This window comes from Vigna unguiculata, chromosome 3 (genome assembly GCF_004118075.2).
Source record: "Vigna unguiculata cultivar IT97K-499-35 chromosome 3, ASM411807v1, whole genome shotgun sequence".
Taxonomy (NCBI): domain Eukaryota; kingdom Viridiplantae; phylum Streptophyta; class Magnoliopsida; order Fabales; family Fabaceae; genus Vigna; species Vigna unguiculata.
Genome location: NC_040281.1, coordinates 54,850,866 through 54,904,062, shown reverse-complemented (window position 1 = coordinate 54,904,062; position 53,197 = coordinate 54,850,866). Strand labels below are relative to the sequence as shown.

General features: G+C 33.1%; 3 protein-coding genes, 1 non-coding gene and 1 pseudogene across 5 annotated transcripts; 1 reads left to right on the top strand and 4 right to left on the bottom strand.

Moving 5' to 3' along the window:
* Window positions 1-319: 319 nt before the first annotated feature.
* LOC114179732 (transcription factor DICHOTOMA-like) lies at window positions 320-2,395 on the bottom strand. The gene is made up of 2 exons (XM_028066155.1): window positions 878-2,395; window positions 320-561 (listed from the first exon to the last, which is right to left on the bottom strand). Exons 1-2 carry the CDS (start codon window positions 1,934-1,936, stop codon window positions 499-501), a joined length of 1,122 nt encoding a protein of 373 aa, XP_027921956.1. The 5' UTR covers window positions 1,937-2,395; the 3' UTR covers window positions 320-498.
* A 9,163-nt stretch (window positions 2,396-11,558) lies between these two features.
* Window positions 11,559-32,782, bottom strand: LOC114178726 (transcription initiation factor TFIID subunit 2). Of its 2 annotated transcripts, none has more exons than XM_028064785.1 (25): window positions 32,489-32,773; window positions 32,009-32,348; window positions 30,530-30,675; window positions 30,345-30,411; window positions 28,677-28,876; window positions 28,432-28,585; window positions 28,188-28,272; window positions 27,980-28,071; window positions 27,288-27,413; window positions 27,113-27,166; window positions 26,213-26,281; window positions 24,719-24,816; window positions 24,281-24,625; window positions 24,112-24,199; window positions 23,123-23,248; window positions 22,987-23,043; window positions 22,267-22,346; window positions 22,138-22,180; window positions 17,561-17,647; window positions 15,481-15,570; window positions 15,015-15,073; window positions 14,840-14,930; window positions 14,595-14,760; window positions 13,850-14,033; window positions 11,559-13,064 (listed from the first exon to the last, which is right to left on the bottom strand). In XM_028064785.1, the coding sequence occupies exons 1-25, from the start codon at window positions 32,605-32,607 to the stop codon at window positions 11,876-11,878; spliced, it is 4,155 nt and encodes a 1,384-aa protein (XP_027920586.1). In that variant the 5' UTR covers window positions 32,608-32,773; the 3' UTR covers window positions 11,559-11,875. The 2 variants fall into 2 exon arrangements, 1 of the variants encoding a protein (XP_027920586.1); XR_003603368.1 differs by having other exon boundaries at window positions 12,779-13,064; window positions 13,850-14,028; window positions 32,489-32,782.
* On the bottom strand, window positions 17,654-22,109 carry LOC114178727 (annotated as a pseudogene).
* On the bottom strand, window positions 29,321-29,393 carry TRNAF-GAA. The gene has a single exon. It is a non-coding gene; the product is annotated as a tRNA-Phe (tRNA).
* A 4,683-nt stretch (window positions 32,783-37,465) lies between the features above and the next one.
* LOC114178310 (transcription initiation factor IIE subunit alpha-like) lies at window positions 37,466-50,245 on the top strand. Its single transcript, XM_028064141.1, has 10 exons — window positions 37,466-37,698; window positions 37,863-37,985; window positions 38,422-38,542; window positions 41,920-42,048; window positions 42,240-42,349; window positions 42,450-42,633; window positions 43,878-44,075; window positions 44,802-45,041; window positions 45,166-45,361; window positions 49,797-50,245. The coding sequence occupies exons 1-10, from the start codon at window positions 37,679-37,681 to the stop codon at window positions 49,898-49,900; spliced, it is 1,425 nt and encodes a 474-aa protein (XP_027919942.1). The 5' UTR covers window positions 37,466-37,678; the 3' UTR covers window positions 49,901-50,245.
* The last annotated feature ends 2,952 nt before the right edge of the window (window positions 50,246-53,197 follow it).

Genomic DNA, 53,197 nt, shown 5'->3' with positions numbered 1-53,197 from the left:
GTTATCCACAAACAACTAGAAACATACACACATCTGAGAAGTAACCCTAACACTTTTCCCAGGGATCATTGGACTTTGACAAAAAAAAAAAAAAACCACCACAGCAAATATGTCAGGGTAGCATCAACAAAACTATTATATGTAAAAATGACATGACAGCAATAGCAGCATAAATCCTTTTCTTAATGCATATCCAACCAGAGTTAGGGAAAGGATTCAATTAAGTGTTTTCTTAATTAAAAACACCACCAAGACAATTATGGGACATTAGCAAGAGCTTTTCTCAAACATTGAGGTTAAAAGAAAGATGTAAAATTTTATATATAGAGATAACATACAAATTAGCATTCACGAAATATTTTTCCCATATGGTAGTTGATGGGAAGATACCTTACCACATTACATGCCAAAAGGAAAGTAAAGAAATACATAGCATGATTGTATTTTATTCTGCTGACACAAAAACATGATGGGTGCAATCCAAGTTCAGCGCAAATACTAGATGTGATCGTTGTAGGTTTCCCAAGGTTTTCCCAAGGACTGAAATTCTGCAAATTGATGCTGCAAACAATTTCATCAATGGAACATCAGCAACATTACCGACACTCTTCGTATGAATAGAAAATGCATGGTTTTCATCGAAACAACAACATGCCAATGGTTAAACCAAGCATGCACAGACATATATATGAAATATAGTTTATAACCCAATGGTTTTGCCAACACAAGCTGTTAAATATACAATTGTTGTATCAGTAACCCTCTTTCAATTCGTTTAATTTCTTAACTGGTATTTTCCACAAGGGCTTTGTTAAATCATGGTATTCTTTTGTGTGGATGTGAAGTTAAAAAGTGTGATCGATGAGTTTGAACTTACTTCGTGAAGGATTGCTGAGTTGTTTAGAGAATTGAATATCATGGTTGGGCTCCACTTGTTCATGATCACCAAAGAACTATCTTCATGGCGAGCTATGTCCTCCACGGTTCCCAAATGTTCCTTTGCGTGAGAACTTGGTTCTTCGGTCTCAGGAAGGTGCACATCCAAGGAGGGGTGGTTCACGCTTTGGCTCTGAGTAGCCGCAGAGTCTTCAACCGTTTCAAAGGGGTTCCAAGAACTCAAACGGTTAAGGTTTGAAGCATCTGCAGCAAGCACTCTCCGAGTCCTCATCTTCTCTCTTGTTCTTTCTCTCGCCCTTTCTCTCGCCTTTTCCCTCGATTCCTTATCGATGGTATTGAATGCACTCTTTCTACAAACCTTACTTGTTCTTCTCTTCATGTTGGGTGTCTCCCTCTCTTGCTCCTCGTTAACCCCACTCACAACAACCTCGTCCAAGCTAGACACCCCTTCGCATTCGGAAGTCGATGATGCACTCTTGGCGCCACCAACACTGTTCTTTTCCCTAGCAAGTTGTTTGATTTCGACTTTAGCTTGGTTTAGTAGCCACTCGACGGTTTTGCTGGCCTTGTCAAAGCCTAGCATGTCTTGCAACCCGAAGAACCTCTTTGCAACTTCGAGGGACAACCTCATTCTCCGGTCCCTGAGGCCTCGCGCGGTGTTGATTTTGCTGTGGCGATCTCTCTTGCTGGATCTCTTCCTTGTGGAGTGGTCCATAGGGGCGGCGCCACCTAGTCCAGCGGAGGGAATTGCCGGGATTTCGGCGGCAGCATGAAGGTTTTTGTGTCCGGGGTCGGGTAATAGAGAGGGGTGAAGTAAGAGCAGGTCATGGTGGTGTTCGAGGAAGATATTTTCGTCAAAGGATTGGAGAAAGGACAAAGGAGGAGGAAGAGGAAGAGGAAGAGGAGGAGGAGGAAAATTGGATTGGTCTTTTGAAGAATTTGTTGGGTTGCTTTCAAAGGAAAAAGGCCTAAAGCAAAATGGTTGGCTAGGGTAGGAGAGTAGGTCATTGCCGTTGAGGGAGGTATTTGAGGAATACATATCTGGAATTAATATTAAGCCTGAGACTGCACCAAAATAACCCTACCCTTCAAGATGGAACTGGTTAATGGTTGGGACTTTCAAATTCTTGAGAACGACATGTTTGGTGGCTCTAATGAAAAAGAAAGAGCAGGTATTAATTCCATCATTTTCCAACCTCTCATTATTTTCTGTTTTGGCTGTTTCCCTGCAAGTAAAGGAAGACATAACATGGTTTGAGAAAGACAAGCATGTGAGTATTACTAATCAATACACTTACTAGGAGGTAGTAGTACTGTTATTTATTTTCACCTAGGGGTGAGTCTGGTGAGTGAGAGGGACAAGTGTTTGTGTTTGTGTTCGTGTGTGTGTGTTAGTTTGTGTGAGAGTGGTGGCACAGTGGAATTGGGTTGCTGAAGGAAATACAGTGTGAGAATGACAGCACATAGACAATAATAATATAAGCATGAGAGGGTTGAATTATGAGAGAGGGAGGGAGAGGGAGAGGGAGAGTGGTGTGTGAGTACTGAAGATAATGTGTGAGACAAAGGACCCAACATCAGCAATTTATTGTAGACAAGGGGCATCCTTTTTCTTAATCGTTTCTTTTCAGCAAAAAGTTTTTGTGATCTCTTTAGAACGATAACATAGCAAGAAGAAGTGAGTGGATAGGAAAAAAGTTTTAGTTTGTGCCACTTCACGTGGTGCGCACAGCACAGCACACACGCGACTTGACAGCAAACTAAAACCAACACCTTTAATTCCCTACTCTATATACCAGTTTCCCTTCTCGCACTGTTTCAGCTACAATTTTCTTCCACAAATCACAGAAAAACATTAGAGCATGAAAGAGACATGTTTTGTTATGAAATATATATATATATATATATCCGATAATTAATTAAGGAAACTGGTATTGGATAAATATGTTGAAGAAGTAATTGGATTGTTGAAATTAAGGGTACTATACTATTTGCGTTCAACGTTGTCCCACAGAGCATGGTGCGTAGGAGTGGGATGTCACATGCCGTGACTTTTTATGGGAAGATTCACATAACTCAAATAATTTCATTTCTTCTTATTATTCCCTTTGTCTTTTTTAACTATAATTTTGATTCACTGTTGGAAACCTCCACGTGTCCGTGTGTGTCTAACCCTAAAAGTAGATAATGGGGGAAACAAAGTACAATTATTTCCATGGAACGGCTTGCAATGGTAGCCAATGCTCCCTTTGACTGGGGTTGCTCAGGAGGTCACTTTCTCCAAAAAGAGATGCGCTATCATTCTCAATCTCACTATCATCACTCATCACTCATCACTCTCTCTCTCTTCTTTGTGCTGTGTTTTTGTGGTGGATGTCAATGTTTGTGTGAGTATCTATCCATCTTTCTTTCTATCTATCGATATCAGAGTGTGTTAGAGAATGTTGTTGATGTTGGCTGCTTCTCTTCCCATGCGTGCTTATCTTTCTGTGTTGTGCTTACTTTGATATTTATAGTGAAGTAGCTTGTTTCTCTCTCTCTATCTATGTCTGCCTCTGAGTGAAGAAAGAAAGAAAGAAAGAAAGAAAAAGGAAAATGGTACTTGCCACTGGCATGTATGTGTAGAGTATGAGACCCTCCAAGCCCTAATCACCAATTGCAACTTGCCATACATCTAAAAACACCCCATGATCTCTTCCAACTTGTTGTCAAAATGCTAATAGTCCATCAAACACTTGAAAGCACTCTATAGTACTACACCAAAAATTTGCTGTTTTTTCTCCCTTTCTCTTTCTGTCTTTCCATTTATACATGCCGTTCTCCCCACCACTTATATCTCAAACCCTCTCCCACACTATCTCACTATCTCTATCTATCTATCTATAGCTATAGCAGTCTCGATCAACACCACTTTAGATGGCATAATTGCAAGGACCACACGATAGATATATGGCAAAGCAAAGGCTTGTGGTTGGTCTGGGGTTGTTTTCAAGCAGGAGATAACTATGACAACCAAGCACTGGTGAATTTGTGTACTAGTACAAACATGTAGCAGTGCTTCATTATCCTCTATAAAGTCTTGCTTATATTTTCTCATAATGCGTTTATTTCGTTTCCATGTGGATGCCTTCCCTTTTTTTCTGTCTGTACTATATAAGGAAAAAGGAACAAGATAACATTTCTGCTTCAAATTCTATAACCTTTACTTTCAACTCATTTTGTTTCAAAACTTTCCCTCTTTCTTTCCTCTCCTTTTTTTCCCTTTGTATATAAATTTGTGGGCTTATGTATATGATTGATCAACTGTTTATAAATAACATGCCAAACCAACCCAACCCAACCCAACCCACTTGTTCAATACTGTTAAAAAGACAGACAGATGGTTTGGTTAATAATGTTTTTCTCTAGAAAACAATTTATCTGACTCTGTAAACACTTTGTTACCACAAATAAAATGTTTCCTTTCACCCAGAAATTGGTTTTTTACTGTAAAATTGTGGTGGATGATGGGTCTACAATTAGTGCAGTTCTCCTCGTGCTGAAAATATCTGAAGTTCATGAATTAATTCCAACCAAGCATGTGTGATAATTAATGTAGAAGTGGGCCAGAAGTAAAAGGACCTTGGCTAGTGATTAGGGCATTAAATCAAGCAACACAACCTGTTCTGCAAACTTTACATGAATACAGATACTTTTGATGTTGGAGTATTCCATTGGCCCTTCTCCAGAACATGAGAATTTGACTAGGTTGTTTGTGTTCTCTGAAGTTACTAGATACCAAGATAGAGTTGTTTGGTTCTTGTTTTGGAGTTTTTTGGTTGAAGCTGTGTTCATTATTGAAGTATAGCTTTTGACAGAAAGCAGCTTGGTCCATTATGAGAGGAACTTGTCTGGTACCTAGAGTTTTAACTGGAATGAAATGATAAATTATAACAGCAGCTTCTTCATTGTATTAATTACATTATCTTTTTTCTGCTATGATTTGATTAGATGGCCCTAAAGTTTCTTGCACACCCTAGCCAACTTTCCCAAATCAATGTTAATTGGTAGGGCCCCGTGATTTGATGATTAAAATCTACACGCAGTCGTTAGGGTTACTTCCAATGGTAGAATTAAACAGAAGCGACAAAAAAAGGTTTTGATTTTGATTTCTACTGTGGTACTTTGTCCAACGATTGTATTGATTGGATATCTGTAATTAATTACCAGTACATTATGTTCTTGAACATTACAACAATGCTTATTAAAGTAAAATACGGTGGTGAATGACTCTTGTCTTTTTAAAGTTAGGTCTGCAAAGGTTTTGCCATTGTCTTTTTTCATTAGTGAAGCATTAATACTTTGTACCTTTTTTATCTGTATCTATCTATCTATATGTAAACCTAGATATAAAAGTTATATACTTATTTTCACAGCTATTTTATAGATTACAAAGATCCGACAAGATTACTGAAAAGAAGCTCTTACATTTATATTACAGTATCTGGTTTATGTTGTCTAAAATTCATGCTGTTACTATATATGTAACCCTCATACTGAAATTGCTCTACTATTTTTTGTGTGATTACTACGTTTTAACTAATCATAACTTGAAAGTCAGATATAGTTAAAGAAATTACACTAAAAAGAAGAATATAATTACCATCTTTTTGTTTCTGATTCAAGAAAAAACTGCATATTCGTGTTTTGAATCAGGCTATAGAGATGTTTTCAAAAGGGTACATGAGACTATAGCACACAATTTTTCAAAAGCTAAATAATACTCATGAGCTAGTGATCCAAATTTTTCATACGTAGAGTGAGAAAAAGTAGTGATCCAAATTAAAGTAAGTAAAGATGTCTATAACCTTCCAATGGTGTAGAAAATTATGTTTGCAATTTGATGGAAAGAGGTATTTTAAAGTGAAGCCAAGAATTAAAGTGAGATGACAGAAGGATAACATCAAGAAAAATGAGGTTTTAAAGTTATCAACAATTTTTTGAATGAAAAAAATTGATGAGTTTTTTGTTAATGTAATTTGTAAAAGTAGATTTGATTTAGGTGGCAGCCAAAATTGACTTTTGAAAATGTTTGATGGTGGTGACTATGATTGTGTGAGTTTAAGTTTGGTTCTATCTTTGTTCCCCAAACTTAGTAGCAGCTGCAGCTTTTGGACCATCACACTACTACTCTACTCTACAATCACTTAGATCTCTTTGCCTACTCTAATATAGTGTTTGAAAACTAGTTAGAATTGAAGAATCACGTTTCAAATATGAATATATATAAAAAATCTTTTAAATCTAACATCTTTCTTTCAAGTGCAATAAAAAAATGGTTAAATAGTTATTATAAAGAACCTCAAAAAAAAAATATTCAAAGAAAATTACAACATTAAAATAAGACGCAATCATAAATATAAAGTTAATTGAATCGAGACAAGATATACAACCAAACATGTTCTTAATTAGTAACTCTATGTTCTCCGGCTCTTGAAAATGACACTCTTAGCTCATACAGCTTGCGCGCTCCTTCCCATCATTGTTTGGAAAATGTTGAAGTATATCAGGCTGAGCATGCTTTTATAGTAAATAAAAAAGTTTACATAAAAGTAGTACCTCTTAAAAAGATGACAAAAAAGAAAATAAATCAAGGTTTAATTAAATTTTAAGTTTGTCATAAATTTGTATATTTTTTATTTTTTATTTTTGTGTTTGGGTATTTAAAATTTTATATTTTTTAATTGAATATTCAATTTTTAGTGTAGTTATTATCTTGTATCTTATTCAATTATATATATATATATATATATATATATATATATATATATTAATAAATATGAAATTTTATGAATTAATATAAAATAATGTTATAGTTAATATAAAATGATAAATTAGATTTGTTGTTTTAATCTTATTTTATATTAACTCTTTATAATTGAAAGAAAGCAAGATGACCACATAGACAATAGTCGTGTCATCCAATTAAAGAAAACTTAAATATTAGAAATTCAATTAAAAATTTAAAATTTTTGAATATCAATAAAATAATTTAATAAAAACTCAATTAAAAAATACTAAAACTTATAATGGATTTAAAACTTAATTAAACCTAAAATTAATCCCAGTAAACTCATAAGTAATTAATTTTTTATTTTCTTAAATACTTTTCACATTGTTCTTTTTATTTGCAAAATAATATTTCATTTCCTTATTCTATTAATAAATCAATGATGAAATTCTTATTTTATTTATATTTAAATTTATTAAAATTATATATAAATATGATAATGAATTAATAAATTTAACAGTACATTTTTATAAATATTAATTTCTTTTTGTATTCAAATAGTATTTTTAAAAGATGTAATCATGAAATCGTTGATTGGTTTAGAAAAAAAAATCAATTTGTATATTTAAAACTTTAAATTTTAGTTTTTTGTAATTTTATTATATTTAAATTTTAGTTATATAGTATTTTGAAATAGAATAAGAAAAATGAATATCTATTCCAAAATTAAAAGATGTTTTTAAAAATCACTTAACAACAAAAGACACTTATACAGTCTTTCTACATTTTATTATTAAATAAGAAGTAAAGTAAAAATACATGCATTTTTTTTTTTGAATTAAACTAACAAATCTATTTTTATATAAAGTGCAAAAGTGACCAACCAAAGTTCAAAGTTTTATTAAAGTAAATGCTTACCTTTAATATCATAGACTTCTGATAGAACACATGGATTGGAAGATAATTTAGAAGTGATATCTTCTAATTACACATATAATTTTTTTTTCAATTACATATAGAATATATGGATTGGAATCTATGATGGTTATTTAATGAAGAATGATTAGTTAATTAATTAGAACTGATAGTAATATTAATAACATGAACATGAATATTTTTTTACTGTCTCTCCATGATTAAGAGTAGTGACACTCTAAACTCTCTTTTTTGTGGAAAGATGGTAAAAGAAAATGGTACACTGTAATCATAGGTACTTATAAAAGAGTTCTGTCATTTCATGTCTATACGAAAGGGTATTGTGTCTTTCACTTCTTCTTTCATGTTTCGTCTCATACGCAGACAAATTACAGCACAAGTTCAAATTTATTTCACAAAATCAAGCACTAACTATTGGAACCACATTGTTAGTTAGAACAACAAAATGCTGAGTTATATATTCATGGAATTCGTTATTGGTTCTATGTAAAATATTGGCTTTGTTCTTAAGCTAAATTTATTATCTTTATTTTATTGAATATACTATGAATATATGAATTGATACCCTTTTATATTATTATTATTATTTCTTTGTTCATTTAATTTTTTCATCTATATGAATACGGACAAAAAATTCAAAAAGAAAATTATCTTCCATCCAAGCCCGAAAAGGGTTCAATTTAAATAATGTAAAATAATAAAATGGTGATATTTGTTTTTAGTTTCTAAAATTTGACAAGAGATTATAAATTATTTTTATTATCAAATTTTAAAAGTGAATAAATATATCTTTTTAATATAATTATGTTAAATATTTTTAACATGTCAAACATATTTTATACTAGTATTTAAGTTATTTGACACATTCACATCTTAATGTTAATGAAAAACATGTCTAACATGTCAAAAAAATTTAACATATAATTGAGTTAAAAAATAGTATATACACTTCTTTTTAGAGTTTAAAAATTAAAATATATCAAAATTTTAAAGAGAAATGAATCTCAATTTTGCGTCAAAATTGAGAAACTAAAAACATACTTAAACATTAAAAAAAATTCTGTATAGTTCTTAATTTTATTTTTAATTAATAAGTAAATCATTTAGAATTTAAAAAAATGATAAATTAATAATGAATTTGACAAATTATATATATATATATATATATATATATATATATATATATATATATATATATATATATATATATATATATATATATATATATATATATATATATAAAGAAATAGACATTAGAATGATAGAGGAGTGTGCACAACACTTATTTTGGAACATTTTCGTTTGACTGATGAAACTAGGTAGATTGGCTAAATGGTCAAACTGGGAGTATTGTCACTTTCAATGTTTCCCGTTTGGATTAACATTCTTATGAGTTTTCTCTAACTAGCTTCCGTAGCAACTGTTTAAAATTTAAACAATATTCAACATTAATGCATTGAAAATTACAAAATAATGTACACTTTTATTGTATTGCGATGAAAAAAAAAAACTCTTTTAATTTCTCATTGAATGTCTTATTTTATATTTTAAATATTTTGTTTTGTTTTAATCTGAAAGTGTTAATTACAAAATTCATTTAAATACATATGATATACTTTATACATAAATTGATTTTGACACACTGTCTCTTTGAATATAATTTTTCTCTATTATAATTCAATAAAACATTTTAACTGCAATTTTCAAATATATTATTAAAATTAAGAAAATTTAATTACATTACAATTCATGGTTAAATGATATTATAAAATACACACACTCACAAACAAAACTACTAATTAAAATAAATCAATGTTACTGATTCAGTCTTATCTGGTTAAGAAAGATTGAAGTAATAAGTTTCAACCTTTTTATTGATTTCATGAATGGGGGTATTCAAAGCAATAATAATCAATGAGTTTTTGGCATCCACCATATGTATTTGATTTAGAAGTACTGTAAATAAAAGGTGATGAGGTTAACATATATAATGCGTATGATATGATGATAAAGATTATGGTATATGCATTAACTTTCTAACAACTTTTTGAGTAGTGATTATGGTTGTGAATGATGAGTGGAAATTATGAGAGTTTTTCTTTATGAACAGAAGAAGAAGAAGAAGAAAGGTATGAGGGGGGGCCATGCCATGCTACTGCTACAAATGTTTAGTTATTGTTTCACAAAAACAGAAACCATTGGAAATATATGTTTAACTCTCTTCTGCATATAATGAATTTGGTGAAGAGTTGTAAAAGGTTAATCACACACAGAATGTGAAAAGTTGATGAATCATGTTGTTGTGGCGTGCATGGAGAAACATAGCAGGGTGGGGACGACAAAGATATGTAGTTATATTCTGCTACAGAGGGATTCGTGATTTAGTTACAACATTGGGATATGTCAACAAAATAATCAAAAAAAGTTGAAGCAGTACACATAAAGTTGTGAAATCTTTTATCTGTTTGTTGTAAGAAATTAATATAAGTATGCTTTTAAAAGAAAAATGAACGTAACTTAAGTTACTTTAGGGTTTTTGGTGAAATTTAAATACATTCATTTGGAGAATCTGAAAAATTATATCATTAATTCTTTTTTTTAATTATCTGTAATTAGAAAATGTGACCAGTTATTTGATATTGATAATGAATTCTTTTTATTCAAATTTTTGGTGTATAGTGCTTCATTTTTGTTATGATATAATAATGATAATAATTTAATTATCCTTAGTTAGGTAAGTATATATTATGTTATAGTCTCTTAATTATAAATGTTTAAAAATCGTAAAGAAGTGGAGTATTAAATTATCCAATAAAAAGAGAAATGCCTTAGCTAATCCTTGGAGTATTAGCTAACATTTTCCTAAATTTATTGTACCAAGAAAAAATTATAAACTAAATGCTGAACGCAAACTGTAAGATCTTACATTATGAAAAGTCACCTACAATTATAACGCATTTCCACATCAATTAACTCTATTAGGTAGAGTGACTACTTACAGAAAAAGACCAACAATATTTGTATCCAAGTGATGTAGCTCATTTTTCCTTTTTTCTCTTTTCACTTTCTCACTTTATCCATTTTCAGAGATAAAATCATGTTTGAGACAAATGAATATAAGCTTTTTCAGTTAAAGTTTAAATCTCGATTCACCATGTTTTGCAAAACTAGCTCTTTTTATGCGGACTCAGCTCCCATTTCCGCTAGTTATACAATTAATTAACACGATTTGCAATGAAAGCACACTTCAATGTAAATATAAAAACTCAAATTAACTTAATTACGCATATAAATCATATTAAATGATATGAAGTAGTTTCACAAAAAAAAAAATCTAACAATATGTTTTGAAAAAAGAAGAGACAAAATAGTAAAAACAACAATGTATAAGTTTACTTTCTTTAATCGAAGATAAAATGGAAGAAACAAAAGTTGACATCAAACAATAATTCAATTTTTTTTTTCCTTTCCATCATTTTAAATGCAAGAGCATAAAAAACAAACGCCATCTCTCCTGAGAAAATATCCTTTCCATTTCTTTCGTTAACAAGCTTTTGTGAAAAATAAATGCTACTCCACCGAAAAGCTTCATAATAAAAGTAAATAGAGAGAAGAAAATTAGAAGCCGTTTCCGCTGCTATTTCTGCAGATCCAGACATTTTTTACCACTAATAATACAAATATTTAACGCTTTCTAAAATTTCGAAATTAACAGTTGTTCCATGCATAACATCTCCCTCAAAAAAATTGATACCAAGATTAATTATATTCAGACAGTCATGAAAAGCCATAATAAAATATGCAACTGAAGTACAAGTTTGGTTGTCCAACACATGAAGGCATCACCTTTTAGTGCGATCAGAGTACTAAACTTAATGAAAACTGATCTCAAAAGGCGTATCTAAGTGGAATACGACATTTGCAAAGGATCGGTGCAAGCATTATCCCACAATTTCCCCAAAAAAAGTTGAATACTTGACCACAACAAAATTATAAATTTACAACTTCAAGTTACAAATTTACAACAATATCCTAAACAAAACCGTGATACGCATCATTTACATCGATAACAAATATTGTATGATTGAAATTGCAATCATAGACATCTCAAATCATAGTTAAGAACTAACAACGAATGAAGCTCATCGAATCAATATTTGTAAAGACCTAATCCGTGTACCCCGGGTAAGGAAAAGAAAAATACAACCCAGAAAATATGAAGGCGTTGTAATTTTCATTCTAACATCTACAAATTAATGGACATTTTATTGTCTATGACTTGTTGAGCATTCGGTTTTTAATTTTAATTCGAATTTTTGGTGCGCCAGACGTGCCTTCAGATGGATCCGGTTTGCTATCAATCTTTTTGGTTTCTAATTTAGAATTATATCCACCGCTGGGCTCAACAGATTTAATCTGTCTAGTGACGTCCACTACAGGTTCCTCTTTCTTACTTGACAACTCTACAGAGGATCTCTTTGCTTCATCACTCTGAAGTTTTGCCATTTCTTTTTCCCGTCGTTTCTTCTCCTTCTTTAGTCGTTTTCGCTCCAAATATTCTGGATCATCATGGTGTCCTTTACTACTTTCACGTTTTCGTTTCTTTTCCTTGCTCTTGTGCTTTTCCTTGCCACGAGCAGGAATTTCTTTACCTAATGATTCTCCGTCAGGATCAAATCTTGCAACTGAAAGAGTTTGAAGGCTGGCATATCGTCGTGCATCAGCATCCACATTGTTATCCTGTATAATACTAGATGATGACGGATCTTCTGGCTGAGGTTGCGAATAAACTATACTTGAATCAGCAGTGCACTGAAGTTCTTTGACCAATTCATCACCGTCACTCAAAAATTTAGCACTACCAATGCTAGCAGTCATGCGCGAACCACGATCATGCCATGAATTAACTTCGTCTATATTGTGATTACTCATGCTAAGAGTCTCGGCAAAATTCCTCTGGGGTGCATCTACAGAAACTGAACTGCTAGCTCCATGATCCATTTCATTACGACCACCTAAAGAACGTTCAACCACTTGATTATCAGTATCAGCCCTACTGGTAGCAGAAGATTGTTTGACCTTGATTTTGATGAGCCTCTTTCTTTCATGGCTATTGGATACTGTATCAGCTTCCTTGGAAACTTCATTTGGAGCTTCCATTGGTGCTTCCTGTGGAAATTCAGTATATACTTCTTCGGCTTTCTCTAGGGGTGCTTCCTTTAGAGCTTCAATGTGCACCTGTGTCGGAGCTTCATCAGGTGGGTCCTTAGAAGCTTCGTAAAGTGCATCCCTCAAACCATCCAGGCCAAGATTTGGTGTAGGGTTTTGAGTAGAGCTTGGCAGATCCAAAGGTTTGCTATCCGAATCAAGAACAAACATGTTCTTCTGATAGTTACAAGCTTCTGTAAGACTCATATGCAACGTTCTATTTTCCCTGGGAATCCCATGAAGAGTTGGTGGTCTGCAGACAAAAGCACGGAATAAAGTCAGTGAATTTTTCGTTTTTCTTCGAATACAGACAAAACTGCAGTGTAAATATAAACACGGCCAGAACAAATTGTCATTGTTCGGCATCAGTGAAAATGGTTGGTTACTTCAATGTTTGCAAAAATAGCAGCAAAGTGAAAATAGTTACTTACTATAAAATATTAAATAGAGAAAATGTTTTGTTCTCGTCAATAATTACAAAAATATCACATTATTTTCATTTTACTTCATGTTTCCAAATACGTGATTATCAAATGAAAAAAAAACATTTCACCGTCTCTTGTATAGAAAACAGAAAAAGAAAATAAAGGAAACTCAGGAAGTAATATTTCTGTAATTATTAGGTAACATCTGGAAAAACAACATTTTGTCAAATTAAACAGGCCATTATATTCTAGATTAGATTCATTTCTTGGGGAACATTATCAAGCAAAATCAGAAATCGTAAACAGTTCCCGTAAGTACCTCTCCGATTGAAATAAAAAGTTTAAATCCTAAAGAATCACAGTTACTACTATAATCAAATTCCATTGAGTTCAACAAACAACAAAATTGGACAAACTAAAGGTCAAAAAAGGTGAATGGAGGGACTACGACCAATAAAAAAGTTCAGTTCCGAATAAATTATTTTTGAAAGCTAAATGAAAAATTGAAGAGTTAAAAATCCGCTTTTGCTTTATCACGTACATGCAATATTCACACAATACATTAGCTAAAAAATAAGCAAGCATGCATTTCATTTGAATAAGAAACATATACCTTCTTGCAAGTATTTGTAGTATGCAGAACAAATAATGCCGGAGAAAGACATTATTAAAAGCAGTACGCCCTTCCAGTAAATTAAGCATAGAGACAAGAGTTTGGCTGGTAATTTCCTCATCTGAATTCAATCCATCCCTCATCTGACATAGCCTCATAACATGGGTGGCTAGCTTTAACTGTCCTGCACTCAAAAAATGAAATTTTATAGCATAAAAAGGGGCATGTTAAGATGGAAAAAAGGGGAAAATAAATATGAAAATGGAAAGGAAAAATAGATACAGGTCTGATTGTTTCAGAAGGTTGTCAATATTTGAAAAACAAGATAATTATGTGCCACAAGATGAGTTCAAATATATAAAATTTGTATATTAACACTTGTTTTGGTATTGGAGGATCAAAACTAGTTAGGACGATTTCTCAATAAACCTATCTAACGGAAAGAAAAAAAAACAAAAAATGAAATTGAACTTCTTTGAAACCTAAAATTAGCTGAAGCATAAGTTAAATTAAAAAATTGGGGAAATTATAGTGTTTCTGCAAATTAGTTCATGCATAAGCTAATTTTAACTCTAGTTTATGGAACTAATTTCGATTTCTTTTCTTCCTAAAACGAACTTAATATGTTATGAAACTTGTCCAACTTAATAAACATTTCTATAAATATTTTACTTTTAGCATTCTGAACCAATTTCTTAGTTTGACATACATCTATAGATCCTCTGCTAGGGAAAAGATGAACAACCTCTTAAGGAATGCTCCTCCTCTAAGTACTTGATGAATAAAAGCAATGCTGAATCCATGCCCTTGCAGTGGAATTCAAGGTCAAGGAGTGCTCTGCTTGCTTCAATTCGAACTTGCCACAATGTCTTCAAGTCACGAAAAGGCTTTACAAGTTCATAAACTCGTTCCTGTAGTAAAGATGAAGCTTTAAGAATCTTTGTACCAAACTTTGAAAAGAAGTTTGATGCTCAATAAGAAGGTACTTACAAGAGGAATGAACTCCGAAAGCTTCAACGCGATCTGGGTCAATGTTCGGATACAACTGATAGTCAAGATTCCATTATATCTTGGCATGAGACTAGCAAAAGACATTTCAAAAATGTAAATTATAGTTGGAAGTAAAATTGATAAATCCACTACAGTAATCAATGCATCATTTCACCTATCAAATTGTAGAAGCCGGTCAATGCGTTTGAGAAGTGATGACAACAACAGAATACTCTGTCAAAAGTTTGAGTCAGAAAGAAGCCTAATACTCAAATCAGGCTGCTAATAGCTAAGATTATCTTGAAGAAAGTAAGAACCATATCAATTACAAACGTTATTTAACAGCTGTTAAACACACACACACACACACACACAGAAACACACTTTTCATAGCAAGCAACATTTGCATAGTTGAAATAGAAATGGAAATTGCACAAGCTCAAAATCACACTTTCCATAAACAAATTATTAACTATCAGTACTTCTTTTTCAACAGCTCAAGTTTTAGTTAATAGAAAGGTACTTAAGGAGCTTTGGTAAATGTAAAACAAAACAAACTCAGGAAGCTCAGATCAGTATATTAAATTATTAATTTGCAAAGGTAACAAAGAAAATCAGCAAGAGAAAAATAGTTTATGAACCTGTTGCCCAAACTCAAGCTCACCAACCGATTGGACTAATGCAGAAAGCCAAAAGACATCTGAGTAGGGATTCCCATTGTTGTCATTGTACTGGAAAAATACGAGGATAAAATACATGAGCCCTGAAGCTAATGATGCAACTTCTATATTCCTAGAAGCAAGAAAACTTCCCAATAGAAGTAACCCCACTACCCAAACAACATAATTTGAATCCATAGAGTACTGGTGTATGCAATGAGTAACCAAAAATAGTATAATATTGCAAGAGCCCAAAGGAGAAAAAAACAGATATAATCAGTCATTACCCTTGATTTGGGTAGCTGAATCCTAAATATAAAATAAGGATAAAACTGGCCAGCAAAAATAGCTATAGAATTATAGGGGATGGCATTGTGGCAAATGGTGAAAGCATGACAGCCATGTAAAATAAATGGATTTAAAAAGACTGTACATACAGAAAAAAAAAAATGAAGGCAGAACAAAATGTAAAACTACTAGAAATAATCAGAAAAGGAAGACAGTAATGATCACTGAAGGAGAAACCTCTAGTTTCAGCCTGAGTAAGGTTTCACAGAAGAAAATGCTGAGGTTTTTGTCAGAGAGACGGAGCCACTTGAAAAATTAGTGATTTTTCAGTTCCAAAGGTCACAGTTCTAAACCCCATTTTTTTTTTCAGAATCACAAAAAATTAGCTGTCATTCATCTATTGTCTCCAAAAACTACAATGTGCTCTAACAAATTCAAGTATGGTTCTTAAGAAAGTGGAATTAAAACCTAATGCAACCCAACAAAGTTATCTTGGTAATGGTAAGATTTGCACCCACTTATATATTATAATTTGGTCATATCCTAATACATCCCTTAACATCGAGGACTAGACATCGAGTGCGGGACTACATAATAACTTCATAGTAGATGACACAATAAACTCAACAAACTTGACTACAATAGATATTGAATAACTATGATATCATCTTAAGAAACTGGAGTTTAAACCTACCTCAACCCTACAAAACTGACTTAGTAAAGTGAGTTTTGCACCCACTTGTATATTATAGTTTAGTCATATATTCAATTGATGTGAGATCTCAAGCAAAGGTCATTTCATAATATTATTTTCAGTTCAACTAATTATCCAATCTAACAAATAACTGTTGATAATTACATGATTTAATTATTAGCTTGTAGATTTCTTTCTGTAACCACTATCCATGTTGGTTAGGGAGATTCGTTCATGTTAAAAATATTGGAAATTTGGAATGACCCAAAATGTAGTAAATCAATCTAAATTCTATACCCAATTGTTCAATTAAAGCGTCTCCCGTCATGTGGTCTGCATGAATGATATTGTCAGAACTAAGGGCAAACAATATTTATACTGGGATTCAACGTGCAATGGATCTTCTTGTTTCTTTGGTCATTTAGAAACCAAAAACTAGGGCAGATTTAAATACTTTCAACAGTTTGAAGTTGCACATGATCAAAGAACTGATATCCCCTAAAGAAAGTACGTCCTTGTTAACTCTTTGTGTACAATCATTGAAAATAGGAAACATAGTGAAAAAAATGTGGTTTTTTCATAAGTATTTATGAAAACAGGAAAGAAAAATAATGTTTTTTCCAAACTAAACATGTCCTTGTATTTACAGCAAGCTGCATGCATTGGATTTTTGGAAAATACGTTAGCTATTATACACTTGAACAAATGGGAGGACTGAAAAAAGTGTATTCAACCTACTCTCTTGGACTTTTATTGATGTATATATATAGGGTACAAAGAAGGTACTTGCTTAAAACCCTAACCCTAAAAGCTGGATACACACAAGAAAAATAATAAAAATTACATTTCAACACATACCAAGTACATTAGGTGCATTATAACATAAGAAATAAGATAAGCATTATTAGCCTGTCATTTGTCTCTAGTAAATTGCTTTATTAGCCCAACATTTGATGTTCAGTTGAGTGCTTGTTTCACTAAAATATTCCCTCCTAAAATATCAAGTATAACAGTTGATACCAATGTCACATTAGTTGATAAATAAGAAAGTAATCCATACAGCAAGAAGTAAATAATAACCTTCAATAGCTGTAGAACAAACTCAATAGCCTCTCTTGGGCTTTTCTTGTCAGCGGCTCTAACCATGGCAACAGCATGTGGAATAGCCTACAACAGCAATTTATTAAACCAAAAATGACTTGCCAAGTTTTAAAAGCAAATCAATAAACAATTATTTGTTATCTAGCCACAAGAAGAATATGCATACTAGTTCAGAATTAGTATCACAAAAGGTAACAGACAAAAACATATCATAAACAAGACATTCAATATTCAATTGTAAAACACAACAAACCATTGTAAAAGAAAAGAATGTAAATGATCACAGATAAGGGTCGAGTTCATGGATAACATTATAATTTGAAAAGGGGGTATTTCATGGATGACATCAAGGTTGTCAAACTCGAGAGTTTACGTAAACTCGTGAGAGCCCAGTAAACTCGAATCGTAAACTCGTAAGAGTTTACTTCACAAAGAAAAAACAATTGATATAAATAATATCCTAATTCAAACAAGTCCATAAAATTATATAGCTTAAAAGTATTTGAAATAAATATGTTCATACAAATACTGTAAAACATAAATTCAAATATCAAATGTCTATGTTTAATCCTCTAATCCTCTAATGATATCATCATCTCCATCATCATCTTCATCTTCATCCAGCTCCTCCCCTGATGAAACATGTGCATCCTCATTGGCATCAAAAGTTATATTATCAAGATCAAGAGCATCTAGAGCTGGATCTGTTGTTGGTCCATCTAAAGGAACATTTTGAACATCAATTTCACCTTCAGCTTGCTCAATCTCAACAACGTCATTTGCCTCTTCAGTTATCCATTCATCATCTGATTCAATGTCATCAAATGGTAGAGCAACAGTTTTTCGAAGTTGTCTACTTTTCAACTTCAAGTTATACATCACATAAACTAAATCATTCATCTTTTTCTGATGCAAACGGTTCCTTCTCTTTGTATGAACCTAAAATGAAATATTAAATTTTAGTAGATATAAACCTAATAAAGAAAATTATAAATGAGAAATAATTTAAATTACCATCTCGAATGAGCTCCAATTACGCTCACAACCCGAAGAACTACAAGTCAAGCTTAGAATTCGAATAGCAAATCTCTTCAACTCCGGAGTTGCATCACCAAACATCTCCCACCATTCACCAGGATTTAATTCTTTCCTGCATTCCTTTGCATCTTCCATTCCAAAAAGTCCTCTAGCAAAATGAAATTGAACAATTTGCAAATTAATTTTTCTTCTTTCTGCAATATCTGGCACCATTCTTCTCATGCACTCATACAGTCCTTCTTTAACCTCTCCACCATCATCACATCTAAAGTTAGGTTCATAGTGGAAGTGGGGGTTGAGAAAATAGGTAGCTGCATGTAAAGGCCTATGAAGTTGACTATCCCATCGAGCATCAATTATTCTCCAAACCTCTTCATAACTACATTCAATACCAAACAAATTTCAGACATAAGGAATTAAACTTTTAATGAGTTTAAGTTTGGAAGTTTACCTCTTCTGAATATTGTTAAAATTGTTTCTAATCTTTTCTTTTGCACAATCCATCTCTTCATAAATGAAACCCATTGCGGGTTTTACATCTGAGTCCACCAATCTTAAGACCACCATAAGAGGGGCAGTGGCCTTCAAGCATGTGGAGACATTCTTCCAAAACCGGCTGTCTAATACCACGCGTTCTATTCTTTTCCCCTCTTGTGAAGTTCCAAATTTGCTTGTCGTCCACTCATCGGAGTTAAACATGGTCAATAATGATGCCTTCAATTCATGAAGACAACCAAGAGTTAAATATGCCGTTGCAAATCTAGTCACACCCGGTCTTATCAAGTCTCTACCTTTAGTGAACTTTTTCAACATCGAAATCAACATTGTTCTTCCATAAATTTAAGTGGTAATCTTTCTTCCCTTCTTGATTGTCAATTCATGGACCTTCAAATTCTTTTCAAAATCTTCAAAGATCAAATCAATACAATGTGCAGCACATGGAGTCCAATACAATCGTTCTCTTTTTTGCATCAACAAATCTCCAGCTGCCTTGAAATTTGCAGCATTATCAGTGACAACTTGAACTACATTTTCTTCTCCAACATACTCAACAACATCATCTAACATCTTAAAAACTTTATCAGCTGTTTTTGAAATGTCTGAGGTGTCAAGAGAATAAAGAAAAACCGTCCCTTTAGGACTATTGACCAAGAAGTTGCAAATAGAACGTCTTTTTTTGTCCGTCCAACCATCAGACATAATGGTACAACCAGTTCTCTTCCACTCCTCCTTGTATTCTTCAAGCATTAAATCTGTTTTGCTCACAGCTTGCTTCAAGAGCTTCTCTCTAATATCATGATAAGAGGGTGGTTTGTAGCCAACTCCATATTTACCAATCATTTCACACATCTTTGCAAATGCTGGATTTCTAATCACATTGAAAGGAATGGCACTAGTGTAAAAGACTTCAGCCACTTGAGCATCAACCTCTTCTTTGAATCCTTTTTTCATCATCTGATTTATAGTTGCTTGGACTCCCCCTTTACTAGCATTGGCAACTCTTTGTTTTCCTTTAAAGCCAAACAGCATATGTCCTCCTTCAACACTTTCACTTTCTTCATCTTCTTCATCAATGATATTCAACTTCCTTCTCTTTAATGCTGCATGCTTAGCTTCTGCAACTATCTTTATCATCAAATTTTTTATTTCGTCCGAAACAGAAGCACAAGGTTCAGAATCCTCCCTAGTTCCAGCAAGATGTTGTTTGAATCTAAATATCCCTCCACTCACAATCTTTGAGCAATAGTTACATTTGACTTTTCTACCATTGCCATTAATATCAAATCCGTGTTTCCATCCAATATCAGAGCGGTTCCCCGGAGCATTTTTACTTCTACTTTTGATAGATGAGGATGCACTTGGATTAGTATCCACTGAATTTGATGCATTTCCAGACATTGTAAAAAATCTGTATTGTAAAATAATTTTGTATTTAAAAAAAAAATACTAATCGTAAAATAAAAGTGATGGTCACACGAGAAAGAGAAAAAACCAGTACTGAAGGACAATCTGCTGCCGACGACGAGGGGAGAGGAGACGCGACGATCACTGCTGCCGACGACGAGGCGAGGCGTTGACGACGGCCAGGCAAGACAGAGGCAACACGAACGCGACGGCGGCGCGACAGAAACACGACGGTGACGCGAAACGAGCGCGACGGTGAGGCGACCTGGACGCGACGGCGAGGCGACCTGGACGCGACGGCGAGGAGACCTGGACGCGACGGCGAGGTGAAGCAGAAAAACGATGGCGAACAACAGTGAATGGAAACGCGATGGCGAGCGCGAGGAAGAACAGCTCCAGAAGCGCCACTGAACGACAACCCTAAATCGCGAAAAATTAGGTTAGTTCTCCCCCCCCAAAACGACCTCGTTCCCCTTTAAATTTTTCAGCCATTCGAACTCGCTCACGCCGCAGAATCGCGATTTTACGCGAGTTTAACGATCCCACTTCCGATTCCACCGATTTTACTCCAAAAACGAGTTAGCTTCCGAGTTAACTCGGAAACCAGGTGTAGGAACGCAAACTCGTCCGAGTTAACGAGTTAACTCGCGAGTTTGATAACCATGGATGACATTATAGTTTGTAAAAGGGATATGGGAATCTTAGTTAATGGATGGCATTATAATTAGCACAAGGGCAGAAAGGTTCATGAGGGTGGAGCAACCATGCTATCAAAGATAAAGCTTCAAGATTCCAATAGAGAAGGCCATAGGATCACCAGCTGATGACAACACAAATTGTAAGTTTGAATTTATTTAATTCATAATGCCCACAAGTTTAACACCATAAAACTAGACAGTAGAAGAAATCGAAATAGAGCTCACTGAAAGTAGGTTGTAGGAGGTTAGAAGCATTCTAGGTGTCAAAGACATATCAGAACCACAACAGTCATTATGAGAAGTTTGTGTCTTTTGCATTGAGACTCAAAATATCACTCCGCAGATATAATTCCCAAAGCAATCATTTATTCATTCAGAATGATCATTGTCTCCAAATGAAACCCAGAGACTACCGTTTTGTATTTTATTTTTCACAAACCATGGAATCAAACTGAAAAGGTTTAATCATTTGGGTTTACAGGTACAACTAACATAGACATATTCCCTCCTACTTAAACTTTATACAGTACATATCTGGTCTCATTAATGCATTACGATAATTAAGGAAATGAATACAGCTAAGCACACCAAACTGACCACTCTATCAATAATAAGCAATGTAAAACTGCCTACAGAGAACAGCTACCAAAGTTCAATAACCTGGCATGTACACACTATCATGGAAATCAGACAAATATATTGCACTAGATCATAAAGGAAGATATTGGCACATGGATATATAATAACCACACGCATCCATTTACCAAAAAAAAAAAAAAAACTCTATTAAAAATTATAAAAACTGAAACAACACTTGATGGAACACCACAAATATTCAAACACAATAAATAACAAACATATTACAAAATCACATCACATCAAGCGTAACTTACACATCCTACCTCCTTGCATTACCTCAAGAACAAAATACTCAGCAAAATCATGAAAATCATTCGGCCTGGCAATAATAGTAGAACAAAATTTGTCACTGGATATTGCCAAAGTTAAATGAGAAAAGGTGAACAATAATTTTCAGAATCTTACTTTGGGAGTCCAATGTCAGGATCAAACCTTCGACTCTTATAAAATTTCACCAAATGGAGTAGACCAGAAAAATCAGTTTCCTGTCAGACAATTAAATGACAACATTATTCACATTTCAAATTATTACACCCATTAACTACACTGCTACAGTGATACGTATGCAACAAATAGTAGTCATATATATGGCATCCCAGTTACTCCTGAACATGAACAACTCTTGAATGGATTTCAAAGTTGTAATGGCCACCAGATGTAGGCATGCTTAAACTTATAGGCAGAGATTAGCAAGTTATTACAGTTCATCTATTGTCTCAAAACCAGATGCCACGGCTGGGGTATATTGGAGATCACAAGAGACATTTTATAACATATAAATGGGTGTAAAGATCACTCTACAAGCCGGTTTTATAGGACTATGATAGGCTTAAAGTCCACTTATTGAGAGTTAGCATTAATTAATTGTACCTAACTCTTTCACAACATAAACTTCTTTTTAAACCACCCTTCCTTGAAAATTAATACAAAAATATAGAGTCATTGGAAATAAAACCTCAATTAAATGAAGGTATTTTGGAAAGAATCTCATAAGTTAAACTTAGTTAATACATCTAATATTTGAGACCAATAGATAAGAGATTTTTTATTTTGTTTGCTTATATTCAAGACAGGAGGAGGTATATCATAAAGTTAAATGCAACAAGTAACATAGCATTTGAATACCTCAGATGCTGAATTTGCCAATGCAAATGCCGCTTCAATCCGTACTCTCCAGAAAGCCTAGAGAACCAAAAGACTACAGATATTAATTTTGTATTTAAAAGCTACTACTGAATATACATTAAAGAAAGGAAATCACCTTGGAGTCACTAAGAAAATTGTTTAGGGCATTTACAATAGAAAATGATAGTTGTGGTGATGCCTCAAGGGCTGCAATTGCTTGTGCCTGAGCAATAACATCTTTGTCCTTCTCTAATTGATTGATCTAAATAAAAAAATTAAATATCTAGAATCAATAAACATAACCAACAAAATACTAAATATGATAATGAAAGATGCAAATACGAACCCACACAAATGAATGAGCATGATTTGTTAATGAAGGCAAAAAGGTGAATGCGTATGATTACAAAACATTGCATCATTGCACGTTTTATGTAATTAGGTCTTCTAGATTCCCCAATAGAATAAAAAAAGTTCAAGAAATAGGTGCCTGATGTAAAACTTAGAAAGGAACTTAAACAAAGAGAGATGATTCAGGTAGACACTCGATCTTAATTTTCAAAGAACTTCATACCAACTATTCAAACATCACAAATGCTAAAAGACAGAAAAGGAAAGTATTTGAACATTCACTTTAATATAAGACAACAAAGATTAAAAATCTGAAACCAGGGTATGATGTTAAGATCAAATAGTCAGGTATGGAATTTGAGTTCCACATGGAAGTATGACTTCTGGTGTTTGGATTTATAAACTCTCAATTGGACAATACTTTTCAATATGTGATGCAAAACAAGTACCAAGAATGGGATAAGGCTACTCCACAGCCAGCTTATGTGTGTCAAGGCAGTGATCATGGTAGGATGCTAGTGTTCAGTGGCAAGGTATTACTAATGAGTTCCACATTCAAAATATAGACTCCTAGAGTGGGTTGAGGCCCTAGGCTTTTCAATTGCAACGGTTAGCTTTTGTCAAGTGATAAATAAACTAGTTGTATACACATCACATATAAAAGTCAGAAAAAGACCAAAAAAATTGAAACATGTGGTGCGTCTAATAGCATAGCAAAATACTATATCACAATAACCCAAATAAAATCAACTGGCTGTAACAATTCATCCTTACCCACATCTGAACAGGTTGGTTAAAATGAACCTCGGCAAGGTACTCCATATCAGGATCTGCTCTGATCCATAATAAAGGGGACTCAGTACTGCCATAACAGAAAAATTGTCAGAAACTAAATCATAACAACCACAAATTAAAACAAATAAGATATGAAACTGATAAATACTTTGAGCGCACATCCATGGAAGGCACGTCACCATTATCATCAGATCCATCATGTTTTAACCCTTTCTTGGGCTTCTGAAAGCGTCTAGCTGCAAGCTTTGAGTGGCATTGTATTTCCAATAGTTGCCATGCTTCTCCAGCCATTGGCAGAATAGGATGGTCATACATACCATCAAGTTCATATACCCTGATGCTCATCATACCAGGCCATCCAGTATCTCCATCTCTATTTTCTGTCTCTGGATTAATATCAAGAGTGGATGTAGTTGAAGTCTGCAATGCTGTACATCCTCGCAACACAGCCAATTCAACCATATTCTTCCTTTTGTTATAGGAAAACCCCATCCTTAGCAACAGCAAGAGGTAACCCATCACAATACATGTATAGATAGCGTTCCAAAAATGAAATCAAGAGTAACAAATAAATCCTTTCTTATACCTTAAAACAGGACATCCACAAGAACCAACCCACCGTGGAAAGAAATCCTTAAGAAATGGACGTTCAAGATTCCCAACCTTATTGGCAAAATGTCGAAACTGTGTATTGAAAAAATTTATCAGATCCACCTTACATTGTCCAAAGAAAAAACCGTCAAGATACTTCAGCTATCATTGCATTGAAGATTAAACTACATTTATACTTCTCAGCTCTACGTGAGATTACAAGGACAAAAATATTTACTACCAAAGCAATTCAAAGCAAATTTCATCAATTTGCTTGTCCCCCTTTTATGCATATTGTTTCATCAATTAAACGCATAAGATAGAGCAACATGGCAAGGCCCATGATGGTCAGATACTCAAATGTAAAATGCGTAATGCCTAGTCTGGCACTCCCGTTGAGATATGACAGTTAATTACTCTGTATATCCAAGAGGTACTAATACCATAACAATGTCTTTTTTCAGAAAATAAAGTATAAGTTCACAACTGAAATTGGAAAGAGAAGAAAATTGGAATCATATTAATGAAAAATGAAAATTTGGAAAAATTTGTAAATCTAAAAAATACCCATAACCAAACAATCTAGATGATTGCAAACTGAAAGGAGGGAATATTGATGGGCAAGTCACATAACAATGAAGCTTGGTCGATGAAATGAATAAATATTTCAGGCTTAATTATGATTGCAAAAGTATATTGAACTCAAAGGAAAATTCTATGGAACTATAATACAATGAATCTATGGTACTGACTCACTGTAGGCCAATTTTTCCCCAACCGAAGATTCAACACTCCTTCCAGGGCGCAAAAAAAGAAAGGTGCATCCAAGTTTAAGATGTGGCATATTAGTGAAAATACCAAAAACCCAACACTTCAAACTGCTAGGACAGAAAACAAGAGAATTATTTAGGGAGAGTCGAGAGCAGTTGGGGGGAGACTATAAGATGAAACGGACAAGACAAGAAAAACAAAATACAGAAGAAATTAAATAGGTGAAATAAAAAGGAGGCCAAAATACTGAAGCGGAAAGCTTGAAATTCTTCAGTGTTTGCTTCTCTAAAAGCATTTCTTTGTGTCTTATGTGTTAAACAAGAGAATTCCTGCACTCCCGCTCATGGCTCACAATTTGAAAAAATTCCTTGAAATCGGATGAATTCTAACTCTTTGAAGTTTTCTAAATGATAGAAACTCTTACAATAAACTAGTCGAATGTTATGCATTTTTTATTCCATCGTCCAATGACACTAATTATGTCCCATGCTCCTATCCTCCCTTTTCTCATTTGCATCAATTTGGCACAATCTACTTATCCTATAGCTGTCATATTCATGACAATGCAATTTTATAGATAGATAAACCTAAAAGAAGTTGTTATGACACATTATATCATTTATCGGACTCAGCCAACTATGCATAGATAATTGTCAATGTCTCAGAAGCTACATTTCAGTAATATGCCACATATTGTACAGAACCAAAAGTACATTACCTCCTTAGTACTTAGAGTCTTCATGGAACGTGTTTTATCTTGAGCCCGAGAAACAATCGTTTGCAAAATCTATACATTGATAGCAAGCAAAAAATATCACCAAAGAGTTAGAATACATTGATAGAAAAAGAAAATTTCATAAATAATGGTAAGAAAAACAAAAACCACTAAAAGGATCAAGGCAGATGATGAACAATGGGAAAAGGTGTTGAATGCAAGGAGACCACCAAAAATATCTCCAAGGAAGGGATGCCTATTGCCTAAGTTGATAAGAACATTCTAGAATACATGCCTGAACATTGCTACACTACATTCCACAACTATTATTTGACATCCGTCACTATCTAACAGGTTGAGTGGCAGAGGGTGGTTGGTCGCATGAAACCATTGCAGCTAAACAGAAAAGAAAGAATAAAGAATTGTACAGTTTTTATCAGAAGTTGCAGGTTATGTTGGTATCGCCACCGGAAACCTCATTGGAAATCCTACCAGAAATGGAGAGGAAAGATGCGGCAAGACAGGAAGAAAGTAGAGAAGCAGAATGTGGGGGAGAAGGACTGGGGTGCAAATTGTGTATTATAGGTTAAAATAGAAAGTTCCCCTTTTATCACGAAAATAAACAGAAACACAAAAGATCCTGTTTCCAGCCAGGAATTGAATCCCTTATGTTAAACCTATATCATGTCAGCAGGAGCAATATGTTGCAGTTTTGGCCTCACAACCCACAAAACAGTCAGAATCCTGAGGTGCAACATCATGCAACCTTTTGGTGCAGGGGGAGCCACTCCACACCAGCACAAAACTGGCGTGAAAGCACACTATTGACTACCATATTAAGACACATTCAGCATATATGTAGAATGGTTAGAAGCATAAATATTGCAAATGTCAAGGACTTACTCTACGGAAAGATTCAGGACCCATTTGCTTTTCCAACATCTGAAGAACGGCCACCTGAAAAGGGGAAAATAATATTTATATAATTCAATAGTGATTAAGGAAACACACTAATGTACTTGCTCAATGCTATAAGATGACAGGTAGGGGGAGAAGAAAAGGAAAGGAAAATACTTACAGACTTCCACGATCTTATTTTTCCATACAAACCAATACACTGAGTTCCATATAAATCCTTGCAGGAAGCTGAACAGCTCAGAGCTGTCGCTCCACCATTATCAACTTTGCAAACAGCACAATTTGCCTGTAGAGTGATTTACATTAGCACGCAAAAAAATGCAATCACCATATTAACTGTTGCACTTTCAACTCAGAATAGTGTCCTCAACCTAGAGTGACAGATCAACCACCATGTTTAAATATTGCATGAGTTTGTATGACTCATGTGAAGCTGATCACTTGGTTTTTTCACTTCATTCTTCATCTAGCATGTATATCTATCTTACTGTATATGTTGATTACATTGTCATTAATGGAGATGACTTTAATAGCATTCTTTGACTCAAGTATCACCTTTTCATGTGGGATTAAATACCATTTACAATAGAGAAACTCTTAAAACAAATCTGTAGAGAAGGAAAAATAAAAACTAAGAGGGGATAAAAAAATGGTTATAAACAGCACCATCCTCAAGAATACTTATGAGAATACATGAACATTACAAACTACAAAGCATCCAGACCCCAATAACATGTTGAACCACAAACTTTTATATACACCCATAAAGAGAACACGTTCATTAATTTATAATATAATGCACAACGAGTTAGCCTTCACATAGACCAGTCTAACCCAAAAAGAAAAACAAACCTTGTATCTCCGGTATCGTGCCTCATTATTTCCCAAATGTTTCTTGATATAAAAATCTGTCAAGAAGCCAGCAAGTCCATCCAAGAGCCACTCTGCAATGTGCAAATAAGAATTCATCAATCACACTAGAGGAAGCACAAAATTTGCTGAATTCCCAAAGAATCGATTCAAATTAAAACAGAAATCGAAATATCCTCTGATAAGTTACCATCATTTGGTGTCTCAGGAGTGATATACACCCCAAACCACTGTCTTGCAAGAGCATATGCAAGTTTTACCCTAGTATCAATAGTCTGCCAATAAAGACATAAGCTGATCATTAAGCTGGCATGGTAGTAAAATCATAAGCATAAAAACCCTCAAGTACAAGAGGAACAATTTCTTTATTCATTCAGAATGAGTATAATTAGAAAAAAGGCAATCAACTAAAAGAGTTGAAGTAATGAACTGACCTGATCAATAACCTTCTCATCAAACATAACTTGTGAACTAAATATACTCATAGAGGCTCCTAAACTTAATGCAGACACAGCCGTCTCTGGCTCTATGAAAACTTGCGTGTATGAGTCAAATGGAAAGTCTACAGCAAGATAATCCTTATAGCAGCTGCTCACCAATAAAAGTCCAACTATCCAATCATTATACAATTGTGATTAAAAGCAACCTGCTAGTTAAATTGAACTATCACGTGTCATACCTGAAGGCAGTGTGGAAAAATTCCACTGTATTCCGCATCTTTGACAGATTAGGCATCAAACACATGTGTGATATGAGACTAAATTGGTGATCAGGAAGAATTTCAAATGGGGCAACAGCCAAAGATATCCATCTTGCAGCTACTGGAACATCCAATTTATAGACATATGTTTTCCGAGGAGGATTGTCCTTGCTTAACACCTGAAAAAGAAAGGAGGTTCAAACAAAAACATATTTAACTATGCAAGGCGTATAACACAAGATAAATTTTCATATCGAACTATAAATTTAAATAAAGACAAAAGTGAAGCATAACAACAAAGGAGAGGGTCAAGCAATTTCGCTGAAATGAGGGTGGTCAGTGGAACAGGGTATCATATATAATCTATATTCCATTGCATGTACAGAATGCAACCAAGTAAAGGAATGCGTCAATAATAATAACAATAATTATGTTTTCCAACTTAGACAAAGGGTACTTTTCCTTTATCTTCCCTTCCATGAAATGGTAGCAGAAGACAAAAATGCAAAACTGCTTCTAAATTTTGTAAAAATTAAATGAATTATTCAACCCAAAGATCTAAACAAGAAGTGACCAATTCCTTAGATGAGAACTTTGATTAAACCGATCCATGACCCTGGAGGTGCGGTGAGCATGGATTGAACATGCGACCTTCAGATCTTCAATCTGATGCTCTCCCAACTAAGCTATCACCGCAAATCAAAGATGCCACCAACAAGAAACCAATATCCAGCCAATAGTGTTGCAGAGTTGCATTAACCCCACACCCCTTCGCAAAAAATTGACAGTGATAACCATATATGGCTGACTGATTAAACCCGCGAATCATGCATCAGCAACAAATTGGAATCCATGTCATATCACTATGTTGATGTTTTGTCCCAGATGACAAGAGTATTTTGCAGATGAATTTTATCATTTAAGAGAGAGAAGACAAGAAACAGGGTACAGAAAAGAGAAAGGTTGCATCTGATCCAAAGAGGAAAGGAAAAAACAGAACAGTGAGCTCGATCTCCAAAAGTTCACTGGGCCTCACAATATGCAAGAACACAATTTAAGGATAAGCAGATCAAATTCAACACTGTAGAAGATTCTTCCTTTAAGGTATTTCAAGGGTCCAGTGAACAAATTATGAATAAATGGACTAGAAAACGACAATATGCAGCGCATAAAATCAAAATCAGCAGATAATTCACTGTTCTACCAGACATCTCAAGCTTAATTATTTGGCAGCAAAACACTAATCATGTGTAGGAAATCACTATTTCCAATATTTTTTAGATAACCAATAACTTTAACATTCATTTTATGTAGAAAACTAGTGATTTTTAGTTTTCTAAAGTTCTATCATAGCAGTCAGTCATTTTCAGCAATGAATATTCCCAAAAAGAATATTGATTGACTTTGAAGCCAATCATCATCTAACACCTGTGGAACATAAGAAAAGAAAAACCAAAGTAGGCATACTCCAATTGCCGGGGATTACAAACAAAGGAAATTCCAATTTCCAACCTGACTTGACTTGAAAGAACATTAAATGTGCTTATCAATAGAAACAGCTTCAAAATGTTATCAGCTTATGTAAAAATAGTATTGCTTGTGCTTTCATAACTTAAATAACAGAATATTAGTATCACTCATTGCTACCTGATAAAGCAAGAATCCCGTACTAACAGCCACAAGATTGTGTGCTACGGTGAACTCCAGGTCATAACTGAACATTAACAAAACAACAATAATTACTTCAAGCTCACACGATGAACAGTAAATAAATTTACAATGAAATGTAAGCATGGATATGGACACACAAATGGGGGAGTGTTAGCCCATACCAGCATCGTTGTGAATTGTCATCTATACAGGGGAACCAACATCTAGCTCTCCTTATCTGATTATCAGTATGAAGAAGATTATTTCTGAAGTGGATTCCTGTCTCTGCCTTTTCTATCCAATAGTCAATACGAACAATTCTCACATTCTGCACCCAACATCAACCTACATGAGAAAACACCAATAGTAAACCTCACCAAAACTACTCATTCTCACATTTCACTGCCATATTCTCATGGAACAATGTTGCACTATCTCAACCATTAAAAAATAACCTATTTCCTACGATGAGTGGGCCAAAAATATATAGAAATAAAAATACAAAAATAAGATGAAAATTTAGAAAGGACACAATAAAATAGCACTTGTGGTGACACATCACAATTTCATCAGTGCAACATCTAAATAACACGTGCAAAGTCCAAGCAAGCAGAGGACAATGTTCATAAATGGGTTGATAGTCCTTAGTATGAACATGGGTCCAAAGTTTCATAAAATAGTCGGTAGCTTCACCAGCAACGGCAAGGTTTTCTAACTCAATGACAGCCTTGCAACTGCATCAGTCTGCAATTTCCCATAATGTGAAGGATGTGATATCAACATCAAGGCTTTTGGACTCTCCATGACCACAATTGTTGCTGACATTGTCCACTATTTCCCAGAACGTAAAGGATAACCATAACCACAATTTAATTTCAGGTAGGTCATACTGAACCCAAACCCATGGCAGCAAGTCTATTAAATAATACAAGCATATTATAATTAAATATATTATATATTAAAAAATACATGCTAACCAGCATCCTAAGAGCGTTGAATAAGGAATTAAAAGAGGAAAGTTTACTATTGCTATATGAAGAAATGTGCTCTAATGTGATTTTCAAAAAAAAAAATCTTTTCAATTCCTTAAACAGTGCCCTTAGGCACTTATCAAGACCCCTAGGTAAATAAATATATAAATACAATATAAATTCAATTCAGCAAATACTTCTATATAAATAATTATAAAATCCACTCAGTGCCTAATTACTTCCAATAAACGATAATTACAGGTATGAACACAATGTTTATCCATATAGACAATTTAGCCCCAGTAGTGATTTGCTAATCAAACTGTCACTCCTGTTCCTAGAACTAAAAAAAATCAAAAAGCAGTTGAAACCGCAATATGTCCCTCAGATGGTGGTATAAGGTTACTGTAACGTAAAAATTTAGGTGATAATATTAACCTAAATCAAAAGGCCAAAATGTCGGTGTGTGGTAAAATATCGCAGTAGCAGGGACCTTATTTTAATTACACTAAATATAAGAGTAAAGTAAAAAACTAATCACATTTTCAGGAGCTAAATTAGTCATTGGCTATATTATTTACAATTCAGTTGCTACGCCTAGGGTTTTCAAGTCTCGTTTAACATAACTCTCTAAATTGCTCAGCTAGGGGCTAGCGCTGAAACCTAGAGTTCATAGACAGCAACTATAACCTGTTTGGGCTCGGCCGTGGAGTGAAACCCGTTCTCCGGAACTAGTTGCTCCTGCTGTTGTTCACTTTCAGTCTTGGAAGGTTTACAGCAGTTAATAAGTAAATTGGGCACCAGCTCCTTCTCCAGAGAGGACATGTACACTGAGACAGCAGCATCGGCAGCAGAGCTAGGAGAACACACAGAACTAAACCTCTTATCATCTTCCACCTGCTGCTGCTGATGCGGGTAATACTCGAACTCCGTGGGCTCACCATCGACCCAAACACTCTCAATCCCTAAATTCTCCGCGTGCAACCCTACGATCCCAATCTCCGGCACCGCAATCTCCAATTCAGTGTACCTACAAGTGAAATCAACACAAATAAAATTCTAGATCGATTTTAAACACGGGATAGCGGTAACAAAACCTAATTTACAACAGCAGCGTATAGTAGAGATGCTAATTATGGAGTAACGGAAGGGAAAAAGATAATTGCGAACCCGTGGACTAGGCGTTTGTCGATGTCGATTGAGAGGCATATCTTCTGGTGGTGAACTAGGGCACCAGAGTTCTCGGGCTTGGGGTCTTCGTTGTTCTTGGTCTTGCGAGGTTTCGCCATAGGGAAAAGAGTGAGAAACGATAATCGAATTCAAATCGAGGTATCTTTCTCTCTCTTCGAGTTTGTCTCCCTCTGAGATAGCTGAAGTGATGCTTTATTTATAGAGATATAGAGCAGTAGTATTGTGCTTGAGTCAGGCCTGGACGAGCAATGACGATATAATGCCCTATCTGCAATTGCTTTCAATGTCTGCTAAATTAATTTTAGGAGTAAATAAAACTACTATAGAACCCATGTCCCCTTCCATTCGGAGAGTACTGATATACATTAAAAACAAATGAATAATTTTTTGAAGATAGATAAAATCGTATTAACATAATTATTGAAACATAATATGCAATAGTATTAATAAGCTTAAACTTAAGATTAAACCTATTGTAATTAATTGTTTTAAATATATAAATAAAATATAAGTAACATGATTTAAAAATTGTCATTAGAAGCTTGATTTTGAAGATGAAGTTTAAATTTTATATAAAATTAGTAACCTAAGATTTTATATATAATTTTGTAAATTTATAATAGTAATATCATAAATTTAAAATTACATAATTGTATATTTTGGCACATCTAAGAGTCCTACCATTTTGGTTTGTCCCGCTTGACTTGTAAAAAGTTACATTGAAAACGAAAACTAATTTATCTTATAGACCGACCTAACTTTTTAATAACTTCTTTTTATTCAATTAAATCAGTAGAAACAGTGATTTATATAAAAAAAACTTTAAATAAGAAATATTCATAATTTTATAATTTATAACTTTTATGTTCATAATTATTGAAAATAAACATTATTTTAGAGTAGACTGAAATTAGAGAAGAAAGGTACAATAAGAAACCAGTTTTGGCACGAAATGAACAATGTACTTTTAAATGGATTGCAGAATAAACGCGAATGAACAAATTATTTAAAATACACATGTTTTTCTAGCGCCATTAAAATTTACAAATTTAATCGATGTGAGTTATCCAGTCCAAATGCGGATCAATCTGTCGTTAACCTACGTGAATTGTGTATTATGCGGGACAAACCTAAACAAGTTAAATCCACATCTTTACTTGCGAGCTTTTGTGCTGACTTACATGATTTAGTTCAGTTTGCATCATCATTCGTACCATAATCTATACTTATATATAAAAGATTTCATTTTTAGTATCACATATTTTTTAATTTTAATGTTTAAATAATTTATTTTTAAATTAAAATAATTATTTTATCAATTTTATCCTTTAAGTCACTTTGAATTTAACATTTTTTCAATTTGACCTTTGTTTAAACTTTCATTTTCTTAATCATAAAGCTACCTACAAAATAAATAAAAATTATTTATAATAAAATAATAAAAGTTAATTATATTTAATTTTATAAGAGTAATAAAAACAATAATAATAATATGTTCACTTTTTCAATTATCATAACACATATATTTTTACTATTAATTATATAAAGTAAGTTGGGTTCTGACTTTTGTAGAAAAAGGTAATACGACAAAAACGTTGAATATCGGATTTTGTCAGTTAGGTTTTAATGTTATGAAAAATGTAAAAATAATGTATCAATATACACATTATAAACAAAGATGATATTATATTTGTACGGAATTTTAAAATATAGATTATTTATATTAATAGATGATATTATAATATTATTAAATTAATATATAAAATAAATTTCAAATTATTAAAAATAAAATAAAATGAATTGAAAAAATATGAAAAAATAATTATATTGAATAAAAAAATAGAAGATAGATAATTTTATGTAAAATAAATAAAAGAAACGGATAATTTTAAAAACTTTAATAAATAATTATATTATATCGTTAGAATTTAAAATATAAATTTTATTTTATATTTAATAAGAATGAAAACAAAAAGTGTCATAAAGAAATAATATTTACATGTCCACTATTTTAAAAAAATTCATTTATTTTTAGTATAAAATGTTCATAATTAATAGTATCGAACTCCCAACTTTCCTCTTAAAAACAACTCAAAAACTAAAATTTTCATGTAAAGTAAACAAGAGAGGAAAGATATTATTGATTTGACTTTATGAAACTGACTTATTTTATAAACTAATGTTGGTTAATTATGGTGTTGATACTTAAACGACCTTAAGTCATTTGCAATAATTTTCGAGAAATAAAATTTTAACGAACTAAATTCGAATTTTCTAAATATTTTAGAACTTAAATCAAACTAACTCAATAAAAAATATTATTTATTTTTAATCAACAAAATCCATGTTATACAGACATGCAAAATTATGTTTTGAGAAAAAATGTACGGTTTTGTAAAAAAAAGTGTCATTTTTTTAAAATGTAAACAATGTATTAAGTGATATATATATATATATATATATACTAGTGGTAATTGAGAAAAAAAATTATGACACAACATTTTATCTGTATACCAACTAATTTTAATTTTTAAAGATGTTTATTTTATTTATTTATTTTTTACTGAATTCTCTATGAATAAATTTATTCAACTAGATATACAGCTAAACGTCCATAAACCAACAAAAAAGTCTATAGTATTAATACGAGCCCAGCATGAAGTAAGTATATTAAATGTTGATTGTTTTGATGATCTTCCCGTTATAATAAATATATTCAGATTATACAAGTTTAATTTTAACTTAGTTAAACTCTACCATTATATTTGTTATTTATTTTATATATTTTGAACAATAGATACAAGGGTATTAAATGACTTTCCTTTACCCTTCCAATCCTTTCACCTGTATCATAATTTTTAAAATAGGCTATATTTTAACTATGTTTTTTGTTTTTCAATTAAGATTTTCTCATTTTTCTTTAATGGTGACATGAAATAACGTACAATGTATTTTGAAAATTATTCAATGTCAACAATGATTTTACATTGATTTTTAAATTCTTTTTTCTTTTTATAGTTTCATCATATGTAAAGTATATTTCGAATTTTTTGTTGTTGTTAGTAGAATTATAGTAATATATAAAAATTCCAAAAGATATTGTTAAAAAAAAAACACTCCACATTAAATTTCTCAAATTTTATTATTATAATATTAAAAACAAAATAATGTTATTATTTTGAAATAAATGTTAGGACTACCAAATCTAAAAGTTAGTTTTCAGATAGCAATTGTTCATAAAAGAAATCTAACACCATATTCGATATAATTTTAAAAAAAATTAATGTTTGTAGGGTATTTTGTATACATTGTGAAACTTTCTTTGTAATGGGATATTCAATTTATACTTTAATTATGAAATCGTATATTTCTTTAAAAATATTCGTTCAAAATGTTTTTTACACCTGTTAAAACAAAATGTTTTGAACAGAAGAGAAAAAATAGAATATAATAAAATAAGAAAAAAAATAAACATTATATTAAGGATGTGATATTAGTGAAATTTGAAATTAGTTATTCTTTCAAACTTAACCCAAATTAGTTTCTCCATTTTATAAATGCGTTAATTTATTTATTTTAATTAAATTTTATGAAATTTATTTAATGTTTTCAACTTATTTCATATAATATTTCGACTAACATTAAAGTAAAAACATGTTAAATGATATAAACAACTTAGATGTTACCATAAAACACGTTGTCAAATAAATCTAACAAGTTTTGATTAAAAGTAATAAATACATATATTTATAAAGTTAAGAGACTAAAATAGATAAAAGTCTCGAGGAAAGACTAATTACACATTTCAATAGTAAAGGATTAAAAACATATTTAATTATAAAAATAATAGTTTAATTATTTCAAAAATTACTTTTATTATTATTACTAATATATATCCATTTCCTTACATTGATAAAAATAATCATATGACTAGAAAGTATTTACCACAATAAAAATAATTTAGAAGTATGACTAAAGTTTATTTTAAAGTCGTACAAAATGTGTAGATAAACATAATTACAAAATTGTTTTTCATTGATTTTTACGATGCTATAATTATATAATAAAAATATATTGTAACTGTTATTAAAATTAAAATCACATGATAAGATATTTGTTTTTGTTAATTGTTATAATCAAATAATAAATATATTTGTAATATTTATAGTTATTTGTTTTTTAACTAACTGAAAAAATGAATTATAAATCATAGAGATAAAAAGTGTTAAAACATTTAAAATTAATCGGGTTAAATATGTTTTTGAGTCATTAATTTTCAGTGAAATTTGAAATTAGTTTATTTTCGAAACTTTAACCAAATTTAGTCATTCAACTCTATAAAATATATAGAATTAGTAATTTCAACCAAATTTTGTTAAATTTAATTGACATTTCAGGATACATTGAAGCTAATATGTATCAAATAGTGTAAACAACTCAAATATTATTTTGAAATGCGTTTGAAATATCAAGTAAATTTAACAAAATTTTTTATTCAAAAAACTAATTCCATGCATTCATAAATTTTAGTGAAAATTAAGGGAGAGAAACATATTTAACTCATAATTATTTATACTATTTTTTATCATATACATTTAATTTAAAAAAAAAACAGTTTTTTAAAATTAAATTAATATTTTATTTTTTAAACGATATTTTTTAAACTTTAACTGTTTTTCTTATTTAACTATTTTCTTTTAAAATTAATTATTTTTGAAACTAAAATAATTATTTATAAGAAAAATTTACATAAAATTCACTTGTAATAAAAATATAAGATGTACTTATGTCTATTTTTTTGTAATTATAAAAATAAAAATAATTTTATTATTTTTTATTATAAAAAAAAAAGCGAACATAATTTTATACTGGTGGTGTTCATAAAGACTATTACAAGATCCAATTTTATTATTTATGGCTATAAATTAATTGTCAATTAGTTTACATTAGAAAGAGGTTATCTAACTACTTTTTAGTGGAACCGCCCTGCTGGTTCAATTCATCTCTCTATAAATAGCACTGACAAGGTCCAAGTACTTTGTTGCAGCAATTATTGAATTGTTGGGAGCAGATTTGTTTAGACCTCAACTCACTCTAGTCAACTAATTTCAGTCACGGTGCCCTCGGGAACCCTAACAACCGTGCTAAAACCCAAGCCACGTCGAATCGATGATTGAACCCTATAACAAGTAACACATTCTTCTACCTCTCTTTAGTTCGAGTGCATCTAAGTTGCGTTTAGTCAAATAAAAGTACAAACGAAGAAGAATAAGCGGCTTTTGAAGTGCATGCAATATTGTGTATGACTATGCTAATTTTTGTTTCAATTCGTTTGTTGAATGAATTTGCGTAGGTTGGTTAAACTAGCTGCTAGGGCTTTCTACGATGATCTTACCAGCAAAGGAGATAATCAGCCTAAAACAGGAAGGAGTGATAACAGGGGAATTGCTGTAGTGGTACTTGACGCGCTCACGAGGTTCGAGTTTTCTTCTTGTTTATACTCTTCTGGAGGCATGCCTGTGTGTTATTCTGTTGAAAGTGATTTTGAATTTTGGTAGTTGAGTAGTTAAATTGCGAGTAATTCTGGACAAATGCTGATATTGCTGCTGCAATGCTATTTTGTGAGGCCTTAAGAAGCTAAATATTGAGTTGGTTACTGAATTTAGAACCATGGAACTGATACCTGTGTACAAAGGAGCGAAAACCAGAAGAGAGCGAAGTTATTTGAACTTTCAAGTGCAAAGCATAGAAAGAACGAGAAAGCCGTGAAAATGGAATGAAAAATAAATAAAAAAAGAAATGGGTTAAATGATATATTGGTTGAACTTGACTCTAGTGTATTTGGGAAAACGCATGTCAGTTATTATTTATTTAATTTGGTGTTTGATGGTATTCATTAATATTTGTTTCAGACGGCAATGGGTTAGAGAAGAAGACTTGGCAAAGGACCTTAAACTGCATACGAAACAACTTCGTCGAACTTTGCGGTACTTTGAAGAAGAAAAGATCATTACTCGCAATCATAGGAGAGAGGTAACTATTTGTTTCTGCCTATGCATTAGCCACTAAAGTAGATAATTTCCTTTGTTGGTTCATATTTTGATTGAGAACACAAATAGCTTAACATTGCTCTTTTGAATGGACTTAAGAGACTCATTTGATGAATTGTGTTAAGTCATATCTCTTGACCATTAAAATCACCTGTCCCAGTTTCTTTTTTGTCTTCTTTCTTGTCCCTCCAATAAGTTTCTGCCACGTCAATTAGAAATGATAATTCCATTTAATGCTTATGGGTTATATTAATTGACATAGAAAGAAATTGTTCGAGGGACAAGGAAGGAGACACATAATGAATGGAGGTGATTTTAATCCATACCTTGACATAGCAATTTGACAGATTATTTAGGATTGTTTTTTTAAATAAGTTGAAATAGGCAACACAGTTCAATAAACGAAATAAAACGGTATATTTCATTTGATAACAATCTGGTATTTTCTTAATGCTTATCATAACTTTTTCTTTTTCACTATAATCTGATGAAGAATATAACTTAAGATACTTGAGAGTTTCACTACATAAAGTATAGAACCACCTGCAAGATTATTATCCAAATATCCATAAGGTGCAACAAACTTTTAAGGTTTAGTTATGCTGCTGTTTATGGGGGAAAACGCCATAGTTATCATTTTTCAATACTGTGCTAACGTGGCAAAGTGGCCTTGGACCACTACAAAGTTTGAATAGTAATGCATTTTGTGCCCAAAATAGTGCTTGTAGCAGCACAAGCGAGGCTTTTTGATAGTCCATCTACCCTTTGAAACAGAGTCATTTATGTGCCAGGTGTTGGGAGGGATAGTGGCAAACTTAAGATCTCCCTCCACCTTTTCAGAATTCAAGATACCCCTGTAGGGAGGAAAAGGGCTACTGTCCAGGTGTTACTTTGCTTCAGAGTAGTGAATTCAGCTTGCATGGAAGCAAGCCAAGTCTCATCTTGTAAGGCCTGTTTGACATTCTTTGGTTCAGTTTGAGCAATGAGTCAAGTGAGATTGAGTCCAGGAACTACATGAACAGAATGGGATCTATCCTACATGTGGTGAGTATTGACAGGACAATAAATTGGTGAAGACATCAGAAGATGTTTGAAAGAAGGAGGAAATAGACTTTGAATTTGAATGACTGAAGAGGAAGAAAGAGGGGGAAGAGCTGAAGGAGGGGATAGTGACTTGTAGGGAAACTAGAGGTACTTGGGATGCATCCAGAGAGTGGGGTGGAGAAGAGAGTAAGATATAGAGAAGAGATCTTTATAGGGAAAACAATTCATAAACACCACATCTTTGGATATGAATAACTTGCCATCCCGAGAAAGAGAATTATAGAATTTATGAACAATGGATTATTCTAGGAATAGGTACTCTTGGATTTGAAATGTAATTTGTGTTTTTTATATGGACGTAAGAAGGGAACACGAGAGCTCTCAGACATACAGAAAGCTGTAACTTGGTGAGTATTTGAACATTGCTTGATATGGAACTTCAAACTTAAGAGAAAATGTAGGGAGCCTATTTACAAGGTAATAGAGTGTACTTCTATATGTAGATTGCTGAGTCAGCACTTAGTCAGAGTTATTAACTAACTGTCATTCTGTTATGACAGTTGGAGTTAGTTGGGTTAGCCAATTGTCATTCTATTATGATGGCTGGAGTGTATGGTTTGTAGCCTAACCTGTTCCTCTGTAAAAATAACTGAAATAGCTCTGTTGGAGTAATCAGTTCATTTTTACAGTTTAATAAAGTTTCACTTTCATTTTTCTTTTTGTTTCTCTGGATTCCTTACAAGACAAACAGAAGCAACAAACATATGATCCCAGAATTTTTTAAAGGAAGGGAAGTGATGGAGACCGAGTCTGAAATCCATATTCCATGACGTGTCTACGTTTGCAATTCAACATCTGGATTTTGATGATGTAAATGGGGGCATTGGCATATTAATCTACAAAATCTATAATCATGAAGGAATTTAGTCAAAGGACAAAATTGAAGGTATAGCCAAATTGAAGTTCAACCATTTTCTGAATTGTATAGAAACTGAAAAAATATTAGCCTTGTGTTTGAGTAAGTACAGCCACATAAACATGGAGTATGTATCAATGAATGTTAAGCATAGCATTTTTGGATCAGCTGCCAACTACGTCTAAACTAAAATCTTCTCAAAAGAAATGCTGAAGTAATTAGTTTTTTTGTCAATTATCAGCTGAATGAGAACTGTTAAATTTTGAGCTTTTGTGAAATTGATGGGAAACTAATTCCGAGTAAACTTTTTTACTGCACTGACTGAGTTTTGGAATCTGTAGTGGAGAGATGTTGCTACTGGATCAATGCAACAATAGATTCATAATCCTTGGGTAAACCTTCATGCAAAAACATGCGCAACTTGGAGTGACCTGATAGTAAGTGGCAAGATAGCCCAAAAAACTTCAATAGAATATACTTCAATACTATCTTTAAAATTGACTTTAAATTTAACTCAATCTCACAAAATTGGTTTGTAAAGGAAGGTTTACACCCATTCATATATTATCATTTGACTATCATATTTTTAGTCAATGTGAGATTTCTAACAAATAGGTTTGGTTAACTTTTGATATTCCTTGGAATAACTTCTAAATTTTAAAATAAATATGAAATAAAAAAAGTTATATTGTGTTTAGAAAATAATGTCCCCACATTTTCCCTGGGCATGCAACTTCCTCACCTCCTTAGCATGATAATAAAAATTGTATAGACATGGAAATATAACTTTTTTGGGAATAAAAGATACCTATGAATACTTTTTTGATAACCTTTTAACAAATGTGAGAAGAAATATTATTACTTTCATTATTCTGGGAATGCAAAAAGATTTCGTGAAACAAATGATCCTTAGAGTTCCCTAAGATTCAACACAACCAATAACTTCAGTCAGAATTCTACTATTTACCGTAGATTATCACAGTGAAATCATAGGTAATCAGTTATAACAGAAAACTGAAAACCCTAGCCAAAAACTATCATGCTAAATCAGAGGGAAAAACACTTAGAAAACAACTAGATAACCTGGAGAAGATTACTTTCTGAGTTTTTTTTTTTTCTTTCTGAATTATGATGAATGAAGAGTAGGTAAGCTCCTTTAAGATCATTATTTTAGAACACTCCCTCTTTTGGATGCATTTCATATTATTTTCTCTATCATGTAAAGTTTCCTTTCATCTATTATGGTAAGTTTAAATTCTGCTTAACTAGTTATTTATATTTAGGGTCTATAAGTCTCATCTGTTGATGTGTGTTTTATAGAGTTGTTTTAGTTATTTTTTATTGTTAGATTTGGTTCTATGGGAGAGTTGTGGTTGACTGTGTTCAAGATTTGACCTCAGACAGCAAAAGGTGCAAAAATTTATAGTGCTGCTGTAGCTGCTACGGCTGATGGTCATCAGGCAGCAAAAGAGGGAGAAGAAAAGGTCAAGCTGCACACACACTCTTACTGTTGTCTAGATTATGCTCAGGTCCATCTCTGCACTCTAATTCTTCCATAATTGTGGTTTAAGAAGTATACTTGGTTGTTTATTTGCAGGGAGAAGGAAAAAACAATGGTATTTTACCTTTTTATTGATATTTTATTTGAAACATTACAAATGTACAACCAATTTATGCCCCTTTCATATATAGAAAACTCTTATGTTAAATTTCATTGCAGATTTATGATGTGATTAGGTACAGACTACATCGCATGAAACATAAGCTGAAAGATGAGTTAGAGAACAAAAATACACTTCAGGAATATATATGTCCAAACTGTGGAAAAAGGTTTCAATAATTCCTTTTAGTATCAACATCGTATATGTCATATTTATTTTGTATTGATGCATTTTTATTCTATAATACTTGTGCATATGGATTATGATAGATACAATGCTTTGGATGCTCTACGGTTAGTATCGTTTGAAGATGAAGACTTCCACTGTGAAAGTTGTGATGGACAACTAGAGGTTGAAATTGATAAGATAGCTGCTCAAGACGGGGGAGATGGAGATGACAATGCAAGAAGACGCAGGCGTGAAAAGTTAAAGGACATGCTTCAAAAGATGGAGGTTCTTATCTGATTTTACTATGCTGTTTATTCATATTTGTGGCGTCTTATGATGTGGATCATTTCACTTAATTTAGTTGGTTTCATTGTTCTTTCCAATAACTGGGAAGCTTAGCAAATTTAGTTTATAACAATAAATGATTATTTCCTGATTGCATGTATCATTAAACTATCTCTCTGATTCTTTATCTTATTGTTAAGATAAGCTGTCTAATAATGTGATTCCCATTTAAAGATTCATTTCGGGTCTAGGAACTATCAGTTAGTTTGTAAGGTTAATCTCTTATCAGTTAGTTTGTAAGGTTAATCTCTTCTAATTGATTTTATGCTACAAAAAAGTTAATTAATTTTATTTATTTATTTTTTATTTTATAAATTAATGTTTAAGATAAAAAATTGAAAGTATATTATTAAAAATTTGACTTTAAGTTTAATTCAATTTCACGAAATTAGTATGTAAAGTGAGATTTATGTCCACTTATATACTAGTAATTTAGCTATATGTCTAGTGAATGTGGGATTTTCTATATGTATAAACCCTGTAAACCTGCTCTCATGTGTTCTAAAGAGCAAAAGTAGGAGCCCTAATCTAATGAATGCTTGATAATTTCCTAAAACCTTACACTCAATGACAAAGTATCATTTTGGAATTTGATACTGCTAAATTCAACTGAAAGCCAAATTATGAAAAGTAAAAAAAAATAAAATTGACATGTGTAGATGCCTGTTAGGTTTCAGGCGTTTGCACCTTACTACTGTTGTTACTGTAAAATGATGATCCCTGTTTGAGATGAAGACAGAAATCTCATTGTAGCCGGGCTGGGGAAGTTGCGACAACATCAATTTTCAAATAAGAGAGAAATAGATGACCTAACTCAATCTTACAAAACTGATTCGTACGATGATGTTTGTGCTCACTTATATATAATAACTAGTATGAAATGTGAGATTTCCAACCGCATGAAATGATCTGCTGTAGTTTAGAAATGGGGAAAGAGAAGTTGATAACCCTGAACTAAATGTGACATGCAAGTCTTTAGTAGGTCAACTACTTTACTATTTTTGGGCATCTTTTGTTGGGTAAGTATTCTCGAGAGGTGCAAAACTGAGGCTAGCTAATGAATGATAGTACATTGCCTACAGGTTCTTAATCTCATTTGAATTTTGTGATATATTGTTATAATTTACTCAATATGGCCTTTACTATTTTTGTTGCTACTGGTCCACAACCTAGTGCTTGTGCAGGCACAGCTCAAACCTTTAATGGATCAACTCAGTCGGGTAAAAGACTTGCCTGTTCCAGAATTTGGCAGTCTTCAAGCATGGGAAGCTCGAGCTAGTGCTGCTGTCCGTGCAGCTAGTGGAGATATCAATGTTGGAGATTCTAAAATGTCGCAACTAGGATATAATGGAGTGCCAATGCCATACAGTGGAGACACTAAGGTAACATTCTCCTGTTGAAGGGTGCTATGTTTTTTGCACGTGGAGTGACAGGGAAACCATGGTACTTCTTCCCCCACCCCCCTCAACCATCAGTAGGAACAGTGTTAAAAGTGAGGATGATTGTTTGCATTTAGATTGTGTTTTGAATTTCTTCAGCCAATATTTAATAGGTGGAATTTCTATCTTTGAACTGTATAAGAAAACCTGCAAAATGTTGGTAAAAACGACTTAAAAGTTTGATAGATGTATCATGTATCTTATAATAAAAAGTTTATAGTACTTCTATATGATCTATTATGATTATATTTCTGTACAGCTTCCTTTATTCAAAGAGGATCATTGTTGAGTTGAATACAAAGTGAAAGCCTTTTGAACTTACTTACCTTTTCCCAAAGCAATATAGACCGAAGAGAACTACTGAAAGACTGAAATGAATGCAAATAGGATCTTTTTCTGTTTGTGGTGGTAGCATGATAGTTTGTATGTCCATGCTTATCATGAATGTACTTGCCAACTTGCTAGATTGTCTTCGTTTCATGCTTGTTTTCCGTTCTCCTCATTCTGTTTGTTGTTAAATTTGTTTAACTTTTCATTTTATCTTGAAACAAGTTACATGTGAATAAATATGGCCTACAAATCTTCTTTAATGCTTTTCAATTCTTTGCATTGAGCGTATATTCCTTAAATAGTTTTAACTACTTAACAGTCTATTGATGAATGTGTCAGGTTGTAGTTGACTTCAACAATACTGAAGGAAAAGGAGAGGGCTTTAAGTCTGAAACTGACAGTACAACTTTAAAGGTTTTGCCTCCCTGGATGATTACATCAGGTATGAATCTTACAAAGGAACAACGTGGGGAGGTGAAGGAGGAAACAAAGTTGGATGGGACTTCAACTTCCATTGTAGCACAGGACATAGATGACAAGAAGTCAACAATTGCCCATGACCATAATAAAAATATACAGGTTCATAACATTAAATAAACTTTTTGTCCCTTTCTGTTTGTCTTCATTTTCCTTTCCTCCCAAATGTATAAGACAGTTTTTGTTCACTAAATTTTCTGCTTCCTCCTATTTGTTATTATTACAGGATGAGTATATTAAGGCTTACTATGCTGCTTTACTTAAACAACAACATGATATGGAAGAAGCTGCAAAAAAACAATTGTCAAATACACTTGCTGCAGACAATCCTTCTAGCAGTACTTCCAATCGTCAGGTTGGCAAGAAATCCAAACGTGAGGAAGATGATGATGGTACTGAGTGGGAGGAGACTCCTATTGCAGGTAACATTGTAGTCTTTTAATTTGATATGACTAAGATTTGGATCCTCAAGTTTAAATCCCTAATGTTTCAGAATTTTGAGTTTAATACTCCCTCCCAAATTCCTAAAGAATAAAAAAGGCAAGGCATAAAATTTTAAACAATAACTTTCGAAGTTCATGTGATTACTTGTGAGTTTGACTATATTATTGCTCGAATTTTTTTGTCTGTATCTAAATTATGTTCTTAATACACATGGTCATCACCCTGGATTCATCAAGTCTAGAACTTATTATGATTGTGGTTTTGAGATTATTAGGTGCTACAACGGTGACATTTACTTGGAATGAATGATGGAGATACCCAACTTCATATAAAAAGTGATTTGGTAAAAACTAACAAATGGGGCTAATCTCCTTTTAGTATATATCATCCTAGTAGAAATAGGTCTACGCCTAATCAAACGTTTGAAACATGTCCTGTTCTTTACTAAAAGGTTATAAACCTCTTTTTTCTTTTCAGTAAAGGGAATATGCATAAAGCAGAACTTGGAGGAATTGAAGTAGTTTGCTAGGAACCAATAATTGAAAAGAGAAAGAAAATAATTTTTTTTATCGAATAGAATGAAAACAAGAAATAGGAGAGCACTCTCTTCTCCAAGGATTTCCCATTCACCAAGAGATAGTGCTCAATCTACAAAACTAACACCCTTTATATCTAACACCTCAAGTGACTAACTCATTAGTATTCTAACTATCTTAACTAAGTTCTCTTCTTCTTATACCCTCACATAGTTCAAGGGATACCTAGGCTGGTTAGTTTTGGGGGATGGTGAAGCAAACTCAAATATTTAACTGTTAAGTGGGGAAAGGATAAGGATCAGAAAAAAATTGAGAGGAGATAATTTATTGTTTAAAACTCAAGCTGCTTGGAAGATCTTACTTAGCCATTCAATGCAAGCTGAAAGGGGTTTGTTGAGGCATGTCAAGTTATAATTACTGTGCAAAGTGAAACAGAAAAACTACAGGCATGGTTTGAAGTAGTTTTGATTGAGTTTGATGATCTCTTCCACGAGCCAACTGGTACCTCCTAAGAGAGATCAAGATCACACATCCCAAATACGCGCCCTTACCAATACCCTCACTGGCAAAAAAAAAAAAGAGAGAGAAAGAATTATTAGAGGGATTTTACAAGCTGGGAGATATTTGACCCAGAACCAGCCCTTTTAGTAGTCCTGTCATTTTGGTCAAGAAGAAAGATGGTGTGTAGCAATTCTGTGTGGATTAAAGGGCACTAAATAGGCTAGCTGTTCTTGATAAATTGCTGATCCATGTGATTGATGAATTGTTAGTGAGCTTGGAGGTGCTGTAATTTTTTCAAAGTTGGATTTGAAGTCTAGATATCACCTGATTTGGATAAACAAGGAAGAAGAAATAAAATAAACTCTCGTTAGGCACTTTGAGAAGCCTGAACTCTCTCAGGGTTCCAAATTCTACTAAATTCCAGCCTCCCCACTTCCTACCCTCTTCTGTTATCACATTTTTCGCCCACTCATCTCCCCATTTCCACTGATTTGGCTATAATGAGGTGTTTTACATTTTCTTCTCAAGGTCATCCAAGGAACAATAACAGCTTTAATTACTTTGCTCAGGCTCGTTTCCAATTACCATACTGGGATTTTCAATTGAAGTTGCAGTACGGGCTGCCGAAGTTGCAAGATAACAATCTGTACTCTTCGTAATATGGTTGTGACTTTTTGTGCAATAGAGTTATAGTGCTGCATCAAGTGATGTGGTCTGCTGTTTAAATCCTTGGTGTTTGGTTTGTGTTTGACTGGGTGGTGCCTGTTGGACTAGCATAAAAGTCAACTCCCTTCAACACTTTGAAAAATATGGAAGGAATTACTGGAAAGAAATTGTGTTGGGTGAATGTTATTGTGAACAGGAAGGATTACTTTGTTATTTGAGGTGGTCTATTACTAGTAACAATTATAATTATGTAGTCACGTCTTCTAGTCTGATCTATGGACCCATTTAATTTAGGTTATTAAGTTGATGTTTCCGTAGCATTCTGGTACTTATGCTGTGTTTTTCAAATTGATTAGACACTTCATTGGAATTAGAAAATTAAGACTTTTCTTTTCACAGACTACACTGATCCAATTGAGGATCAATTTTGTGATGAATGTTTGTGATTGTGATAGAATATCAAATTAAATCTGAAAACATTTATTGAAACAATCTGAAATTATACACTATACCAGTGGTATTCTCCGTGCCATAGCTCTCCTGCATATTGTATTCTAACTACTCTCTGTTCTTATACTAAAAACAGAAAGTCATAACTTTGCACGCTGTTCCGAAATTAAGAAAATACACTACAAACACAAAGCATACCTATTAAATGGCATAAGAACCATTCACTACAAAGAATAACCGCTGTTTGAATACAACTACTGGAATAAACATTTCAAATAGGAGATTTTGGACCATGGTCTGGACCTGTGTCTGAACCAGACGCATGCCCAATAATCTGAGATCCATTATTCTGTTTCCATCAGATTGATTATATCCTATTTGATTGGTGGAAGTTTTTGGTTTGCCGGAGTATAAACTTTTCAAGAATCTCGATGCATGAATTATTTTTTCCTGTTGTGACCTATGAAGTCGGGATAAGGACACGGACATGAAGATACGGCTAAATTGAAAAAACATAGGATACGGGAAACGATATGTATATACATATTAGTTTTAAACTTTCAATTAACACATTGTCATCTAACATAAAAATGAATATAATTTATCTATCTAATATCCAAAAAAGTGAATAATAGTGATCATATAAGATCTTTTCCTTATTTTTATAATCATAATAGAAACTTATGTGATAAGTTTACAAGTTTATGGATTTTTTAGAAAATCATTGAATTTACGGTTATTAACATTGTGTTGGAGTTATGTCAAAAACAAAAAGATGTCTTTCAAATTGGACACTTTACTGACATGTATGTCAGTGTCCGATACGTGTTGGGCACGGGACACGCCATTGATATGGCGTGTCGGGCTTCATAGGTTGTGACTATTACTACTCTGGTGGCAAAGTCCAGTTAAAGGGCTTGGTGGTGTTTAGTACGAAACTGCCAGTTGCAATAGTGGCATAGCATCAGTGTTGGTAATGACTGCTATCAAAATTTTGATAGGAGAGGGAAATCAGACCTTAGTTGATGAGGCCAAACATCAGAGTTCAAAGAATAGGATTTGGCTTCCATGAAAATGTGCCATTTTATGAGAATTGACAAAAGATATACATGGTGGTTTCTATGTATACCAACTATCGAGTATTCATAACAAGGAACAAACAATTACAAACTAAATAAAAGATATTTAATCTCCTAATAACTGGTATAAATAGGGTAGACATAAACTTGTCATCCGACTAAAATTGGAGAATAGTGGAGAATGACAAGACAATTGCTGTGGCTGATGTTGTGGAAGTGGTAACAAGTGTAATGGTAGAAGGAAGAGGTGAGACAAGTATATTTTCTTGTTAGTTTTTTAGTACTATTCAGTCTGGAAAATTTTACTAATGTGGAGTCGATAGAGGCAGGTGTATTTTTCGTATAAAGTTAATTGGGCTCTGTATACTAATTTGTCCCACTATTAATGCGTTGATCTTAATTCTATCCGACCTTTTTTTAAATTCACAATTTGGTCCATTTTTTTAAAGTGGATCAATGTGTCTTTCTATCAATTTGAGCATAACGCAATTAAGTGAGTGGATGATAATATGACAATTTGGTTTATTAAGTGTCAAACGAGTTGGCAACTGATGACATTGTCCGTTTGCATCCCTCTTTTATGCGTGACACAACATCACAAGAGTCCTTCTCCCGTCTGAAGTAATGACCCAACCTCATGAGTTTAGCTATTCCCTTTGTTCCACTTTTTCCTTCTTATTTCATTGTTGGGGTGGGGTTGTGTTCCCGGATAAAAGGGTTTGGAGAGGAAGATTGGAGAGGAAGAAACTATCGTCTGCTGTTAACTCGTGTGGCACAATCAACTGAACTGCCACCCACTTAAACTCAAATTTGTGGAAGGACCACATGAATACGTTTTACAAGATGGGACACAATAGAGAGTAATCCAATAATAGTGGGACAAATTAATATATTAAGTCAATTAATTATAATAGGAATCGTTATGTGAGGACTAGACATTATGATTTGCTTGATAGAGCTGAGTCGTAGTTTGTTTGTTATTGATCTGAACGCCTCCCCTTCCAGATTTAACTGGCCCGAGAAGTATTAAAATTTAATAAACCTTTTCTTTGTATTATTAACATTGCTAAGTCCCCTTCTGAAATTTCCTTTTTAGCAGTTACGATTTTATTTTATTTTTTCTTTTGATTGAAATGTTTTATGTGTCAACTGATTTATGCGCTGGGTGTAATATTTAACAGGCAATGGAAATGGAGGTTACAAGGTCAGGGATTTGAATGTTGAAGCTGAGAAAGTTCCAGCAGATGATGACGACGACGATGATGTAGACTGGGAGGAAGGTTGATGAAAAATTATCTGGTCAGTAGTGTGTAATGGGCCTATTCTGATTTCCGAAGGCAAGTGCTCATATAGTAAGGCCGCTGCAAAGTACAAGACCGGAATTAACTGTTCACATATTCTTGCTTGTGCATCTTATTGTGGTTATGCCTCCGTGTGGCTTCAGATAAGGTGCGCAGTTGACTTTTTAGTTGTTAATCGTATATTGGATGAAAAATACTACTCGGAAACTTTTCATGCTATATCCGTCCAAAAATAGTGTCACCAACTTTATTTTATTGTCATTGCATTACTATATTCCAGTGGATACCTAGATTTGTGAGTAATGTGCATTCCAACATTTTACCAGGCAGCTTCTTCCTGTACCTCCATAAATTTCCCTGTAACCCAATAGTAAAAAAAAAAAAAATCCCTTTCCGGATCGAGTAATGTGAAAGTAAAAAATGATTTTCAAAAGTAGAAGATTAATAAAAAAAACAGTTTCGGATTACAAATCCGGAAGTCATTTTACTTTTGGATTACACAATCTAAAAGTCAATTTTAACTTCTGAATTGTATAATTTAGGAGTTCTATTGAGGAAAAATATAACTTTCGAATTTCAAAAGTCATTTTACCTGTGTTGTTGCTCACACGGCTGAAGAAAATGGTGAGCCCTGAATTATATCTCCTCCAAAGCGGGTTCTTCCTAAAGTTCCATATTTTCATCCTATAGTCCCATAAACTTGAAAATTCCAATTTTATTCTTTAGTTTAAGATTTTCATTTCGAGTGCTGGAATGTACAATCTAGAGATGTTCTGGAATTTAAAATATGGAGATGTTCCGAATGTACAACCTGAAATACAAATTTTGTATTTCGAAGTATATATTTCAGAACACGATACAAACTTTGTACTTCAGATTTTGCATTTTGAAATGCAAAAGTAAAAAGTGTGTTTTAGATTGCACAGTTTGTATTTCGAAATGGACAATTTAAAATATATTATACATTCTGGAATGCAAAATGAAAAATACATTCTATATCGCACAATTCAAAATATATTTTTCAATGGAAAGAAAATGCACAGAGAAAGGTGTGGAACTTGAGTAGGAAGAAGATGAAGAGTGGGAGAGAGGGATGTGGGATTGTGTAGGAAGAAGAAAATGAAGCATGGTGAAGAGGGGTGTGGGTTGGAGGAAGAAGGTGAAATATGGGGAAAAGGAGTGTGGTGGACTGGCGGAGGAAGAAGAAAATGAAAGAAAATAAAATAAAGATAAATGAATTATTTCACAACTCTATGGGAGTGTAGGTTGAAATGTATGGAGGTGCAGAAAGAAGCTGCCCTCTCCGGCCATTCCCGACAGAGGGCCCAAACACATCCAAGTTGTGATGAGAGATGGGCAGTGTCGTCGTTGCCTTGCCTGGCATCTACAATTGAAGTCAAAATTGATATCCCATGAAATTCGAATACTTTTAATTTTTATAATACTTTTAAAATTCTAAGCTTTTTTTTTTTTTCAAATCACCGAAAATAATTTGTATGTGACCGTGGTTTTTAACTTTCGTGATCATTTTAAGAAAAAAAATACCGCATTTAACCCGGATTCCTTTCTTTTGGGTGTCTTATATTTTGGGTTACCCTATAAAAGAATCAAGTTGCAGATTTTGGTGCATTTATCAGCGGACTGTGAAGTATGGAGGTCAAAATATATATGTAGTATTTGGTGATAACATGGTTCCTTAACTCAAAAGTCAGAGAAAGCTAGAAAAGTTTTTAAGACCCACATCCACATGTCCAAGTCCATTAGAAGAGATATATGGAAACATATTTTATGAAGTCATTTGTCAGCGTAAATCAAAACAAACAATATATTTGAAAGAGGACGGGAGAAAGAGTCTAATTGAAGCAAGTGTTTTCAGCTCTCCTATGCAACTTTAGCGTGTTCCAACGTATATGTATATATATAATGTAGAGTACAGAAGTGTGAAATGGCATAATATTGTTTACATGATTGTTATAATTATATTTAAATTTTGATGAAACGTATCCGAATATTTAATGCCAGCTCTTTTGTGCTGAAGCTGAGCTAAAGGTCAAATACCAATGACATTTTATAATTATACATATGGTTGAAAATAGAAAATATTAGAGGGAATTCAAATGTTGGTATAACTTTATTTTCTATATTTTAAATCAATTGTCGGTCAATATCCATAAAACAAAAATCTTAGTCAAAATAATCTCACACCTCTTTTTTTCTGCCGGTTTCTATACATCATGTTGCCATTACCCGCGTTCAGACGAAGAATATGTTCATAATAGATATTTAACTTAACCCGGGAAAACAGGGGGGAAGATACATGGAATTAAATGTATTCATCTTGCATTAATAATGTGTTTCTATTTTACCTTCTTACCATTTTAGATTGCTCCACTTCTGTTGTACACAAGAGTACTGAAGGGAGGTGTCGCTGTTTTTCATACATGAGTGTTGAAAACTAGATTTGATGGTTTTGAGGACTTTAAGAAGCCACCGAATTTTACTAGACAAAGCACCTTTTCAAGACCTCCCCTAACTCTTTCCGTCTCTATCTTTTTAGGCTATAAGCGATCATGTTTCAGCTTTTTATCAGAAGTCACATAACCCCTCATTACAATACTAATAAAATAATTGAAAATTTGGCATTATGTAAATATTTATATCCAATAAAATAAATAGATGAACGTAATATTTAATTATAATTATAGAGGCCTAGGCTAGTTAGAAATTAAAGTGTAAATATATATAATAGAAGGTTTGACAAAGTGGTCTTAATGACTCTTTGTTCCTTGAACGCAAAGGAAGCTTCATTGGAAGAAGAATGCTCGACAATTCTGCCCCCTCTCCGCATCTACTGGACCTTCCAAATTAATTATATAAAAAACAAATACGCTATAGTCTATAATGGAAGCAAACACTTCCCATGCCAAGCTTCCGTAACAGCATTTCTTATGCATGCTTACCATCTTCAAGCTGTCAAACCTTCAAAACTCACACTTCATCTTCTTCTAAAGCCTCATTGTTTCTCTTCCCAAAAACCTCTCTCCATGCAATCATTCCGATCTCTTTCTACTTCATCATGGCCCTCATCATCAGACTCCGACATCTACTAACCTTCATTCTCTGGCTCTTCCTCTTCTCTCTACTCTTCCATCGCTGCTTTCATTTCAAATCCAACCAACTCCACCCTAACAGAAAAATCCTGGCTACTCCCGCCACAGGTTTTGACTTCACTCCATTTCTCCACAACCACCACCACCGCCACCATCACCGGCGTCACCGCC

Bases quoted from the DNA above. Each gene is read 5' to 3' on its own strand.
- LOC114179732 (XM_028066155.1), bottom strand. From the start codon at position 1,936: ATGTATTCCTCAAATACCTCCCTCAACGGCAATGACCTACTCTCCTAC. The intron at 562-877 runs GTAAGTTCAAAC...AATTGTTTGCAG, and splicing joins ACTCAGCAATCCTTCACGAA to CATCAATTTGCAGAATTTCA.
- LOC114178310 (XM_028064141.1), top strand. From the start codon at position 37,679: ATGATTGAACCCTATAACAA. The intron at 42,049-42,239 runs GTCCATCTCTGC...ATTTCATTGCAG, and splicing joins GTTGTCTAGATTATGCTCAG to ATTTATGATGTGATTAGGTA. The intron at 44,076-44,801 runs GTAACATTCTCC...TGAATGTGTCAG, and splicing joins CATACAGTGGAGACACTAAG to GTTGTAGTTGACTTCAACAA.
- LOC114178726 (XM_028064785.1), bottom strand. From the start codon at position 32,607: ATGGCGAAACCTCGCAAGACCAAGAACAACGAAGACCCCAAGCCCGAG. The intron at 28,273-28,431 runs GTCAGTTCATTA...CTTTATTGGCAG, and splicing joins ATGAGAAGGTTATTGATCAG to ACTATTGATACTAGGGTAAA. The intron at 22,181-22,266 runs GTAAGATTCTGA...TATTATTGCCAG, and splicing joins CCTGACATTGGACTCCCAAA to GCCGAATGATTTTCATGATT.